Consider the following 52,259-nt stretch of genomic DNA (forward strand, 5'->3'; position numbering starts at 1 on the left):
CTGGAGTTTAGATTTAGATTGACCTCTCTGGAACATATCCCTACCTTTAGGACATTTTAATCCAAAGTAACATAATCTCTGAATCACAACAACGAGATGTATTGTACAAATAAGTGCTGCTTGTTGTGCCCTTAGATTAAGTGAGTGTTAAGTCTAGGAAAAGTATAATCCTGAGTAAACAATGTAAAGTTACATTTACATTTATGCATTTAGCAGATGCTTTTATCCAAAGCGACTTCCAAGAGAGTGTTTTACAAAAGTGCATAGGTCACTGATCATAACAACTAGAGCTCCAAACATTGCAGATAGCCAAACATGTCACAAGGGAAGAACAATAAAAGCATGTAGTTAGACAAGTTACAATTAATCAGCAAGAACCTCAAAAGTGCAAGAGTGTACCTGTGGAAAAAGCAAGCAACAATAATATATTTGAGCGGTGGGACCACCAGACGGCTGACAGAAGAAGATCGTAGGTGGCAGGTGGGGGTGCAAGGCTGGAGGAGAGACTTGATGTAGTCGGGTGCAGTCCCGTTCACCGCTCGGTAGGTCAGTACCAGAGTCTTGAATCTAATACAGGCCGTGATGGGAAGCCAGTGGAGGGAGATGACGAGCGGGGTAACATGGGAGCGTTCGGGTAGATTGAAGACCAGATGGGCCGCCGCATTCTGAATCCTCTGGAGAGGGCGGGTTGCACATGTTGGGAGACCGGCGAGCAGCGAGTTGCAGTAGTCCAAGTTGGAGAGGACAAGTGCTTGGACTAGCAGCTGGGTGGAATGCTCAGACAGGTATCTCCTGAACTTCCGGATGTTGAAGAGGGTGAATCTACAAGGCCGGGACACCGCAGCAATGTGGGCTGTGAGGGAGAGCTCGTCATCCATGGTCACCCCGAAGTTCCTGGCAGAGGATGAAAGGGTCACCGTCGCCGATCCCAGGGTGATTGAGAGATCGTGGGAGATGGAGGGATTGGCCGGGATGATGAGGAGTTCTGTTTTGGCGAGGTTCAGCTGGAGGTGGTGCTTGGTCATTCAGGCGGAGATGTCTGTGAGGCAGGCCTCAATCCTGGCTGAGATCCCAGGATCAGTCGGGGGGAACGATAGGTACAGCTGCGTGTCATCAGCATAGCAGTGGTAGGAGTAGCCGTGGGAGGTGATGATTGGTCTAAGCGAGGTGGTGCACAGGGAGAAGAGGAGGGGTCCAAAGACGGAGCCCTGCGGAACACCAGTGGAGAGCTGGCGCGGGCCCAAAAAAAAAAAAAGTTTCTAAATAATAGGCCAACCAATCACTTTAACTCAAACATAATAACAACATGAGTCCAATGTATTATATTACATGTAGCTCAAAAATGTAGTATTTGCACTCAAGTCATTACAAAAACACGCTTGCAGTAACTATTGATGTCCCTACCAAAGCTGATAGCAAACTTACGTCCCTGAACTGTATGTATAATGAGTAGGTGCCTGTGCCCCTGTAGAGCTTTATTTTTGTCTAGCAACGCAACTGAGTGATAGCTGTCTTTTCTTATACATGGCAAGAGCAAACCCCCTAAGATGATTTGTCAGACATTTTCAGCCATGTAACATTGAGCTCACATATTCTGACAACTGCTATCAAAATATGTGACCTCTTGTGCCCAGGTCCAAATTTTGACCAGATCAGTGATTATTTTTTGTTTATACATGGCACGGTCAAATAAATCACCTGAGATGGTTTGGTTGGTGGGTCAGACATTTTTTCAGCCATGTAACAGGGAGGTTACATAATTAGCGACCACTAAAGCCTAGTAGTCTTCAACCCTGGTCCTACCGCCTATCTACAGTGTTAGACAGTAGGCTTATGTGTAAGAAAGGCTGGTGGAATCAGCCAATAAGAGACCATAACTTTATCAGTTAGAATCATAAAAATGACGGTTGGTTTTATTTCTTATGCTCGTAGTCAATAATCGTTGGTTTAGAAAAGAGTGCATTCATGACAAAAGTTGTTTGTTTTGTTGTTTGTTTGTTGTCCTCTTATTGTTTAACCATATTTAATTCTGTATAGTTTATAAATAGTCTCGGTAAGCAGTCGGATCATCGTATGTGCTTTAGTTTCGTTGTCAACAGCGATTGGAATTCATTGATATAATGTCGATAGGCTAATAGGCCTATTTGTTTAATTATAATAGAGTTGATAACGTATTATTTATTTATATTTTGTCATATGCTGTGTCGGGAACATGGCTAATTGTTTTACGTTCTGTGTTGTTTCAGCACCACTCTCATTTCTCTCTCACTGCGATCACTCCCAGTGGAACTCTGGTGGAACTGCAACAAAATTCGGTACAATGGGGCTTAATAGGGAATGGGCGGCTCTCCTTAAAGGCCACATGGCACCACCACTGTCGATTAATGGGTACATAAAGCACTCAAGATATGTAAATTATACAATAAATCTCCAAATGGTGTCTCAAAATGGTGTTTAAGACCAGTTTTTGTCATTTTTTGTGTTAGCAATAGCATATTAGCGCAATTCGACGATGACGTCACGTTGGGGAGTCGTGGAGCAGTGTTGCCTCAGTCTAGTACTAGAACTATGGCGACTGACCGGGATGAAGAAGAGGTGGCAAGAACCACTAATCTATATGATGGCCCGCAGCCGGCCGTCAAAGCCAAATAAATGAGAATCATTTATTAAATGATTCATTTATTAACTGTTCATTGTACCGAGGATAATGAGTGGAGAGTTGATGAAGTGTCCTCCTGGTGAGTTGCTATCATTTAGCAACGCAGCAATGACCTCTGGAGCTCACCTACGAACAGCAGTGCACATATACAATTTATTCTTACTGTCAGTGAATAGCACCGAGTGGAAGTCAACATTTTCTTTATATCTAGTGATCATTCAGTGCCTGACATTACGTTTTGAGGCACTACACTAGCCAGGGGCGTTTGTACACGGGGGCCTACAGGGGCCAGTGCCCCTGTAAAAATGTCCCTGGCCCCCCCTGTGGCCCCCCTGAGCTGACAAAAAAAAAAGTATATTTACATTTACATTTATTCATTTAGCAGACGCTTTTATCCAAAGCGACTTCCAAGAGAGAGCTTTACAAAGTGCATAGGTCACTGATAATAACAACAAGATAGCCCCACAGCATTGCGGGTAGTCAAAAACAAGAAGTACATATTGTGAACAACCAAAAAATAGTGCTAAAGGGAAGAAACCATAAGAGCATGTAGTTAAACAAGTTAAATTACACAACATTAATCTGTAAGTGCAGGTGTACCTGTAGGAAAGCAATAAAAATAGGATTAACTAAAATAGAATACAACAGTTTAAACCAGCTACCACTAACCAACAAGAGCAACAGTCTAAGCAAGAGTCATTGTGATCCTTGAGGAAACTAGCGTTGGGTTCAGCAAACCATTCCTAAGTACCATTGTACTCCCGGAACAAGTGCGTCTTGAGCCTTCTCTTGAAGGTGGAGAGACAGTCCGTGTCTCTGATGGAGGTGGGGAGTTGATTCCACCACTGGGGTGCCAGGCAGGAGAAGAGCTTGTGCTGGGACCGGGCGGTCTTGAGAGGTGGGACCACCAGGCGGTTGTCTGAAGAAGACCGTAGGTGGCGGGTGGGGGTGTAATGCTGCAGGAGAGACTTGATGTAGTCGGGCGCAGTCCCGTTCACTGCTCGGAAGGTCAGTACCAGGGTCTTGAATCTGATGCAGGTCGTTATGGGTAGCCAGTGTTGGGTATAGTAAAAAAGTATATATACTTTTTTTTTTTACACGTTTTTCTTTTTCTAGTAGTCATTGCCTATATGCCACGTACCTCCGCTCCACGGTCTCAGCCACCACGTTCAGTTCCTGTCTCTCTGTCAACGCAATAACAATGGCTGCATTTTTCACCCGCTCAATCCTGGATCTCCCAACAATATCCCTGACAGATGTGAGCAGAATTGTATTTTGTCCAGTGTCTTATTGGTATAATGTATTTAACCGTAATTCAATGTTAATCACAGTTTCAAACCAGGGTCTGGCAGGGCTAACAATTAGGTGTCAGTGCTACCGATCAATGAGGATAAGTCAACCTTTATTAAGTTGTAAACAAATGTCATGCATTCCCAACTATCTTTTGTCATGAATTTCACTAACATTGCAGCTACCGGTAGACGTTATTCTGATATTAACCACAGAAGAATTCACCTGGCATGACGTTTGAACAGTAACACAATGTTGGCATGTCGACTGTCCATGTGATGTCGATTCAACCTGTAGCTTCTCATGTAGCAAGCCACTTCAAAGCTAACAAGCACAACAAAAGTAGCTCGATACACGCTACAGGTTAAATCGACATCACATGGAGACTTAGCTTGCTACATTTACTGGTAGCTTAGCTCACTACATTTTCCAAGTAGCTTACCCAACACTTATTTTTAGGCTACACGTAGCCACGTACCCAATACACTGTCTTCTACAATCTAGGTAACATTAGATTACATTGCAGCGGAAGTAAACGTGGTGACTGAGAGTTTTAGGCGGAAGTACGTCAGCTCACCGTGGCATATAGGCAATTATGAAATGAGGAATGGACATTGCAGCCTTTTTTGCCCTAGTAAAAAAATGTTTTTGAGAAACATATCAAGGTATTGAGAGAGCTGAGGAGCTGGAAGAGGGAGAGCCAGAGCTTTTTGTATGATTTTAATGTAAAGCAAAATTAAAGGATTTAATTTTTAAATATCATTTGTTTCCGTTTTTTAATGTGCCCCTCTGATTAAACACTGACCCCCCCTAGGCCCCCCCAGTAAAATTTGTCTAGAACCGCCACTGACACTAGCCTACATTTACGTTTTACTTTTCCATGCACAAAAGTCACGTCCGGGTAAACATTGTGCCTTTGACCAACGAAGATGAACTGTAATATTATACAAATGATAACAATTGAGGTGTTATAAAAACGGTATTTGTTACATTAAACATTTACACAATTTCTGCAGAATGAAACACTTTCTGTTATGTACTGTATTGCAGCTTCGTCCCAATATCTCTACAGACCGTGCAGCTAATTTGACTTGAACGGGGGCTTATTACTTATTACTTACTAAGAGGAATTATTTACTGAGTCTTCTCAGTTACATTATCAGGGCTTGGAAATACTGTGACTTGCTAAAGTAGGCAAATGGCTAGTATATATATATATATATATATATATATATATATATATATATATATATATATATATATATATCAGGGAACAAGGTGGATAGCAAACCGCAACTTCCCCTACTCACCGGAAGTTGCACCCATAATCATTTCTACAGTAGACCCCCTGAGAATAAGGCTAAGAGGCTATATTAATCGATTTTTAATAGATTAATATAGCCTATAAAAATCAAATGATTATGAAATGATGAATTGTAATTGTCTTTAAAATAATTGACTAATTCAAAGAACAACAAAAAAATACTTGTAGGCCTAACGGCGCACACGATCATCTTGTTCCTGTCAATCATACAGGCGGTTACAACCAATTATACTGCATGAGGGAGGGCCAGGCCAACGCACACACACTCAGTTAGACAAGTAGCATAGTAGGCTATAGTCGAAACTCTGAGGAGAGCCATAACAAATCAATGCATTTTTAAAGACATTGTGGTTGAGGTAGAGTAGCCTACGATTTCATTGAATAATTTATTTCAAATTGTTTTCACACCTATCAAGTCAAATTCATGGTAAAAACATTTGTTTTTTAAAGAGCCGTTCGGCAGCCAAAAGAGCCGCTCTTTTCAGCTGGGCCAAACGAGCCGGCTCAGAAAAAGAGCCGGAATGCCCATCACTACTAGCCGGATGTAGTTTAGGGCCTTACGTTCTAAACTGATCTGTTATTGTTTACGTTTCAAAAAAGGTCTGCGGCGCGCATCTTATGATCTGGGTAACTTGCTGTTTTTCACACGCTCGATCCAACACATAAGCATAGCATGAAGCCTACTAAAACACCAAGGTTAGACTCCATTCGAGTTGTATGGATACAGTCAACTAACATATCGACGCCCTTACGAAAAAGAAGTATACTTCAAGTTTAATTTGTAAGTATACTCAAGTATAAAAAGTATAGGCCTACTATTGTCATGGTACTTAAAGTATACTAGCAGTGTACTTATTTATATACTATTTTTGTACTAAGTAAACTGAATATGCCCACTTTTTAGGTCATTTAGTACACTTTAAAGTACACTATAAAGTAGGCTGCACTTGAGGTTTACTTTTGAATACTGTAAAGTAGCCTGTGTAGTGCACTTTTAGTTTATGAAGTATACTTCCTAAAGTACTACAAATTATACCTTTGAATATTGTAAAGTAAACTAGTGCACTTTCAGTTCATGAAATATACTTCCTAAAGTACTTCAAAGTATACCTTTGAATATTCTAAAGGAACCTGTGTAGTGCACTTTCAGTTCATGAAGCATACTTCCTAAAGTACCTCAAAGTAGCCTATACTTTGGAATACTTTCAAGTGCACTTTCAATTAATGTAAGTACTTAAAAAAGTAAACTTAATAAATGTCCATTTATCATGAATATTAATATATTTAAATGTTTAGGGGGCCCTCAAACGAGAGCCTCTAGGAGCCGGGTCTCGTAGGTGAACGTTGGGATCTGTCTCGCATATCTGGAGAGACGACTCTATTTTTAATAGATTAATATAGCCTATAAAAATTAAATTATTATGAAATAATTAATTTTAATTGTGTTTAAAATAACTGACTCAAAGAACAACAAAGAAATACTTGTAGGCCTAAAGGCTCACACGATCATCCTCACATTCTGTTTCTGTCAATCATAAATGCTGTGTCAACCAATTATACTGCATGAGGGAGGGCCGAGGCAACACACACTATTTTCTAAGTGTACTTCTTACAAGTATATATCAAAAGTGAACTAAAAGTGTACTATCCATATTATAGTATAGCCTACTTAGAGTATACTTTAATATACTTATTTTTTGTAAGGGCAGACACATGTAGTTTATTCCTTTGAAACACAACAACAGGATAATAGGCTTACCTACTACAAATTTTACGAAAATATCATTGACAACAGAATATTCTAATCCACTAAAACAAATAGCAGACTACTGGGTCTGAGAAGAGTTTGGACTTTATGGAATCCTCCAAAGCATGGAACCTCAAAACGGAATAATTACATAAATTACAGGTAAGTGGCAAACCAATATTCAGGGCTCTGGTCTCCCAGCCGAAAAGCCTTATGCATTTCAGCCAATTATCAAGCTCTCACGCAACACCACCTTGTAATATTGGCTGGCTTCGATATATTTTTCTGAAGGGCATATAATATCAATGAATGCTATTTACTCTGTCCATAGGAAATTGATGAAGCTATTGATGATGCGCCTTGTCCAGCAGCGAAGCGTGCAATACTTGCGTTTTATAATAATTCTGAATCTAATAGATGTGACTCCGTTCACTGTTGGCTGCCCAGACCGCTGTGTGTGCAACGACCATCTGGTGGTTCAGTGCGCTGAGCAAAACTTGACAGTGTTTCCCTCCAACATCCCACTGCTCACGAGGAAGCTGATCATCTCAAACAACCGTTTGGTCGAGCTCCCGCCGCTGATGCTCTTTTACTTGTCCGATTTAGTTCATTTGGACTGCAGCAACAACTCTCTAACGTGGATATCAGATGCCACATTTGGGAATCTACGCAAACTTGCATACCTGGACATCTCTTTCAACAACTTGATCCGAATAGAAAGCAGGACATTCTTGCCGTTGGTGAGCCTTGTGATGCTTAGGATGACGGACAACTACGGCCTGTCCATGATTCACCCTCTCGCTTTCAAAGGCAATGAGAATCTTCAACTACTGGACGTAAGCCAAAATAACTTGACGGTGCTCGACATCAGCATCCTTTCTAACTTACCTGACCTGTGCTACATCGCCATCAGTGGAAACCCCTGGAACTGTGGATGCGAAAACGAGGAACTATGTATCTGGGCCAACAAGGAGGGATTCCGTTTCCCAGGTAAATACAGCTTCAACCAAACATACACAGCTGTCAACTGTATAATTTTCATTATCTGAAAGACATTTGTAAATGTATGACTGACGCTAAATAAATATGTAAACAAAGATGAAAAGTTATATAATGTAATATATTTACAATTATTCAATAGGCTGTGCTGGTTGAGTGGACATAATATTGGCCTCCTCCTCCGGTACTACATGTAATTTCAGAGTGTGTGTGTGTTGCAGATAAAGAACAGGCATTCTGTAGAAGTCCACCTAGCATGCAGGAGCAGCGTATAGACCAAGTGAGTCTCCAGATGAGGTCCATCCATAAACCGGGACTTACATTCGGCTACCTGTTCTTGATTTTTTGCTCAATGGCCCAAATCTCGGTCACAATGTTACTGGTAACGCATTTTGTCATGGAGCTGTCCAATTGCTGCCACAACCTTTACTCGGAGGACTGTGACGATGACAGCAGTGATGGTAGTAACCAGGACAATGGGGATTTTAACTCCCTCCTGTCTGTGAAGTCCTCCTAAAATGACCAGCGAGAATATTGGTATTTTTTACATTAAAAAAGAGACACCTCAGAAAAGTGCCTGACATGTCACTTAGCACTCCCAAGACAGCCTCATGGTATTAATTCATCCTGCAGCATTTTTATACCAAAAAAGGCACTACAATAAAAATAGTCTCAATATGCAGTAAGAATGTAGAATTGTCATTGTCATTGTTTTTCTGAAGCTTTCTGAATGTTGATTAGCAGTTTACAATGAACAAGGTTCGCTTCTCCTCCAAATAAAAGATTTACATTCAGACAATAACAATGTTTCATATTCTTCATGATTTGAGTCCACAGTTCAAGTAATTGAACTGTAATTGTTGTTCATGTAAACAATGCCCTGATTTTAACTTATCATATTTCATTTATTCCTAAATATTTTCACAGATAGCTCACATAGACATTTCAGTTTGACACTCACACTTAAACTTTTCCCCCCATTCAAAACAATGAGGAGGAGGTAAAGGTGGGACCATCCAAAATTCGGAACGCTTCACAGATTTGTGTTTCATCCCTTCAGCGACAACGTGATGGATCAGTTGCATTTCAGTCTCGTGGCCCCTTCTAAAATCTACAGTTTGGCCACTCTGATCATGTTGATTTGTATTTATCTAAACAGGTTTTAGCAGACTACAGTAACAATATATAAATACATTCTAAATTGTGTTTCTTCTCATATAAAAAAAAATACACATTGAATATAGAAAATACAGGTATATCTGGATAATGTATCAATAATAATTTTTCTAGTACATAGCCAAGGCACAAGTAGCCTTACAGTTTTAACATCAGCATCCATGTTAAAATCAAGCAACATGTGGGGTTACAATGACCAACATTCGATCTGAAGTTTTGTTCAAGTATTGTTTATACTGAGGTCGAAATATGTAAACAAACTATTATGTAGAATGAAAAACTAAGCCAGGCATATTTTGAATTGACAATCCAAAATTTCAGCAACAGAACTGTTCCAAAGTAACAGTACAGCATGACTGCTGTGGCTCCAGTGACAATACATATTTTCTGATAACTACTTTAGCCAGCAAGTTAACTTACATCTACTTTGCCCCATGCTATACTGGTTCCAACCGTTCTCAAAACAAAATAAGTGTTACATAATAGTAATGAAATGAAAATAAAGCTTTCTTCTCAAGTGGGTGTGTACATGAGTGTGTGTATGTGTGTTTGTGTGTGCATGTGCAGTGAGTATCCTGATTTCTGGCACAGTAATCCCAAATCCTCAAATGTTTTTAATGCCCAAATAAAATCTGCTGCATAAATGTATGTAGTTGAGTGGCATTTAAACAGTTCTAAGAAAACCAATGATGACAGAATACATTTAAGTAACTGTTCCCGGACTTCTCGGACTTGAAAGTTCATAAAAATTATGACAACCTCAATCAAACAACCCACTCTTTGGTAAATACATGTTACAATTCATCTTTTGAGGTTGTAGAGGTAGCAGGTCGTACAGGACGAGGCATGCGCACTTTGTCTTTGTTGTTTTGAAGTAGCATTTGAATGTGACTGTCCATGAAAGGAGGTTTGGTGTTGTCCTGCCAACATAAAGAGAGAAGCCTGTTATTTGATTGGGAGGATGAAATGGCATTTTCATAAATGGGGACTAATACAAAGTAAAATAACCTTTATTGCACATAAGCCTAAAGTACCTGGAAAGATTGATGTTTCACTCCAACACATGCAGTAGAATGTTCATAACACAGACCAACGTCCATACGCTCTGGTGCTTTTCCTTGCAAAGCTGTGCGGAACTCAACATGGTAGACATCTAAAATGAGATGAACAAGAAGTTCAGTATTGGTCGTAAAGGCAGTAGCCTATTGACTTTTTACAATGAACACTTGTTCTGACCTAACAGTTTCTGGCAGAAAGATCTCAGCTTGTCTTCAGCCAGATGGCTATGCTTGTGGAATGGAGCTCTTTCACACACTTCTCCATTGATCAGTTTCTCAATCACATCCTGTCTGCTCTCTGCCTTGGTTTCCTGCAGGACCCTCTCCATTTCTGAGAGAGAGAGGGGGGAGGGGGATGGGCAGCACGGTTTCATCATTCAATCATTCAATGTATGTCTACAAGACTATGAGGACCAAACCTGCCATATTTAGAAATTAATCAATCAATCAATAAATTTCCACATCCATGCAGAAATACATTAAAATGAATGAATTTAAACTTAAGTTATGTAAGGAATAATTTTTTTTGTGAGGACACTTAAAAAACATTAAATATAATTGGTTAATTAACTAATCAGGGTTAGGGTTAGTTAACACTAGTTAGTCACTAATTAACACTAATATTTCTACATTCATATGTTTATTTATTTATTCATTCATTTTGTGTATTTCTTCATCTCAATATGTTGATGAGATGTGTCAATCAAAAATAGGTAGGCGGTATTTGACACACCATTGGCTTATTGTTTTCAACGTGTTGTATTTGATTATTTTAGCCTTACATCCATCCTTACTGTCATGGACAACATAAATTGAGCAATTGCCAGAGACTTGGCCAGACTGGCCGACCTAGTTGAAAACAAAGATTTATGTCCCGACTTCCTACTGTTTCGTGTAGAGGCTATAATGGCAAATATAGGACTTGTAGCTGCTGAAATGGACACAGAGTTATGCCTGGGACCAGGGGCGCTGGCAGGAATTTTGGGGCCCCTGTCAGTCAGGGGTCCTTAGAATTATCCTAACTTTTCCCCGCTATAGACTAATTATCACCCTACGTCACACAACTGTCAAGCAGGCTCAACTGCGCATGTTGGTTGCAAAAGACGAACTTCTCCCCAGTCTATTACACTCGGAGTGTCGATCAGGTCATCATATGTCTCAGGCCACTGGATTGCAGGGCTTGATATTAACTTTGACGTGAAGACATGGTTACCGCTCGACTATGTGGTCTGTACCGGGCGACATTCTCACTCAAATTTCAAGACTTTCGTTACCCAAATCAAAATTCTGATGCGACAGATCAATGGGTAATCGCTTTCTCTCTTAAAGGCTGTCCTCCTCGACCTTTTTGGTCTTTTTAAATCTAACTATTTGTATTATCCGTGTGGTCCTTTTGCCATTTAAAATGCTATCCTTTCCCGGTTATCTGCAACCACATCCCGAATGTTTACAAACAAGTAATTGGTCTATGCACCCACGCTAAAATATCAAGGTGAAAGTCATCATAGCGTGGGTAGTATAGACCAAGCTCCTAACCCAACTTTGAGAATAGATTAACGGGGATATTTTTTTTATCGCCCGATAAGAGTCTCACGTTAACGCAGCACGTTAACGCCGATAACGGCCCACCACTAGAATAAATACATAAATGAATGAATACATAAATACACAAATATATAAATGTAAATTATAAGTAACCATGGATTGACAATTGTGCATTCATTCAAATTAATTAATTATTGTCTAAATGCATGGATGTGGACATTTGTTTATTTTAAAATATGGCAGGTTTCAGTGGCGGCTGGTGCATTTATTTCCAGGGGGGGCTACAAGCGTATTTAGGCTAGTATCTCGCCTTGCTAGGGGGGTCCGGGGGCATGCTCCCCCGGGGAAAAAAATTATGTCTCCACAGCAGAAAGCAGTATTCTGGTGCATTCAGGGCCGTACGCAGGCCCCAAAAAATACTGAGGTCATGAGTCAGAACTTCTAGGCGGGTTCGGGGGCATGCTCCCCCGGAATTTTTTAAAATTACATTATTTAAATATGGCCATTTTCTCTTATTGAGTCTTAAGGAGCAAAAACATAATCATTATGACATTTGAATATGGGGCGGTGTGGAGCTTTTGAAATTTTGAGGTAAACATGGGGCATTCTGAGGCTTTTTGAAGGACCTTTATGGGACTCATGAAGTAAGGGCAAGTTACCACAATTTTTTTTTAATTATTATTATATGGCAACGGTACGAGCGTTTTGATTGGATAACGGGTAGTCACCCCAGCGTGTTGCCCTCCTCGCCGGTCAATACGGATCCGTATTGCCCTCTGACGTCAGCTTCAAAATGAGCGATATCGAGGAGTCAGCTGCTGAGTTTTACTATCCAGATGATGCTGAAAAGCTTTGTCATCGAAAGTGAGGATGAAGACCAGACTCTTTGAATCACTTGTGTCGTTATTTTGTGATGAAATTAAAGCCATTTTAGCAGAACCATGTTCTCCGCTTTCTATCAAAAGTAATGAGTTGCTTGGCAACACATGAAACACACCGTGAGAAGACTTAAGAGCTAGCTACAATTAGCCTAAAGGTACCATTTATTTTCGTTTACAAAATGAAAAGAATCTAAAATTGCCATATAATAAACTACTTACTAACCTCGACCGTTCGGTCATGCCGGGAAATATCAAACTGAGGCTGGAACGTATCGACCGAGCGATAGCGAGTCAGTTTGATATTTCCCAATTGCCACTGAATTTCATTTTCAATCAATCACATCAATGACATATCATATCAATCGCAAAATGAATGTTGATTCAACCGGTGGAAATTGATTGACAACCGGTACTGACGGAGTTAACCAAACTTTGATTTGATGTTTCCTTATCTGAGTAGTACGCTGCTGCAATACAATATTTCCACATGAAAATGAATCTTTCTTCTCACAGTCATCTGCCACTTAAACTTCTCTTAACCTACATGTTTAGTTTGCTGCGCTCCTCTTCCAGTGACTGTAACTAACATAGGCTATTCACTAACAGTAGCGGTATGTCTATGGCGGTAACATCAGCGTCCGACTTGTGTTTGGTGGTTACCATAACGACAGTACGTTTTGTTGATGACGCGCAGCACATATGTCCAAACTCTTGAGCTACTCGGCTCTTCAAGTATAAAATCACGTTACGGTTTGTGGGAGACCAAGATCATCGTCCTGCAGTCAGTTTCACGTGTACTTTATTTTGAGTTTATATACCACGATTTAAGCAAAAAAAAAAACAGAAATACGAAAAAAAATACCGAGGACACGACCTCGGTGTCCTCAATGGTAGTTACGGCCCTGGGTGCATTCCCAAATGTATTTACTAATTTGTCAATTGAAGTGATGAAAACGTGTTTTCCCCTGTCATTCGACTGTTGCTGAATTAATAGACCAATTTTTTGTTTGTAAACATTCGGGATGCGCGCACTATGTGGCTGCAGAAAACTGGGAAAGGATAGCATTTAAACGGCAAAGGACCACACGGATCATACAAATAGTTAGATTTAAAGACCAAAAAATTCGAGGAGGACAGCCTATAAGAGAAAAAGCGATTCCCCATTGATCTGTCGCATTAACATTTTGATTTGGGTCACAAAAGTCTTGAAATTTGAGTGAGAATGTCGCCCGGTACAGTACAGACCGTATAGTCGAACGGCATGTCTTCACGTCATGACTCATGTCACTAAGTTCATAATTTTACAGTTTTACAGTCAATTCTACATCTAAAAAGTCGACCAGGGCAGCTTTCAAGAGAGATTGGAATTCTGCTGTTAGCCAGCTGGTCCGATTATTTTAGTGATTTGTTTAAACTGGCAATCTGAGTGAGACTGTGTCCCGTTACACAGTTTTTGACCATAGCCTCACTCACTGGTAATGTACACAATGTTGTACTTCACTCCATTATACACCAGAAACGTCAGGGCGGACTATCGTAGAAACCAGCCTGCTGAAGATAGCCAGCTTCTCGGATTTCTTTAAACAAGCCTGATGTTTCATTCATCATTTGCCTGAGGAAGCGACCTCCGTTAGCCAGGCTAGCCCGATCACTTGGTCAGGCTATATAAAGGTATCGAAGTGACTTTAGTGCATTGACAAGTAAAAAGTAAATATACTTGCCCAAATGACAAGTGCCTCAAAAAGTTAATGTCAAGCCCTGTAATCCAGTGAACAGATATATATGATGACCTGATCGACACTCCAAGTGTATTATACTGTACCCGGGAGAAGTTTGTCTTTTGCAACCGACATGCGGAATTGAGCCAGCTTGACAGTCGTGTGACGTAGGGTGAAAATTGGTCACGCCGATCAGGTCCATCATTTCTTTTTTAAAGGGCGTATTTTTAAGCGACTTGACTGGATTGCAAGTTTCCATCACGACGTTAGCTAGCTAGCTAGTTGTATAACGCTAGAGCTATGGTAGCTACAAGTTCAGAGTTCTGAGAGAACACCATGACAACGTAAATAAACAACTTCTTAAATGCGATGAGTGATGTGATTGGATGTGACATACATAAGGGGCCCTATCATAATGTATTTGACAAGCCCTCTAGTAAATCAGCAGTTTGGGGCGCAGGTGTTCTGCGCCCCGGCGAGGTCCTATCTCTTGCATTGAGAGGAGCGAACTACGCATGTACAACTTATAACGACAGTCAATGGGGCTCCTTGGGCGCAAGTAGCTTGCGCCCAGCCGGAAATACGTAGCCTATCAGCTAACTTTAGACAACGTATATCTTTTTTTCTTCCACATTTTTTTGCAGATTCAATATTCTATTAGCTATATAATATTGAATTTACTCATTAGATATGTTTTTCTTTTTTTTAAAGTCTTATTAAATTAAGTTTCAGGTCGGAATGTGATGCAGCAGTGGTGGGGCGGCGCCCTAGCGCCCTCTATGAGCCGGCCGCTGCTGGCAGGTTTGGTCCTCCATAAGTTTAGTGTTGAGTATCAATCCTACCTTTTGCTGTTTCTAAACAAGTCTCACAAAGAATATCTGTAAAAGAGACAGTAAGCAGACTTGTAAGTCAGATCTACCTACATACACTGGTCAACTTTTCACAATAGTAATGATGTGAAAAAGCAAGATACTAATATTTTCTAATGTTTTGATAATTATGTTATTAGACTTACAAGTGTCCTCGTTTTTGGTTTGAGCCGTGAGTACCTCAAAAGAACACAAAACAAAAATCCAAAGGGTCCTCATCATCCAAAAGGTTGGATACAAAGGCCTTAATGGATTTGTGCGTAGTCCAGCGAAGAAGAATACTTTGAAAATGTGGTGGATTCACTGTACAGATCTAAAGTTAAAACCGCCTGTACGCAGCAGACACCTGGATTTTCTAGTCACGAGATATCGATAACAATGACGATCATTTGCATTCTTCAGTAACAAAGTATCCGGTTTTTCAGGTTGTCTTACACAATCCGGTCATTACATACACTGTACATACGTTCTCTTCTCCACCTTTAGGCATATTTTGAACAGACAAAATGAATAACGACAGAATGTTGGAATTAAAAAGTTCTGATAGAATTGTCATGTGGAAAAGAGGCCAACAGCAATACAATGAATCAACACCCTTTCAAGCACTGATAATGATAATGCTATGGAATGCTGCAGCCAGTGAGGGACGCTATTTCGCCTCGTCAGTGACACGAGGATTACTTTACTTTTTGACAGAACCCATATTTGGGCATCATGACCAAAAAAGGGCACCAAGCAATAATTACACTATCCATGTGATGTGAGTTTGAAGAGCGGAAAATATTAGCAACAGGGAGTGCGGGAAAGGGCGAACTAAGCGTACTTACAGCTCCTTGTCTCTACTGTTACTTTCGTGTTCATTCAAACTTAAAGAACATAGTTGTATGGGTTTTATTAAGTTACTAGTAGGTTGAGAAACCGACGCAACACATCGCTAGCAAGACGGTGAAAGGATTTGACAGTTAACATCAACCGACAACTGTAAGTAATGTTCTTAAAATAAGTTGTTGAAATAGGCTAAAATTGCTTCGTAGGGCCTACGATACACGTAACAACACTGACCATGTATGTAGTTATGACAAAACAGTTGGGAGGATATGAACGAATGGGTAAAAGTTCAACCAAAGACGCTGGAGAGTTACACTCCACAGTTGGCTGTGTGGCAGTTTGCTGGACATTTCGACTGGTTATGCAGCAGTAGCTCAAAGGTCGCACTTATCTGGATAACTTTTTCCTGACCAATTTGTTGTACACCATGTTTACAAATTTGCTGAATTTGGCTTGTGCCCACACAGTTCGAAGTGTAGGAAACTGCATTACAGAGCTGATAGATATTATCACAAATGTTTTACCTATAGCTATAGCCTTATGTGTATTAGCATTGCGCTTTGATAAACTTGAAACTAACCCCGCCTTCGATGTATTCTTTGTAACGGTGCGTATTGGTTCTTAAATCTACCTCGACCGGCCTACGTCACATATGGTCTTACAAAATGAGGACACTGGATGGCGTATTTGTCCCACGATTGGTCCTGATGTTGGAAAACTGATAATTACCTTTTTGTGTTGTTGGTCCTCAGGGACCCCCTGTCCTGCATGTTTTAGATGTTTCCCTGCTCCAACACACCTGATTCAAATGTCGCTTATCCAGCTTTGCAGAAGCCTGCTTATGACCACTCATTTGAATCAGATGTGTTGGAGCAGGGAAACATCTAAAACATGCAGGACAGAGTTGGGAACCACTTAATGGAAAAATGTTTTATACATACATACCATTTGTTCAGGCTACTTTATGTACATACTTTTTGTTTTTTAACTTTGTTCCGCCACCTTTCAGTGCAACACACTGTAAGTTAACTTTCTTGCCAAGTTAACTTCATCACAATCATGAGTCGAAAATGATTTGCCTACACAGTTCCATTTAGAATGTTCCAAGGGTTGTTATTGAATGGTATGCCAAATTAAGTCTTAATTAGTTAAAGCTTCGCTATTCAGTAGGCTAATTGTGAAATTTTGCTGATCCGGATTAATATTAAAAATATGAATGGGAAAAAAAGCATCCACCAACAAACTTCTCTGGGCTGCGTTTCCCAATAACAATGGATCGTAGCAACGATCGAGCAAAAAACGAAACCATCGATATTTCTTACGTGCGTTTCCCAAACATGCTCGTACAGAGTAGGCTAATCTATGCGCTTTCAAGAGCTCCGAATTTTCAAGAGACACTTTAGCTACGATGGCTTTGTGAACGGCCCGTAAAACTAAGATTCGCACGATGGATTGTACGATCAATGCAGGCTTATACGCTTTCGGGAAACGCAGCCCAGGTATCTTGTGGGGCTTTATGTTGTGGTCAGTCAGACTTTCTGTGTTTGATAGTCCAACGACAGTTAGGACGAGTTCATAACAAATGCATGAGCTAATGTGTACAAATCAGTATTTCTAACAATGTACTGTACCTCCAGTTTGATTGCTGGGATACTGCAATTTGCTGGGATTTCACCATCCAATAGATTCAAAGTGAGCGCCTTGCGCCTTGACTGACAATGGCGGGCCTGGGAGTGGGAGGAACAACTCAGCAGCTATCCTTCTGGCTTTGTTACGTCTGGGAAGCCATTTTGGAATTCTGCTTGTAGTTCATGAGCATAACCCACTACTGTCAACTTGCAAACTTTAGTGACTGGTCTCGGAGAAATATTGTACACAGATCGGGTTTCGGATAATCGAGCACCCACCTACCGTTTAATGCTTTGAGGAGTTGCGTCGAGATGCGATCAGAATTTCGCGCATCTTCCAAGACAGCAATGTGTGGATCTTGTTCCTCTGGATTACGCTCATAAAGAATAATAAATAGATGGACTATTTTCATACTGGCAAGTGGGCAATTCTCGTGCTATTATCCCCAGAATATCCCTGAATATTCCTGAATGTTAGTAAGAACTTATGTGAATTGTAGTGCCTTTAATTCTATTCATTTGTCCTTGTTCGCTAAGCTCCTTTACACAGAACGCAGTTTTGACAGCAGAAACCTTGGGCCCTGGTCAATAATTCATATATTTGCAACGTTGTTAGCTGTACTAAACTATAACAATTTGTGTTAAAATATGGTATATTGTCTAACTAAGTATCTTTATAATGAAATATGTGTTCGAATCCAACCGACTACAGCGCAGCCGTTTCAACACAGACGTCGATATTATAGCGCTGGTAGTTGACTGCGTGGTGTATTACGCTCTAAAATTAGTGTACTGTAAGGCAATAGGAGACTAACGGAGCTTCAGGACCTTTCAGTATTGGGCCACATACACGCCGTTTTAATTGTGACGGTCAGAAACACTTTGACAGCGAGAGCCTGTCTATTGCATGCTTTGTGCAATATACTCTGTTCTGCCAAAGGAGCCAGCGAGACAAAGTAAACATGCATATGTTGGGAAATGGCTTTGAGGGAAAGCTCTCCCTAGCAGTAGCACATGATTGTGTTTATGGGACTAGGTATGAGTGCGTGTGTAAGAAAGCGCCTGTAAGAGAGTCAGTTGATGCCTGATCTGTCTTAGTTCAGTCTGTCTCCCGAGTATTTAAGGTTCATAGGTTGTGCTCTTTCTGGGGTTTAAATGGGTTAAGCCAGGGAAGATTACATGTCAAAGCGAAACATCCAAGGGGGCCATTTTGCTGATCATTTGTCATAGTTGTGGCTGCTGTTTAAACAGAAAATCAGTTCTCAACTCTATAGTTTCAATTAGGCCTAGCCTATATAGTTGGGTAGACTTTATTAAGTGTATCTGTTTTTCCTCACTAGAAAGTAAACAGCCACACTGAATCCTGGATGATCGCCGGCTTCAGTAGCCATTCCAACTAAATAATCCAGCCAGGCAGAAATTCATTTGCTCCAAACGCTTTTCATTCTTGTTTGTTGATCCTGCTTTTTGGATTTAAGGTTTGAGTAGATTTGAATGATTCAATCCCAATTAATTCATCACAGATTTGGAAGGGGGGTTTGGAGAAAGCCATCTGTTCTTGAAGTGTTCCTTCCTGTGGTCTAAGTCATTGAAGTTAAAGCAGCGAATTCTAGAATCCTGTGCACAATTGAGAGGCAACTGCAGTTGTGTTAATTTGAGTCTCACCACTACTGCTTTGGTTCTCATTTGTATCAGAGTATTGTAATGGCTGCCCTGGGCCCTGAGGCTGCAAACAGGTTGATGATGCATCTCCCCTGGCCCTCTGGCTTGATTCATAAACTGGGTGGGTCCTTTCAAGTTTGCATTACTTTACATTCAAAACTAGCCTACTTCCACTGAACTTCTTTAAAATGTTTGTCTATTGTGTCGTGAAAAACAGTCTAAAAAAGTAGGATCAAACCATGTGCTAAATTTGAACGGCTGAGAAGAGCTCAGCTCCACGAGCTGTCGAACCTCCCTCTGGCCAGGTGTGTCCTACCTGCTGTCTAACTCGAGCCCCACCTCTGAATGTTACTCAACTTGCTCCAGAGAGCTTCTCACTTGTCAGTCAGTCAGCCATAGACTTCGTGCCTAGAGGAGTGTGTCGTCTTGGAGAGAAAGCCTCATTATTGTCTCCAGCCTTCCCCATCTCCAGTCTCCACCAGGCGCGGACAGCTCCCAGCTGCTGTCCTATAGAGGCAGAGAAGAGACGCTTCATTCATTGCGGGCCGTCCGTCCAGAACCCTCGTCATCAAACGGCAATTGGCAGAATGCAGAAGGAGGTCGGCCAAGTCTCTTCCGGGCAACTTAGGCCAGCAGAGCTGTAGTATTGTGTTCTAAAGAAGGGCAACATGCAAAAACTGGTCTCATTATGTTCCCTGTTTGCCTGGGCTCTGCTTCCCTGATCAGAGCAGCAGCTGCTGGCTGTGGAGTGGAGCCAGGGGATGGAGTTTTAAGTGTATTGTAACGGCGTAAAGATAGTGTTGACTGGAGAATTGATAGTCTGAAGATAGGCTAATTGAAGTGGAGAGGTGCTCGTTTGTGTCATCAAATAACTTCACGACTTGCGGGATGGTAGATCGATAGAATAGGGCCATTCTGATAGAATGCCGGGAATATTTTCGAATTCTTAACCTCTATTGTCGGGAGACAGGCTGAAAAGTATTGGTGTGTGTGTGTGTGTGTGAGTGAATGTAGGTGTGTCCTGCATTCCTTTGCGAGTGTGTGAGCGTAATCCCTAGCCGTTCGTCTCCATAACCTAAAGAGCCCTTTCTCCCCCCCTCCCATGCGCCTTGACTCGCAGTCTGAACGAAGAATGACCATGGATTTTTCCCGCCTGCACACATACACACCTCCTCAGTGTGCTCCGGAGAACACAGGATATACCTACTCTCTCAGGTGAGACCGCTGGGCAGCGGGCTGCAGCTCAACCATTTTTGGCTACCTAGAGAAATATGCAAGGAAAAGGATGTGAGTGAATAACAAGTGGCATTGTGTCCTCCAGGTTGATCTTACCTCAAAATGTATTACTCTGACCTGTAATTGAGCTACATTTGTTCAAATATGTTTTTTTGTATTCACTAGTTATTACCACCCCTAGAAATTCAAATGAACAAATAATAAGAAAAATATAATAAATCACAATACAAAACAATACAAAAAACTACCAAACAGATAAATAACAATAATTATTCTCTAAATTCTAATTGAGATATTAATAATGTTCATCTGAGCTAGGAACTAAGTTGTAGGTTAATGAAGGACATCCTGTTCATCATACAGTGACCAGAATCATAGTAATCAGGCTGACCACCAGTCAGCAAGGACCATCCACTGTTGTAAATGCTGAATAGATCAAAATTGAACTTGAATTCTTCTCTGGTAGAATCCCACATATGGCTTCTGTTAACTGTTCTTGAGCTCTGAGTGTTGGATGTTCCCCAGCTTTTCAATATGGCATCATGTGCAGTCACTACAGTGAAAACTCTTCCCTCCTCTCTCAACCTAGCTATTGTTTTCTGAGTCTTAATGTGAAAAGACTGTCGCTATCAAATCTTACCAGTCTTCAATTGTTGATGACCAGTGTTTCTGCCAGAGAGATCGCTTTACTCACATTTTGCAGCAGGGGGGGTGGGTAAATGAAAGGGTTCAGGTCAGATAAACTCACCATTGTGATGCAACTACATTAGAAGGGAGAAAGGGCTGCAGTCTAAATATTTACCATGCAAATACTCCCCTGAACTCTTTTACGTAGTTGTTGGCCTTATGTTGATCCTCTGGAGTCTGCATTAATGCATTCCAGCTTTGGCTGCCTGAACAGAAACCCTTACTGTGGTTGTGGTTTTTGATGACTCAGTCTCACAACCGCGATCGTGACTAAATGTCTTTTCGAGTAAACAAACTGGAAAACGAGCTGCGCTCAGACGTCTCAGTGTTGCTAGTGTAAAGGTGATTACTGCCGCTCCACGCCCAATTCTCCTACACACTGTTTAGAAAGGAAACCTACAGTTGCGGAGTCTGTGTGTGTCTGAGAATAGGGAGTTCATTAGTGTCTTAGCGGAATGCTGTCGCGGTACTCTCATTAAAATAAACATTTCATTGTGAACGTCTTATCACCCGCCCCTCCCCGTTGGCATCCACGCGTTCTGTGGAAGACAGTGGTATCAGGCGTGGCTATTGGCATAGGATTCAAGTGGTGGAATGTTTTTTTCTGGCCACATTTTGACACATCAGATTTGACGAGGGTTGTGAAAGGCATGTTAGCGTTTCAAGGTGAAATAGCTAGTTAGTAATAGGCTAGACCTGTGGAGGAACAAGATGTAGAATGAGCTAAGTGTGTGCGACCTTTAAGGTGCATCCAACCAGCAATTAAGTTGAAAATTTGAGTAAAAGTCCTTAGGCATGTTCTAACAAACCACTCCTCATGGCCGTGTCTTTACCTTGCCAGTAAAAAAAAAGAAAAAAGGCTTGTAGCCTCATTCCAGTGGTGAAGATCTTTCTATCCCTCAATCCAATGTTCAGGCCTAGAACACAGGCTGTCTTTCTATGCCCGTGTCATGACCAGCACATGACATTTACACGAATCCCCTCAAGGTACACGTGGCGTGTCAGATCTTATAGACGGACGTGTCAGTGGAAGCGGATTTGCATATAGTGCCTAGAGTATCTCATCTGTAATGTGGCAGTGAAGATATCAAATGAATGTTAAAGCCAGGATAGATATGTTTTGCGAAGCTTGCAATTTTAGCTTGACTTTAAAGGGATTCAAATCAAAATATCCCACCCTCTCCTTTAAAAGCCACTCCTCCAAAGCACATGAACTCGCTGCCTGACTACTCCCGTGAGGTAGATTGACAAGTAGCCGTCCAATCATGGCACTCGATCCGAATGTCATTCAATCATTAGTGCTGGTCCGACCTTAATGATTGGTCATGTTTATCAGAGTCCTGTGATGCCCACAGATATCGAATTGATTTCGTTTTACTGTCAAACCTTTAAGATTTATTGTTTGCCATCAGCAAGTTTTTTTCAGCAAATTCACAGTAATTCATAGAAAGTCAGGACAGTCTGACAGTTAGAATCATTAATTTCTCTGAAATATCAGCCTAGGCCTATATGCGAGAAATGGCGGGTTGTATTTGGACTAAATGCCATTGTGTGCGTGTTTGTGTGTGTGTGTGGCCTTCACTGAGTGGGAGAGGGCACTGCTGAAAGGGACAGGGTCAGGTGACTGAAGCCGTTGGCCCATCTGTTGTCACATCTCAACAGGCCAGTGACAAGCGAGACAGAGGCCAGAGAGCGAGAGCGAGTGAAAGAGAGAGAGAAAGAGAGTCATATACAACCCTAGAACTCTCAAGGAGAACGCGACTGCTTTGGCTAGACTTTCTAGCCCTCCACATTCTAGCCCCACCAACCAACCATAAACAAATCCCCGTGTAAAGACCAGCGTAACAAACCTCATAGTCATTCATCTGAAAGGGCAATAGTCTCATTGAAGGATTTACAACCGCAGACAAGACCGGCTAATGTATGGGGTGGGCTCCCTGTCTTCTCTCTACCAGGCAGACACTGTCTGTGTGAAGGGCATTGATCTACGTCTCTCAGTGAGGGATTCCAGTAGTGTGTCTCCTGGAGAGAAGTAAGGGCCAAGCCTGTTTCCCCCCCCATAGACTGACCTCACCGTGTGTGTGTGGTAAGGAGATACTGCTTAACCCCTAGGCAAGGACTCGACTTGAGGTTCCTTTGCTGCGCCAGTGGGTTCACGCCAAGTTAACCAAGGTGTCGCAACAAGCCAGATGCCTCTGTTGGGAGCCCCCCCTATTTCAGTCAGGCTTGATAGCTGCACTGCTCCACTGATGCATTGTTGAGAAGGGACAGGCAGACATGCTAGCAAGGAACTGGATTCAACTGAGGGAGTTCCTGCATCCATGTCATGTCTGACCAGACTACTTTGTCCCTATATGAATTACAATATGTGCTTTAATTAGATAAAGAAACTAAGTCTAAACACACACACACAGACAGAGAAACCACCTTTTCAAAAGTTCCAGCCAAGGATACTAGTCACGGTTGAACTAACAGTACAGACACTAACTGTTGAGGGACACCCATTGTGTTTTAGAGTGTGTGTTGTGTGTGCCACCCTGTGTATGTGTGTGTGTGTGTGGGAGCAGCGGTGGGCCCTTTCATATTTTATGACCCGCCAGTGTCTAAGTGGGTCAGTAGGGCCTCAGGTTAGGTTATCTCTGGTGTAGGGACAGTTGAACCAGGGATAGTAGTAATAGTACTACAGCGACATTGCCAAAGCAGCCTTGGGGGTTGGGCTGGGAAGGTGACAGGCTCTTCTAGGTGAGAGGTTAGAAGGAAAGGAGTACGAAAAGAGCAGTAAGTCGCTAACGGGTGGATACAAGCAGGACGGGGTCTTCATCTCAATTTTTTTTTTAGCTTTGTTTGTTTTGTTTAAGGGCCAGGAAGAAGCACCGTATCCTCACTGTGGAAGGGGTGGGGTGTGACGTGAGGTCTTCGTAACACACAGGTGCGCTTCCTGCACCTGTTTATCCACCGGGTGTCCCGAGATACGTTTCTGTAGCATTTCTTTCCGGAACACTCCGTGGCAAAAGACTTAACAGAGGGGTTGGCGTGTTTGGTTGAGCGAGAGCCAGTTCGACAGTTGTTGTTTCACACTGGCTCGCACAGTTGTTGGGACATCTGGTGTGTGTGTGTCTGGGAGTGTGGGGGAGAGTGGAAGAGACTGTTTGTGTGGCGGTGTGTATGAAGAAGCGTAGCCAGTCCTGTGTGAATCCACCACTGGCTAAGTGGAGAATGGCGGCAGCAGTTGCAGGATGAAGGTGTGGGGAGTCACACCCTCTCTCTAACACTATCCTTCTCCTCAGAACACACCAGGCCTAAGAGCAGGGGTGTCAAATCCTGGTCCCCACGGGCTGCTGTCTTGAATGGTTTCGATGTTTCCCTGCTCCAGCACACCTGATTCAAATGAATGGGTTGTTATCTAGCTATGTGGAAGCCTGATAACGACCATTCATTTCAATCAGTTGTGCTGGATAAAACGTGAATCCGGTGTGCTGGATAAAACGTACAGGACATTGGCCCCTGAGGACCAGGGTCTGACACCGCTGCCTTATGCTCAGGACACACCACAGGGTAATCGGGCCGATTTCCCCCCTTCCGACAATCCAAGGTAATGTCGCGATTATTTTGATGGTTCTACAGATGATCTTATCAGATTTTCCCTTGGTGTGAGGTGTGTTAAGAGGGACCGAACCTGCTCGTAAGAAAACGTCGGAGCCGCCCCGATCGCGAATCGTAAATATTACACATGTTGAATATTTACGATCCAAAATCCTGATGTGTGGGGGGAGCAAAACGGTTTAAGTCTAGGATTTTTTTGTCCTCATGTTTGTGGTCTCTCACATTTTGAAAATCTTAAAAGATACAAAAAATGTTTTGTGCGTACTCACTACCCAGTATTAAAGGGTCCTTGTGTCCTGTTGGAATTTTGTTCTGTTGGAAGTGGGAGGGGCTTGTTCTCTTTCCCTCTCTTTCACACTCTCTGCTTCTCTAACACACACACACACACGCACACGCACACACACACACTGGCAGGCCAGAAGGCTGTTTAGAGTAGCTTCCATGGCAACTGCAGCAACATGAAACGGCTTCCTCAGAAAGACTGAGGGAAGAGACTTCACATGGTGAGAGAGAGAGAGAGCTTCTGTAGGCGGGAAAAGAGGGGGCGGGCCGGAGCAATCTTAATCACTTTGCAAATAAAGAGCACCCGGAGAGAACAGCTAGATGCAGAGAAAAGCTGAGCATTTCTGAGCCTTTGACTCCTCGACTCCTAGGCATCTAGAGTCCTACGCTCCTCGACTCCTAGGCACCGAGGCCCGCTCCCCGCCCAGTGTTAAAAATAGGGTCAGCCCCTCAGGGGAACAGGAGCTGCCTGCCCTGTAATGGTTTTAGGAAGCAGGAGGGTGGGGCCTGTGCGTGTGTCTGCTTATGCATGCGTGTGTTTGTTTGTGTAGTACAGTTCTGCTGACCTCTGGGCCCCTCCAGTACAAAGCTTGTGAAAACCATCTGATTTCAGTCAACACTGAGTGGGGGTGGTCGGGGGGGCGGTGGCTGGAGGTGGGGGTGTAAACAGCAGAGCCGACCTTCTTGATGAAGAGAAGCCTGCGTTAGGATCCTGATTTTGAAACTGCGTATTGGCCTTGTGATGGTCGTCGTTCCTGTTTCCCGTTGCACTGCATGTAGGCCTGTGTTATTTACATCCATTTCAACTCCGTCAGCCGAAAGCCAATAAGCTAACAGGGAATCCAATGTAATTATGAAATGTGTCAAGGAGACTTAGAGTTATGTAACACCCCTTGTTTAAAAAAAGCAGAGCTTTGACAAGCTGTTGGTTGCTTTTCCCCAGAGAACAACATCTCCCTGTAAATCGTGTGTTTAAATACTTGTTTAACATACAGGACATTGCAGGCTAAGATTTATAGACCATGTGATTTGTAATCTGTCTGAGCTGTGTGTGTGTGTGTGGTGTAGACAGTAGGCCAATAAGGAATCAGTCTTATGACCCACTTGCTGCAGGAACTCTCAGAATGTGTGTGTGTGTGTGAATGTGTGTGTGTGTCTCATTTGCCCATTACTCAGTCAGTATCACTGATCCATCTCATTCACCTAATCCACTACTGGAAGATATTGGGTTTGCACGGCCTCACCTCTTCAGGAAGTGACATAGCATAATTCGATTCTGCAAATATTTGTTCCGCTCAATTTCTCTGGCGGATGTTTCGACTCGTCCGTGCTTTAGACCGTCTCATAGACTCCCCCGGCAGTCATGTCATTACTGGTGACATTGCCTACTGGTGACATTCCCATCCATACCCTCCCAGTGTTGTCACATTGAAACTGTGCCTCGACCTCGGAGAAGGTGGCTTCAAATGAAAATGGGACACCCCTCGACACATGGTGGAGCCCCTCCCCTGGGAATCGCTTTAGGAGAGCAGAGAACTGGCAGTGCCCATGGGGGCGTGGGAGGACTGGGCAGCAGGGATAGCACTGTTGTATAAGAGGCAGCTGAGAGGGAGAGCCCAGCTTGAGAGAGAGAGTTTGTGTGCGTGTGTGCGCACAGTAGTGTGCTGGCTATCCAGCTATTTCTCTGGATTGTGTGTGTGTTAGCGTGCAGTAATGTGCTAGCTATTTGTCTGAACTCTGTGTGTGTGTCCAGGCTATTTATACCGCTGGTGAGGGGGAGGCGTAGGCGAGACGGAGATACCAGCCGATCGATAGGCAGAGTGGCAGGCCGAAGCCAAGAGAGATGTTACTCCCTCTCCCGCTGACGGGCCCGCTATGTCGGGAAGCGAGCTCGACGATGCGTGCTTAGAGAGCGCGTGAGAGTGTCCAACTCAAGAGTGGTAACGCGTGGGAGTCCGAGAGGGAGGGAGGGAGGGAGGGAGGGAGAGAGAGAAAGGGAGAAAGGGAGAAAGGGAGAGGGACAGGGACAGGGAGAGGGAGAGGGAGAGGGAGAGGGACAGGGACAGGGAGAGGGACAGGGAGGGAGAGGGAGGGAGGGAGGGAGGGAGGAAGAGGGAGCGACGGCCCTGTACAGTGCAGCGCAGCATGTCGGACCCAGGTGTTTGACAGCTGCAGTGTTGGAATGATGAGATATAGTGCGTATAGTGTAAATATCCCTGGTGGAAGTGTGTTTTTCTTGCATCCGTCCACCTTGCCCTGGGCTGTAAGGCTGCAGGCCCCTGGCTGTGGTGTTAACCCTACACGGTGGGGCCCACTAGACTGTGTGAGCAGAGTATGTCGCCGGATAAACCCTGCATCGTTTCCTGCAGAAGGGGGTCATGGCGTGCTAGCTCGGCGCGGGCTGCGTGCGCGAAGCAGCACCTGCCGCCTCAGTCAGCACAAGGGTCTGGGCAGGGAAGTGTTTGCTGAGTGTCACGTGCCGCGTGCGGAGGGGGAGGGCTATTATGACGCCTCTCATGATGTAGCCCAGGCCTGGTCTATTCAGGTTCCAACCTGTCTCTGCTCGCCAGGCTCGAGGAGCGCGGGGATTCGAGTCCCCGAACATGCCGACTCGGCATTCGCAGAGCACACTCCCGAATGGCTCATGTTTCAGCTTGGTGTGTCTGCTGGAGACGCTGGGGGCCCGGTTGTGGTTCTGGGCTAACCAGTCTCACGGTACATTCTGCTGACTCAGCAGCCCTCAGTGATGGCAGGCAGACTACGAAGACGGAGAGATGTATTGAAGGCCCTGCGTTAGATTGGCCTCGCCGATGGCATGGAGGGGACGAATGAGCACACCTGAGTGTTTGACGAGCTGGGATGATGTCGTTGGCAATATGCCCGGAACAAGTGATCATGGCTCAGATCTTATCTCCTCCCCTCCTCCTCCCCCTAACCGCCCGCACCCCAAGGAAGCCCGTGTGTCCTGTCGCACCCCTGCGAGGCCTCGCCCCCCCGTCAGCCCTGCTCAGACGCCCTGGCACGGCTCCTAGACGGACTAGCAGGGATGTCCAGGGGAGTAGACAGACAAGGGGTGAACAACACCAGAGAGACACAGACATGGGGAGTGAGAGCTAATGCAAGGTGATCAGGTGCCAGGGGCTTGGTGGGAACACACGCATCGAAATCGGGCACAGCCCCTTGTGTGGACAGCACACATACACACACACACAGACAGACGTGTAGGCAGGGCGGTAGCAGGAGAGGAGCTGGCTATGTGTGTAGGGGAGCCAGGTGGATCAGTCGGCGCCAGGAAGGAGGAGGAGGAGGAGGAGGAGGAGGAGGGGGAGGAGGAGGAGGAGGGGGAGGAGGAAAGCCCATAATTGGCTCGAGGTGGGATGGTGTAATCCTGAGGGCTTTGGGGCCAGCAGGAGGGCCACAGGGCAAGCACAGAGGCACACAGCGACTCATACACACACTCCAAAGCTCTCTCTCTCTCTCTCTCTCACACAGACTCACACACACACACTCAAGCTGTCTCTCGCACATAAACTTAAACACCCTCAAGCTCTCTGGTCACCCATAAACAGTAAACACACGCACACACTCGAGCTCTCGCACGCACGCACGCACTCTTTGTCACACACACACACACACACATACACTCAAGCTCTCTCTTGCACACACGCACTTTTTGTCACACGCACACACACACACACACACACACTCGAGCGCTCTCTCACACACACGAATGAACTCGCTCGCAGGCATGCATTCACTACTTTCTCCCTCACTCTCTCTCTCTCTCTCTCTCTCTCTCTCTCTCTCTCTCTCTCTCTCTCTCTCCCCTCTCTCTCTCACGCAGACTTTCATGCACACTTTCTCTTCCTTCACATTCTGCAACTCTCCCAGAAGGCCAGAGAGCCGTCCCAGCCCTGCACCCTGCGTGGGCGGGGCTGGTAGAGACTGAGCACAGCTGACCCAGGGTGTTTCAATCGGCCCAGTGTTTTCTCCACTGCGTGTCATTGAGCCGCATCGACAATCGACTGTCCTCAGGGCCACTCCCTGTCCTCCCAGGCTGAACACGACTGGGTGTTTCGGTACCTCAGTTTGATTGGTGCATCGAGGCTGGAACCCCTCCCTCCCCAGGCTCACAACAGGAAGTCGGAGGCAGGCCTCCGACGGGTGATAAGATACGTCCTCTCTTCCTGGTTCGCCCCTGCCCCGCTCGTCGCCATGTCTGTCTCCCCCATGTGTTCAGCTGAGGATTTCTAGGACTCAGCCCGGGGGCCAAAGGTCGAGGAGAAGGGACGGTTCCTGACGTGCGGCGACTTCCAAGTCTGTTGAGTGTGCATCCTAACCTCTAAGTTCTGTTGGAACCTCTGTAACCTTTGTTCCGTTGAAGTGTGTGTGTACAAAGAGTGGTGAAAGGCTACAGGGAGTGTGTGTGTGTGGTAAATGCGATGGGGGAGATCTGCTTTCCCTGATGTGTTCCCAGTACGGGGGAGTGGCGGCCTTGAGTCATGAGTCAGAGTTGTGTGTTTGCTCAACACAAAGTGTCAGTGTCAACATTTTTGTCCGTCCCGTATTCTGTCTCTACGTTTGCTGGCTTGAATCGTTTGCCGTCCGGGTAATGGGCGGCCGAGTTGCGCCGCGTTAGACTGTATCTTTCGCCTGTGTTTTTCGAAATGGGCCTCTGTTTCAGCCGCGGTCTTCGTGTCTCTATTCCTCTGTTTTTTGTTTGTTTTGTTCTATGGGTTGAGTGACTCATTTCCTGCCAGGCCCAACAACGCACAGCCTGCCTCTCTTTCTCTCACACCCTCACTCTCTCTCTATCGCTCTCTGTCTTTTCTCCTCCCTTCCTCCCTCCCCCCCAAAGGAAATGCTGTTTTTAGTACAGTTTGCCGCCAAAACTGCTGCTCCTGTCGCCGTGTTATGGCCCAAATGGGGACTCACCACATTGAAGTTTTTGTTATTGACGTTCCGAGCTGGAGTACATACTGTATGTTCCTGTCCAGATTCCTGTTCAGAACGGTAGTCATCGCTCTCTGCTGCAGTAGTTGATGAGCGCTTCTGGGCCAGTGATTCAGTGACAGTCCACGTCCGTTCACCACGTGCCTTTCTTCTCTCTTCTCCTCCCTCTCTCCCCCACTTTTTTTGTCTCTTTTTTGCTTCTGTCCCTCATCCTACCCACCTCCTTCCTGTGCCCCCTCTCTCTCTCTCTCTCTCTCTCTCTCTCTCTCTCTCTCTCTCTCTCTCTCTCTCTCTCTCTCTCTCTCTCTCTCTCTCTCTCTCTCTCTCTCTCTCTCTCTCTCTCTCTCTCTCTCGTTCTGGCTCTCCCTCCCCCAGCTCCAGCTACTCGACGGCAGCGCTCGAGTTTGAGCAGCAGCATCACATCGCTCCAGTCTTCGACTCTCCCAGGATGTCGCGGCGCAGTCTGCGCCTGCAGACCACCGCCGGTCTCTATGGCAACGACAGCCTGGCCACCGACTTCTCCGCCAACCACAGCTCGGTGAGCTACAGCACCGGAGGGTCCGGTCGGAGAGAGGCACGGTAAGACCGCGCGCGCCCGGCGCAAACACCCACCCTCACTCTCTCACTCACATAAATACATACACGCACACATAAATACATACATACACGCACACACACACTTAAATACATACATACACACACACACACTTAAATACATACACACACACACACACTTAAATACATACACACACACAGAAATACACACATATTCACATGCGCACACACTGTGATATACTGATATATTGTTTAAGTGCATACTGAGACACTGGGGTTTGTCTTAAAAGGAAACTAACGTAGTTGCACTTTTTTGTGAAGAATAGTTTTTGGGAGATATCAAGGTGAACAACAACACAACACAAAGTCACATATTGATGCCAATGGAGATGTCAGCATGGTCCTCAGTCCCTCCCCCCTGGGTTCCTCCGCTCTAGGACGGTGAGGAGCAGGAAGCAGCAGTCGCTCTCCCAGACCCTCACAGAGACGCCGCGCAAGACCCTGTCCTTCTCCACCACCACCACGCCTGCCAGCAGGCCCGCGGCCAGCGACGCCTGCCTGCTCTCCTCCACCCTGGATCAGTCCAGCCTACGCCAGCACACCACCACCACCAGCACCTCCGCTACCACTGACGGATCCTTGGGTCAGTACTGGGCCTGGCCCTGCTGCAGGGCATGTTTCAAGGGAGATGCTGATGCCGAAGTTGTGCAACGACGCTACATTGTAGAATTGGGGTCTGTAGATGTCGTGATTGCTGTCTGGGTTGTGGCCGTGATTGTAGCTTTGTAAGTAGATCACTGTGCACTGTGGGGTGTATGCTTGATGTGTGACACAGGGATGTATAATTCAGGGGAGGATTAACAAGACGGCAATGGGGTTGGGAAAGTGTGTAATCTGGATATCTAATCCCGTTGATGTACTACCTTGGAGATTAACCGCGTTGATCTGTGACATCATATCATTGATTTATTGGTGTGATTTAATTCATGAACTGCTGTCGACTGACTGACACTTATCTGTTCTATGTAGATGCAAATAAGGAGGCCATTCTCAAAGGTGAATTTGGATTTATCTATAATAAGGCATTATATGGGCAAGTTTTTTTGTCCATAAACCTTTTCGAAAATAAACTTCTTATGACTTTGTTTTGAAGTATTGTAATTTTACTTGATTAATTAACTGAATAATAATATTTTGTAGTCATTTTGTAAAAAAAAACGTTTTTTCTTTGTATTGTGTGTGTGTGTGTATATATATTAATGTGTGTGTGTACGCATGTCCACCCAGAGAGGAGATCTAGGGCGGAGCACGGCTCCTCAAACGTCAACGGCGACCTCCACGGCGCCGCTTCACACAGCCACACGGCGCTCGCCAACGGCTTCATCTGCAACGACTGCTCCATCCACTCTGACAGGAAAACGGTCCTCACCACTCACACCACCGCCACCACCTCCTCCTCCTCCTCCTCCGCTCGGGCTGCCGCCTCCAGCGCTGCCGCCCTCTCATCTTCATCCTCCTCCTCCTCAACCATTTACTCCTGGGATAAGAGTCGCAGGAACAAGACAGGTGAGACCAGACCCTACCTGCACTAGCCCGCCGGTTCAAACAGTCATCCTCCGCTCCTTAAATATTCTACCGAATGTTACTCTGTCACTGAAGCGTTAGCCACGTTAGCCATGGCTGTCTTTGTAAACACGTCAAACTGACCAGTGGGCCACCCTTGCATATCGTCTGTGTGTCAGTGCGTCTGTTATGTGACTGATATGACAGTTGCCGTCTCTGGCCTTCGGGGCAAGAGAAGTCCCAGTTCCTTGTCATGTCGTCTGTCTGACTGCTCACCGTGTCTTCCTCCCAGGGGCCCTAGCGTCCGTGTCTGGCGCCTGTGTGCGCATCGCCAGACGGGCCCTGGCCCCTGCCGTCTCCCTGGTGACCCTCCTCTTCCAGAACCTTCTCTGGCTGGCCTCCAAGGCCGTCAGTCCGCCGGGAAAAGGTAGACTGGAAGATTCTACCCTCACTCCCTCCGAAAGGAGACTCCTCCTCTTTTTGTCTCCCTCCCATCTCCATCCATCTCTCGTGACCCTGTTCGTCTGACTGGGTCTTGGTTTTCCTTGGGAAGGCCGTAGAGCTGTAAGACAAATATGTATAAATGATATATGCATTTGTCTTACTCTACTTTGACATTCAGTTTTGATGTGCTCTTTCTTCCTTCCTTCCAGTGCATGACTTCATAGGTCATATCCGGAGCGCTCCTCATCTTTCCTTTCCTCCAGCCTGTTTGTCTATCGGTCTGTCTATCGGCCTGTCTGTCTGTCTGTTCTCTGTTCTGTCGCAGGATGGCCCGCTGACTGTCCTCCCTCTCCACGTCCCTTGTGCTGTCATTCTTCCTTCATTGCTCATCTCGGAAGCACCGTCGACTCGATCTTCTCATCTAAGCTCTCCTCCACACACCTGTCTTTCCAGCCTCCCCCGAAATGGGATGTTTTCATCTCTCCTCCCCTCGCTCCCTTTCACGCCCTACCTCTTTTCCCCCCCACTCCGGCCGAGATTGTCGTTTCTTTGCGCTCCGCGCTCCAAATTGTACTCGCCTCTCCTCCCCGGCCTTCAGAATGTGAACGACGTTCTAGCGTGGGTGCCGTTTCGGGGCCCCCCAGCGCTCGCCCTCTCCCCAGCCTGACCGCGAGCGTGTGGTGTGTTACCAGGTTTGATGGCGTCGCTGTGTGACTCTGCCAGGCGAGCAGTGTCTTCCAGCGTGGCTGGTCTGTGGTTGGTCAAGCAGAGCACCCTGCACAGGATGGGCTACAGAGCCAACGGCTACGAAGGCAAAGGTACCTGCAAGCGGTTGGTGGTCAGGGGTCAGGGGTCAACCGTTCTGACCGGCCCCTCGTCCGTCCGGCTCAGTCCTTCTGTTGAACTTTTTTTTGGGGGGGGGGGCGGTTGCTTGTCTTCAAAATCCATTCCATTTCTCTCCAGCTTTTTTTTCTCTGGTGTCTCTCTGTCGTCGCATGCAGTCGTCTGGGATTGAACAAATCTGTGTGAAAGGATGTTTGAACAGCAGTGCGGAAGGCAGCTTTGCTCCTTGTGTGTCTGTTTGAACTGTTTGGAGTTTGTGTCGAACTGTCTCTTCCCGGCTCGTCATCTCCATATTCTTCAAGTGAACGACAGACGCAACTCTTCAAACTCGCCCCCCCCCCACTTTCACTCATATTCTCTCCTTCTAATTGCCTTGTTTCGTACATTATGACTTTGGTCTTCCCCTGTTCGTCACCTGGGTGACATCATGCAAATGAGGTGGTGATTTGGCTTGTAAATCCATGTCTCTGTTCCTGTTCCAGCTCACTCCAGCTACTGCGGAAGCATGAATGTGAAAGACACGGTGACAGGAGATGGACACCTCAGTCTGAACGGCTCCCTTTGTAAGTCCTCCATGCACACACACACACACACACACACATGCATGCACACACACACACACACACACACTCCTGCTCAAACCCACGAAGCCTCTTAGACCTTTTGATGGAATCCCCTACACAGAGAGACAGAGATGGACACAAAGCCTCATGCCATGTGTGCCCTCCGTGTGTGGACCAGTCCACAAGGTCTGTGTGGACTCGTTAGCAGTCTGCCTCCTATGACTAGCTCGTGGTCCAGTCAAGTGACCCTGCACTTATATCTGCTCGTCATTGCGAAAGCGCAAGAGGAGAAAGGAAGGGTTTCGTTTGAAATATTTCCACGGGACAGTCCCAGGCTCCGGAAAGTTCCAGCTGTCCCTGTCACGCCCACCCAGGGAGACTGTGGTGACCCTGGTGTCAGAGATGACTCATGGCCACGAGCAGCATTCCAAATGTGTCGAGCAGGAGACCCTGCGAACAAGGGACTGCTGTGTCACATGAACACCAGCAGGAGGGAGGGAGAAAGAGGGAGGGGGGGGGGGGGGTAGAAAGAAAGAGGGTGGGATGAGTGTCTCCAAATATTTACACACGCACACAGCCGTGCAGCCTAGCCTTTGGTGTGTGACTTTTTACACTGTCAAACAAGGGACGTTCCAGTTATTCGAATACACGATGCCATATTAAATATGCATGATTCAGTGCTGTGTCATTCTTATGGTTTACGTCACGTTCACCTTTTTTGGGTTTCCGACTCAGTGAGTTGCTTCACCATTGCCTAATTTGCGTTGTCATCGTAACCCATGTTTTGCCTTTTCTGAATTTGTCCATAAACTCATCCTTTGCGTTGTGTTTGTTATCATCCCCCCCCCCCCCCCATCCATCCATCCATCCATCCTGGGGGAACGTTCCGCAGGTGACGACTGCAAAGGGAAGCAGCACCTGGAGACGCACACAGTGGTCCACACACGCACCTCCAGGGCCCGCAGCCTGGTGGGGGCGCTGTGGAGCCTCCTAGCTTACACAGGTTAACACGCTTCTGTCCTCTCCGCTGAGCCCACCGTACGGAGGTGCCAGCACTGCTGCCCACCTCACAAGTTACCCCACAGCCATGATGCACAATGTCGAAATGCAGTTAAAGTGGGGGGGCCTTTTAGGAATTGAAAGCCGTTGTTCTTTTAACGGGACACATTTTCTTTTGATCTTGAGTTCTGTCGTGCGAATGTCTTTGGTACCAATATGTGTGTGTGTGTGTCCATCCCTCTCTCCACCCCAGGCTACTGTCTGCTGCAGCCAGGCTACTGGGTGTTGAGGGCGGGCAGGGGGGTGGGGTCCGGGGTGGCAGGCCTGGCCCAGAAGCTGCTGTCAGTGCTCTGGATGATCCTGGCTGCTCCAGGTTAGCATACAGACAACCCCTCACCCAGGGCTCACCTCTCTCTCTCTACCTCTCTCTTTCTCTCTCTGTGTCTCTCTCTCTCGCTCTCTCTCTCTCTCTCTAGCTCTCTCTTTCTCTCTATCTCTCTCTCTCTCTCTGTTGTTTACTCTCACCTGTAGCTTTTTCTTCTTCTCCCTGTTGTGACTTTTGTTGTTGTTGATGGTCATCTTTTCTCACCTCCTCTCCTTCTCTCCGGTCCAGGGAAGGCAGGCAGAGGAGTACTGTGGTTTGTGGGGACAGGATGGTACCAGCTGGTGTCTCTCATGTCTCTCCTGAACGTCTTCATCCTGACACGGTGAGACACAAACACACACACACACATATACACACACACAAACACAGGCAGACTGCTGCACTGGCAGTCTGTTGTTGTAGTCCAGGATTAGTTTAGGCTTTGGGTTATTTGATTGCATTTGTTGAGATTTCACGGCAGCCTATTGGATCAGTGACATCATGTTGAGTGGAATTAGTGTTTGCAGTCTGACGTTGGTCATAACTTCAGACGGTGAGGGGCCAAGTTATGACCGGACTTATTTAAATGCCACGCGCACGAGGGATGCGCCGAGTGAATTATTCACTTGAACCGTTTCAATTTTGCATCTGGATTCAATTATTTAGCTTTGCCTCATCTGGGGACCCAAAGGTTACTGGGTCTGGTCTGTGTGCGTCTTGTCTCAAGGAGTGCATTGTGTGTGTCTGTGTCCCAGGTGCCTGCCTAAACTATGGAAGCTGCTCCTGTTCCTCTTGCCCCTCCTGCTGATCCTGGGTGAGTGAGATTCCCTCAAACACAAACACACACACACAGATACATCAGACACATGGCAGTGGAGTTGCTAACCAGCACATGTCCCCAGTGTATGATCCAAATCCAGTCCCCGATTCAGGTCACCTCTCTGGGCTCTCAGAGACGGCATCTGCCCCTTCTATGGATCTGCTCTCTTTTCCTCACACACACTTCAGTGTTTCCCACAGATTAGAAATCTAATTGTGGCGGGGAGGGGTGGGGGTTGTCAGACCAAACAAATTAACAACAACTAACATATCATTTCTGCATTAGGCATGTAGCAACGCTAGTGCTAAACAACTATTTAACTGGTCGGCTCCATGACGCCGGGTAAGTAGCTAGCTCTTGAGACTTCTCACCAAAAGAACGAAGGGGAAACTTCGAGTACTGTAAGTCGCTCTGGATAAGAGCGTCTGCTAAATGGCTAAATGTAAATGTGAGTAAGGTACCTAGCGAAAAGTAGCCTCAACTTTCCTCGACTTTTAGCTACGGCACTGATGCTGAAGGCTCGCTGATATAGCTGTCGGTCTTACTAGAACGGCATATGTATGCATTGTTGCTAACGTGTGCTGACGTTGTGACTGTGTGCATATGTGAGAAAGACGCATGAGTGACAGAGAGACGGAGGGAGAGCAGGGGAAAGGAAATGCAGCTGAACGAATACGCTGCGTGTTTTAACCTAAATAGCGATAAAAAAAAGTTTTACGAAACGCAATGTGTGGCGGCCGGTGTTGATTCTGTGGCGCACCGCCACACATTAGTCTATGTGTGGGAAACACTGCACTTTCACATGCTGAAGACCACCACCCACGGCCTGCAAGCGACATCTACGCACACTATCCACCCCCCCCCACTACCTGCAGAAATCCACGCCGCAGGAAATGAAACCCCAAACTCTCTGATCTTCTCCTCAGCTCTGTGGTTCTGGGGTCCGTCCAGGGCCACCCTCCTCTCCCTCCTGCCGGCCTTCAACCTGATCTCCCCCCTCGCCTACCTGTCCAGCCTGGTCCCTGCCTCCGTCCCCGTCCCCGTCTCCGCCCCCCCATCCCCCGCCGCCGTCGTGCCCCTGGAGAAGTCCGCCGCGGCCTCCGCCCCCCAGGCACAGGTGAGAGCCAGAGAGCGCGCGTGGCCGTGTCAACCATTGCACGTTCAACTTCACACCATTTTTAGCTTTCGTTTATTTATTTTTTTACCAACCCTCCTCCGCTACACTCACCTCCACCCCTTCCCTCCCTCCCAACCCCCCCGTCCAGCCGCCCCTCCCCTCAGCTGCGGCGGTCAGCGGCGTGGACCTGGAGCGCCTGGAGCTCGTGGAGCGCCGCCTGGCCGTGCTGTGGGAGCAGGTCCAGCAGGGCGACCAGGAGCAGGAGCGGCGCCACGGGGACGCCCTGGGCCTCTACCAGGGGCTGAGGCTGCAGCTGGAGAGCCGCACCGACCGGGAGGCCCTGGGCCTCTGGGTCTCCGGCCTGCTGGAGGAGAGGCTGGCCGCGCTCCGGGGAGAGCTGGAGCAGGAGGGCAGCCACAGGACACAGGTGGGGATCCTGGTGGGGAGGGTTGGAGGGGGGGAGGGGTGGAGGTGAGGTGGGGGGCTGTCGCCTGTACCGCTGGCTGTGCTGTGCGTTCACTTTGAATGGGTCTGATGGGTGCAGATGCTGTTCGGTGACACCTGTGTCTCTCTGTCTCTCTCTCTCTGTCTCTCTCTCTCTCCTCCTCTTCCATCCCTCTCTCCCTCCAGTCTGAGGAGCAGCAGAGGGAGCGACAGCAGAGTCAGGAAGCCAGGCTGGCAGAGCTGGAGGTGCTGCTGCAGCAGCTGGCTGTTAAGACCCAGGTACACGACACGACACTACTGTACACTACACTACTATATACGACACTACACTACTATATACACGACTACATACTTCACTACTGTATACTGCTCCGCTTTACATTGCGGTACACTACACTATACTACACTACTATATACTGCACTACGCTACACTGCTGTACACGGCTATACTGTGTGCTACACCACACCACTGTAGAGAACTGTAACAGTCCAGGTGTTTCCTGGAGCTCATGGTCCGGTGTTCCTGCCAGATGGTTCAGCAGAGGCAGCAGGAGGAGCAGCAGAGGCAGCAGGAAGAGGAGGAGCTGAGGGAGAAGGAGAGGGCCTCCCTGGCCTCCACACCACCCCCGGCCCCAGCCCCGGCACCAGCCCCGGCACCAGCCCCAGCTCCTATCAGGTGGGTGCACTGATGCTAAGCTAAGACGCCCTCTGAACTAAGGGTGTCCTTCAAACGATTCACAGTTCCGCGAGGAAAAAATTCTGAGGGAAAAAAAGGATAGTTTGTGAGAGACGAGCGAGGTGTTTTCTAAAAGAAAAGGGGGGGGGGGGGGGGGAGTGATGTGAGAGAAGGTCGAATTGGAGCGGAAAAATCATTTTCGGGAACGTTCTCCATGTGGCTGTTTGTAAGCCCCTCTCTCTCTCCCTCAGTGTGGGCGTGGAGCAGAAGGCCCACGATGCCCTGCTGGCAGAGGTGCAGCGGCTGGAGGCGGAGCTGGGGCGGGTGCGGCACGACCTGCAGGGGGTGATGGGATGCCAGGGCAAGTGTGAGCAGCTGGACACACTGCAGGGCACGGTGAGACACGAACGACTGTTTACATCCTTGTGCGTTAACGCTTTAGATCCAGGTGCTTGTACTAAGCGTTAGTAGGTAATAAAGCCCTTGTACGTTATTAAGTCTTATTAACACATATTGAAGTTAATAAGCATCTTATCAAGGCTGTATTACATTTGAACTAATGCGAGCTTGTGACAAGCAACTGGAGTGTTACCCTATGTGCATGGAAAAGGGACAACATTTACATGAATAGTATCTGTCATACATTTACTTTGAAATGAAGAGATTGTCACAGTCTGTGACAATCTTTAATCACAGCGTCACAGTTGTTGCACTGTCTACCAGTTGAATCTACCACTGCACTTCCTGTGCTGATACTTTCAAACAGAATCCATGATTGCCTCTTATCAACATCTCTCTCTCTCTCTCTCTCTCTCTCTCTCTATCTCTCTCTCTCTCTCTCTCTCACCTCAAGGTGTCTACCCAGGTGACAGCTCAGGTGTCTGCCCAGGTCAAGAAGGAGCTCCTGGCTCTGTTCTACCCCGGAGGCCAGGCCCAGGGAGAGGTGCCCGAGGCCCTGCTGGCCTGGCTGTCAGAGCGCTACGTGCGCGGGGCCGACCTGCAGGCCTCGCTGGCCTCCCTGGAGCTCGCCATCCTGAGAAACGTGACCCTGCAGCTGGAGCAGAGCCGGGCCCAGGCGCTAAGCGAGGCCCAGGCTCTGACGGAGGCCCAGGCCCAGGCCCAGATCCACGCCATCACCCAGACGGTCACCCAGAGTGTCCAGCACTCCGCCGCCGGAGAGGGCCTGTCTGAGGAGGTATGCTGCCACTGACCGCCACGGCACGCTTTGAAGAAGCTTCTCTATCAAACAGAACTCTTGGGACTAACCCATACTTTCATTTCCGAATGCCCTAACTTGTTGAACTTTTTCTCCCCAGCAAGTGCAGCTGATTGTGCAGAATGCACTCAAACTCTACTCCCAGGATCGAACAGGCCTGGTGGACTACGCCCTGGAGTCTGGAGGTTAGAAAGCCACACTATGTACCCCACTTTAAAACAGGCCTTGTCTTCTAAAGTGCATTAGTGCACTGACTGAGAGCTTATGCTAACAGGTCTTATTATAGTTGACCTGTTAGCACTGACAGGGCAGTCGAGAGGAATTTCCAGGTGGCCAGAGTTTAGGATCTGTGTTCATTAACCCCACCCGAAGAGGAGAGCCGAACCAGGATCAGTAGTGCTTTTTTGGATGAGACCTGTTAGACTGCCCTAACTCGAACTCGACGAGGCTCATTGTACAACCTTAACCCTGTGTACGAGCTAGAGCTAAGGGGGTTCAGCCCACAGCCTAGGCTACATAGATCACTACAGATACCAACTGGGTGTGTCTGTTTGTGCGCGTTTGCTTGTGTGCTTATCCGCGCATGTGTGTGTATGTGTGTGTCCAGGTGGCAGCATCCTCAGCACACGCTGCTCCGAGACCTACGAGACGAAGACAGCCCTCATGAGCCTGTTCGGCCTGCCGCTCTGGTACTTCTCCCAGTCGCCACGCGTGGTCATCCAGGTGAGCCCCGCCCGCCCTCACGCCCTCCGCATCACCCCGGGGCGTGGGGAAATCCCCCCCCGAAACCTACAGGCTGGCCTGACAATCTCGGCGCCGTTTGGTTGCTGGGTCGTTCTGACATGTTGTCCTCTCCTTCCTCCCACACCAGCCTGATGTGTACCCAGGGAACTGCTGGGCGTTCAAGGGCTCCCAGGGCTACCTGGTGATCCGGCTGTCCCTCAAGGTCCTGCCCACTGCCTTCTGCCTGGAGCACATCCCCAAGGCCCTGTCCCCCACCGGCCACATCAGCAGCGCCCCACGCAACTTCACCGTCTATGTAAGACACACCACACACACACACACACGATTCATTCTCTCACTTAAAGGTCACATGACATGAAAACTTCACTTTAGGAGGTTGTTTAACATTAATATGAGTTCCCCTAGCCTGCCTTTGGCCCCCCAGTGGCTAGAAATTTCGATTGGTGTAAACCAAGCCCTGGGTGTTCTTCTCCACCTTTGAGAAAATGAGAGCTCAAACGCTCGGTTTGAAAATCTCCTCCTTGTGACGTCACAAGGAGGAAGGTTTCCTCCCCTCTCTCTGCTTTGCCCGCCCAGATAATCTGGCCCGCCCATGAGAAACTGAGCTATGACTGTGCAAGTGTTTCCTCGAGAGATAACATGGATTACCAACGAACGAAGCATTACATTAGCTCAGTTTGGATGTACAAAAGAAAACTAAAGTATTTTTACAGTGAAGACAATGTCTTCATTTTATTTTCTATGGAAATGCACCGACACAACTTCCCAAAGTTGTGTATGTCTGTGCCAAACATTTCAGCCACTGTTCCCTCAAATTGAGCTAATACAAAGCTGGCCTTGCTGAAATACAATTCTGGATCAGTACTAACTCTCATTTGTCCAGCTACAAACCTCGGACAAGTAAGTTAACTAATGCTATATCATTTTGTTGCTTTACTGTATATGGTTACCGAGCTTGCTACCCTTAGAATGTGGCTGTAACATTACCTCTGCAGCTAACAGCTGATTCACTGTCGCTAATGTAAACGTAGGTAGCATCAAGTATGTGTGTGAATACACATGCTGTAACGCGAGTGTTGTAACTACACTTCTTTGCTATTTGGATAACCATTCTGCTGTTGTTATGGCGCGGGCGATATCCGCCTTTCCCCTAATTAAATGACTATGACTGTGCACCTCTGCAAATCAGGGTGATCAGATGAGAATTGGGAACATTCGAGTCATCTTACAGCAACGGAGCTACGTGCCAATGCGATACATCCACTGTAAACATTAGTGCATGGTGTAGCATGGTAGCGCGTGGCCTCTCTCCTCCTCATTAGCATTTAAAGCTACAGACACAGAAACATCTTGCATCTTGAGGAAAGCTCATTGTGGGACTGCTAGTAATGGCTGTAATTATACACTAAGGCTGAATTTTGGGAAAGAGACTTCAGATACAGTATTAGGGGACCACAAAGGCCTATATTAAAGCATCCAAAAACAGCATATCATGTGACCTTTAAGATGCACACACTGTGTACACATTCCCGGAATATATCTTCAATTTCTGTTTCTTGTGTTTGTGTGTGTAGGGTCTGGATGATGAGTACCAGGAAGAGGGGAAGCTCCTGGGACAGTACACCTACCAGGATGACGGGGACTCACTGCAGACCTTCCCAGTCATGGTAAACACACACACACACACACTCTCACCTACTACACACACGCACAGAACTACCTCGACATCTTGCACACAGAACTTCATTATATCTCACACACGTCGGTGATGTGAGACGTGTCCTCCATCCCCGCTCTGCAGGAGAAAAACGACAAGGCTTTCCAGATCATCGAGGTGCGGGTGCTGACTAACTGGGGCCACCCAGAATACACCTGCCTCTACCGCGTCCGGGTCCACGGAGAGCCCCGCGTCCAATGAGAGGAGGCCGCCTCGGTTTCATCGTATACAGACATATCACCCCACAGGGCCCCCGGTATCTGCACATAGCGCCACAGGACTCTTTTTTCTACAAAACCAAGGGGGCTGGGGAAAAATGAAAGAACGTTGTTTTTATATGACTGAGGGTCTTCTGGAAATCGAGGGTGAATGTTGTTTTTATAGAATGTGTCCAGAGGGAATCGTGAAAGAAGATGTGTTTTTTTTTTTACTCGGTACCGAAAGAATCACAGAATGACTAACGGAATGTCAGAGATGGAGGAGGAACGTGATCAAGAAGACTACAGTTCCCTGACCCTCTCCTTATACCCCATGGCTCTTGCACTGAAACCCTAGAGGTGTGCAGCTGACAAATCACTCCCCCGCCCTCCAGCTTCTATAGCCTGGCATGGAACCTTACAAAGGCAGATGGTGTTCTTTCTTTTTTTTCCATCATCACTCCTCCCTCTTGTGTTTTTGTGTTTGGTTTGTGCTATCACCACGGAAGGTACTCAACAGACATTTTCACCAAGCCTTTTGTGTCTCCGTTTTCATTATAAGGATCAAAGCCACAGAACTGAGGCCTGGGACTCTGCTCGGGCCTACCACTCTCTCTCTCTTTCTCTCTCTCAATCCCTTTCTCTCTCTCTCGTTCTCCCTTTCTCTCTCTCGTTCTCCCTTTCTCTCTCTCTCGTTCTCCCTTTCTCTCTCTCGTTCTTCCTTTCTCTCTCTCGTTCTCCCTTTCTCTCTCTCTCGTTCTCCCTTTCTCTCTCTCCGTGCGTTCAAAGCTACTCATCTCCGCAGCCGCGACTGGGCCTCCACAGGAGGCGACACCCTACATGGAAGGACTGCTTAACCCCAGTCTGTGTGCTCAGCAACAAGGCGAACCCCCCCCACACCCCCACACACGACAGTCTGCATCCACGCAGTCACCGTCACAACGCTCTGTTTTCTAGAGCCTGCCGTCACGCTGTACACGGACAGGGCAGGACTTTTGAATGTGTTCCGGGGATGCTCCACGCCTTCTCCCTGCTCCAGATCGACCACAGATTCCGCGCCGCAGGAGCCTAAACCATGCCACGACTAGAGCATATTGATACGCCGCGGCAACTCAGCAGAAATAGGAAAGATTTGAGTTCCTATACTGCCACGGGATGAATCCAAACTTGAGATGCAGGCGTCTTGTCAGGTCAACTTTTGACAAGGCACCACGATTCATAAGCTGTGGGATAGGTTGGGGTTAACTGCTGCACACATCTCATGACAGAGTTCAACCCTGCGAGACTGCAGTGCACACCACAGACTCTGGCAGCCAATGGCAAGGCTCCTAAGCAGTGTAATGTCCTCCTTAGGGCTCCCTCCTTCATCCCAGATTCCCCCCCCCCCCACAGGAATGTAATCTGTATATTTAATTGTTAATATTTGGTCCTTTAAAAAAGAAAAACTTGCTTTTATCAGTGTTGCTATACAGTAAGAGTAGTTACACCCCTCATTACTATTACTGTTGCTATGATCATGTTATTATTTCTATTATCATTGTTATTACTCATTATATGTGTATAATTTGGGGGTTTTACTTTTAAACTGTTCCATTTTGAATCACGAAGGTTGCACTGTTATGACTTGTGTGCTGCACTCAAGTCCTCACAATTTGTGGTAAAAGAGAAAACAGAGGTTATACATTTTGTTTGTTGACCAGACCTGGAAGTCTAGATGTACAAAAATGTGTTGACTATTTATTTTTTAAGACATTCAGTTACTACAAGGTAGGACTTGGTGCAATGTATTTTTGTCAAATGATTTTCAGTGCATTTTGGAACCATCTTGGAACAGTAAAACGTTTAGATAAGTTTATTTTTTATTTTTGTTGCTGCTGTCAATTAACTGCTATGGAAAATATTCCAATAAAGACTTTAATTTTGAGAGCTTTTGATGCATGTGACATTTTACTTAATAAAGACTGTTTTGCTTTTTTATTCCAGTCTTAATTATTGGAGATTGTCTTAAAACAAGCGATAAATAATGTTAACTCACTATGACACCCAACGGTGACAGGTATGTACTGCCATAGATGTTTATATATATCTATGTGTACTGCCCTCTAGCACCGGATATGGGAACGACAAACATTTTAAACGCAATTCACAACATTTTGTGAATCTCCACAAAACCACATTTCTAGTATTTTTATTTATGATATGCTCAAAGTGTATTTTGTTTAACGTGTGAGAAGAAAATAAGATAGGCACAACCAAGATAGTGAAGCCACAGGCTCTGGTATTAGAGAACGTCATTCTCGTCGCTGTAAACAGTGTTGAAAAAGTGCTTCCTTAACAACCAATGCGTTCTTAGCAACGGCTGCAGAAAATGGCTAAAATCATCGGTGCGAAGAAATCATTGTGGCAGCAAGTGTGTGATGGTAAGATAAATATAAACAAACTACAATGAGTGATGACCAAGTATGGTCTTTAAGTAATATGGTGCCGTGGACCACATTTAATGCAGAGTAAACGTTACAGAATACGAAACGGAGCAACTCAGACCACCCAACGCTGCGTCAGTATGGACTGACACTAGTTCCGTGAGCACTCATGTCTCCCAATACAGCGCTAGCAAGCACAACCCAGTCTTCTACGGGCTCATGGCAGCTAAGGTGACGTTCGCTAATTTACATTATAGCCTACGAATTCCGAATTGAGAGAGAGACAAACAAACACAGTCATTTGTTTATGGTTATAGGTTACTGTGGATGATGAGGTGCTTCAAAATGTTGACCCCCTGCTGTGCCACCCAGCACTTGCTGGATACTCTGTCCTGGACAAACGTCCGTCACCCTCTCAGTCTGCCCCTTCCACTTCTCAACTTCCTCAAAGTGAGTTCTATTTACCGTAGACTTTCCAGCCCTCTATAGTCATAATACTTAGATAATCTTACATATCATATTCGTTCATATGTTTGTATGTGTCTGCGTGCTCAAATGCAATGTCCATGTATTTGCCTGTGTGTCAGACCCTGTAACCAGTTTTTTGGAGAAGGCTGTGATGCCTGTGCTTCTGCCTGGACTGGAGGCCATGCTGAGAGAGGCCCAGAGACAACATTGTCTGGAGGTTCAACACATAACTCAACACAACACAGTAGTCTGACTCAGGTTCAATCAGTCCACTCATATTTTACTGGGCGTTCAGGCCAGCAACGTTATATGGCCCTCACATCATAAACCTCCCACACCTATGACCTATCCCTGCACATTGCTGGGATGCAGTTTGAAGTCGTCCATGTCCACATAATACACTACAGTATAATTAGAACAGCATAGTAATGTAGCCTGTCGTGTGTTGTAGTTGACAACAACGGTATTACTGCTCAAACGGAATTGTATATCCTTCGGTCTGTTTCAGAGGAAGAGAACAGCCTTTAATGCCTGTGACTTCTTGACTCAATGGCTGTACAAGTGAGTAACAGCCATCTCCATATCCCTACTTTGATTTAATCTCATCAAATGATAGGACTCTGCTGCTTGTCGTCCCTTTATCCAATGTTGAGTGCTAAGCCTTTACAATTCGACTGTGTCATTTACTAAATATGAATTGGAGTTATGTAATGGGTCAGGGTCAGTTTCGGTGGAAAGCAGCTAAATGACTTTGTCTGGGATTGTTTTTCATGGCGTTTGTTGTTGTTTCTTTCATTCTCTGTCTCCCTCACCCCTACCCCTTTCTCTCTTACACACACATACACACACTCTCTCTCTACCTCTCTCTCACACTCACACACACTCTGCCTCTCTTTCACACACACTGTGCCTCTGTTTGTTTCACACACACACACACACACACACACACACACACACACACACACACACACACACACACGCACACTGCCTCTCTCTCACACACAAACACATACACACACTGAACCTCTGTCTCTGTCTCTTTCTCACACACACACACACACACTCTCACACACACACACACACACTCCTCATGGATAGCCATAACCCCAGTAGGCAGGGGCAGAAGCCTGTGGACTTCCATGACATCCCCTTTGTCAAGGACTGGCTCAGCATACAGTGAGTCTCAGTGCACTCCTATTTGTGTGACCTCACAGGTTGTCAGATTGTAGCAGAGTGTGTATGCATGCCCCACAGGATGCCCTGGATACATACATGCGCAATAATACAGACATGTGCATTCCCACATGATATCATCACATGAATGCAGTCTTACACGTACGCTGCAGCACATGTACACACACACACACACACATTCATGTTAGTCCCCTGAAGAGCTGTGTTCCTCCTTGTCCTTACAAGCCGAGGTGAGTCACCCACTAGTCTATCTCTCTATCCCTCTCTCCAGCCCCCGGCCTCCCATCCCTCTGTCCCTGCTGTTGTCCGACCAAGAGGCTGCTCTGCTCATTCAGTCTTTCTGGCGAGGATACAAGGTGAAGGAGGACAAAACAAATGTTACCCATGTTATTCTGCAAAGAGACCCCCTTTGTTTTCTGCTTATCTGCATGTATGTTTTTATGATTGGTTTGATTGGGCGATTGAGTGCATGAGTAGGTGTGCGTGTTTAAGTGTGTTTGTGCTTGTCATCGAGCAGCCAATGCACAGTGCAGTTATGGATGTAGGTATATTGTATAATCCCATTGGTTGGAAAGCCCTGCTCTTTCATGAGGGGCTATATTTTAAGGACTGTGATTATATCATCCGCTTAATTTCTTCCTGTGTGGGTGTTATGGAGTGCAATGTTCCATTAGGCTAGTCGAGTTTATGCTAAATATAGACGCACAGACAACTCGTGCACAGACACAACCAGAGGCAACAGTAGTCAGCGGTAGCTTCCCCAGACGACCTTCTTCAGAACTGTCTGTCTCTGGTGTTAAGAGACGGCATGATTTGTTGTCCCTGTTTGTGACAACAGAAACAATGCCTCTTAACTTCTCCCGTCATGGTGTGGGAAAACCAGCCGAAAAGCTACCGTTCATGTAAAGCATTGAGCGCCGAATACGCCAGCTGTGTTGTCATGTCCAATCTTGTTCTGCGCGAGTGACATGAAAGAATCACTGAGGCGAAAAGGTCGCGTTCGGTTTGCATTGTGACCACACCTGCCACTAGGTGGTAGCAATGAGTCTCAGTTTTATTCTGCAGTGTCCCGGTGCAACTCAGTCTTCTAGCAGCAGGTGGCGGTATTGAGGCTCCTAGTCCTCTGTGTTTGCAGTGCAACTCAGCAGGGTGAGAGATGCCACTGCATTCTTTTTTCCCCTCGAGGCGGTTGGGGGATTGCGAGCAGAGAGAAGGAGCACAGGGGGAAGGAATAAAAAACTAACAAACAGGCTTTGAATTGGCTCTTTGAAAAGAGAATTAGGAACACTGTGAATAGTGTTTGTGGAGAGAGTGTGCAAGCAGGGGTCTGTGACCGAGGATGAGGGGAACACGTTTGTGTGTTAGGCTAGACATGACAGATTCTGTAGAATCTGGGGCCACAGGGGCGGTAGAGGCTGAGGCTGAGGTAGAGGCTGGTGGAGCCAGAGGGTCAGTGAAGACCAGTGAAGTGTGTCATAGCTGGTTTGTTACCTTTGGGCTTTCGAGCAGTCTCCCCTTCAGCCATCTAGTCATCCAGCCAGCTGAGCAGAGACAAGGACAGGACACCCACAAACACTGGACTGTGAACCTGAGAGGGATAGAGACAGGAAGAGAAACAGCTCTGGAGTGTTCTGATGCTCTGCATCAGGCATCACAGTAAAGAATAACTGTGTGTGTGTGTGTGTTCCCTAGGACGTAAACAGTATGTGTGGCTCTGCAGGAAACGTCAATACCATTTACCTCTCCTTCACCGGTCCTTACCTTACCTCCAGCCTTCATCCGTCATTTTCTTCCTGGCTCTCGTTCCTCTCTTTCGATATCCTCCTTTTCCACCCTGTTCTTCTCCGACCTCCTCTCTTCTCTCTCCTCTCCCCCTCTCCCTCGCTTTCACGCCAAGCAGTTATGTAACGCGTCTGACACAGCGCCGACTGCAGAGGAGGAGTGTGCGTGTGATGAAGTTTGCGCGTTTGTGCACGTGCATCTGTGTACTTGTGAGTATTTTCCTTAAGGGTAGCCTCCCCCCCCCCCCCCCCCCCCCCCCTCTCTGTTTTTCTCCACTGAAAACAAAGTGGAATAGACATGATCAGTAAACATCAGACCGTCACATATGTCGCTGCACCGAGAGGCTTTATCTCTCCACAGTCAACGTCAGTTTCCCTAAGCCCCTCAGATACTCCTATAAAGGGATGCTACGTCTAAACACATTACATAATCTACTTTACCCTCACTACTGTTCCCTAACTCCCTCCATAGTATAATCCATTAATAGGTTTTCTATGTAGTAAACTCTCCCACAGAATAGTACCAACAGCCCTATCATACCTTACTCTACCACACTTAGCCCACCATACCTTACTCTACCACACTAAGCCTATCATACCTTACTCTACCACACTTAGCCTACCATACCTTACTCTACCACACTTAGCCCACCATACCTTACTCTACCACACTTAGCCTACCATACCTTACTCTACCACACTTAGCCTACCATACCTTACTGTACCACACTTAGCCTATCATACCTTACTCTACCACATGTAGCCATACGCTACCCTACCATACCTTAGGCTACCACACGTAGCCCTACCACACCTGGCCCTACCGTACCTTACCCTACCCAGGCGTGGGGATGTTGAGGGGCTGGTGAGGTGGAGTGAGAACGAGAGCGATACTGGTCGAGGCGTAAACAGTGTTGCTCTTGAAACCGTCGATGGGGTTTGAGTGCGAGGCCAAGAAGGGAACGAGAGAAGGCTTTTATGGTAATAGATAGAGGGACGCCACTGTTTTCTGCTCTGTTTACTCCCCGCTGGCGAGAGGGAAAATTGACGAGCGGCTCTGCAGCGCCTCCAGGTTTACACCCTCGTGTTTCTCACAAAGCCAGCTCACACACACTGGGTCCGAGCACACTGGATTCACACATCCAGGTCGCGCACACTGAGATCCGACATGATCCGTTCACACGCCCGCACACGCTCTGCACACTCACACGCTTAGCCCACAAACATGTCTTGGCCAGAGTACAGCCTGGTAGTGTTGGGCCCCTTCAAGGCCAAACAGGACCAACCTAACCTTGTTGATAACCCACCCTTGCCATCAGGCATTCCCAGGGCAACGCCTGGTCTCACTGTACTGCTAGGACTAGGGCTGCTGTATGATCCATACACATCAAACGTCAAATATATATTCGATATGGACCAGGAAATGAACCTGTACTATCTTGGCATGTACTGACAGCTTAGGCATACACATACCCACACTCACACATCCACAATCATGCACACAGACCCAGCTGAACTCAAGCGAGGCTGCAAGCTGGTTATTCCAACCGGGGCAGAACTGGGTCTCTGATTCCAGCTGAGTGATTTGAGGGCTGCTAGTTGACTCACATTAGACCTCCTCACAGTGGGATGTCTGAACAAGCGAGAGAGTCAGGATGCTCACAACTGCAGCCTCTCTGTGTTCCCTATCCTGTGCAATGGACAGGCCTTACAAAGTGACAGGAAGGGGGGGGGGGGGGGTGAGGTTGTGATATAGGTCTAATGCTAGGCTTTCTGGAACTTATCTGGCCAGAGGCTCTGCCTGGACCTCTCTGTCCCCCTCCACACCTCCCCCTCCCTGGGTAGGTCTTGTCTACTCTGGGGGTTGGGGGAACTGGTGGAGCCTGCAGCCTGCCTGTCTTCCTGCCTGTTTCTCCTCCTTCCTGCCTGTCTCTCCTGCTGCCTGCCTGTCTCACCTCCTTCCTGCCTGCCTGTCTTCCTGCCTGTTTTCTCCTCCTGCCTGCCTCTCCTCATGCCTGTGTCTCCTGCTGCCTGCCTGTCTCTCCTCATGCCTGTCTCTCCTGCTGCCTGCCTGTCTCTCCTCATGCCTGTCTCTCCTGCTGTCTGCCTGTCTCTCCTCATGCCTGCCTCTCCTCATGCCTCTCTCTCCTCATGCCTGCCTGTCTCTCCTCATGCCTGCCTGTCTCTCCTCCTTCCTGCCTGCCTCTCCCATCCAGCTGCTCCTCTCCAGTAACTGGGGGGTGGGGGGGGGTGTTTGCACAGTTTTTCATCTCCTCCCCAGCATGTGGAGAAAGCTCTTTCTCATACAGACAGCTTGATCGAGGGAAGGCTTGAAAGGCGTGGAAGGCTTGTGTCTATATGTATGTGGACGTGTGACGTGTGTCAGTGTGCCTTTCCTCCGGGCTGACTGTGAGGACTGTTGCTCAGTTCGAGTGAAAATGTCAGCAGGGAGTGAACAGGATGGAGTCTTACTCCGCGGTTTCTACTGTGTCTGCTGTATACAGCTCTGGATTTTGTTTTGAGAGACCACTGCACCTTTTTTCTTTCGTTAAAAAAGAAAGGTTGAGAAGGACAATTTTGAGTGGGGAACGGAAAGGTAAAATGTAATAAGCCACTCGCAATCTTTTCCAGAGCTGTATATGTAGCCTGTGTGTAGTGTGTTCTGTACACGGTATGTGTTTCTGTTTGTGTGTGTGCGTCCGTGTGTGTGTGTGTGTTTGACACATTCCTGATTGATTTCATCACGTTTTAAATGCCCCCCCTCCACACACAGGCACAGAGAACTCCCTCACATGGAACACACACCCAAACTCACGTGGGGATCAACACACACAAAAGGCTGTGCATAGCCAAAAGATCGTTATCAAAGACACCCTAATAATGAAACAGAAAAAACTGCCTCCCCTATAACCATGTGTTGAAAAACTCACGTGTGCACACACACACACGCGCGCGCACACACACACACACAGGGAACAGTGTTGGCAGTGCTAGACAGAATCAGAGCACTTTTTTAGGGCACAACAAACACCTCACCATCTCTAACTCGCTGCAGTGATCTACACAGACAGACAGGCATCAAAACACGCACACACACACACACACACTCAACCCAGCCCCTCACTTTAAGGGCAACATACACTAATGCATAAACTGATGCACAGACTTCCTCTCTCTCTCTCTCTCTCTCTCTCTCTCTCTCTCTCTCTCTCTCTCTCTCTCTCTCTCTCTCTCCCTCCCTCTCTCTCTCTATTTCTCCCATTCTCCCACACAATCACACATGCCCCTCCCCCCCATCATTTTCATCCCTATGCTATCTTCCGTTAGCAGAGAAGGCTGGCTCGCCATTCTGACACCCACTGAATTAACCATCGCCCCCCCCCCCCGCCCCCCCCCCCCCCTCCCCAACATCATCACCACCACCATGCCACAGCTTATGTAACAGGCCCACTTTCAGACGCACAAACGCACACACACGGCTAAATGCGACGCAAGCTGCTACTGTACTGTCGCCATGCAGGGGACACACTAAGAAGGAGAGAGCGGGGGGGGGGGGGGGGAAGAAAGAAAGAAACAGGGGTAGAGGAGGAGGGAGAGAGGGAAGGAGGGAGGAAGGGTTTGAGGGCAGCTCAAGAATATGGAACAGTAGAGAGATGGAGGGGGGGAGAACAAGAACGTGAGAGGGAGGAGAGAGGAGGGGGTGGGAAGAGAAAGAGAACGGGGAGCAGTGAATGGAGGGGGAGGAGTGGAGAAGAATCGAGACCTGGGGAGGAGGAGGAGGAATGGGGGGAGAAGGGTCTGAGAAAGGAGGCCAAGTTGGAGTTGAGAAGAGGAGGAAGGGGAGGGGTGGGAGAGGAGGGGGAGGGGGAGGGTAGGGGAGGGGGGATGGGAGAGAGAGAGTTCAGGGACATTCTCTCTTCAGCTCTTTGGAACCTCTTTGAAAGCTCGGAGACCACACAGACACACAGGGCTGGAACAGGGGTTTC

General features: G+C 46.7%; 3 protein-coding genes across 3 annotated transcripts; all 3 read left to right on the forward strand.

Annotated features, from left to right (window-relative positions):
* The first annotated feature begins 7,373 nt into the window (after nt 1-7,373).
* Nucleotides 7,374-8,817, forward strand: LOC124480107 (leucine-rich repeat-containing protein 38-like). The gene is made up of 2 exons (XM_047039198.1): nt 7,374-8,010; nt 8,241-8,817. Exons 1-2 carry the CDS (start codon nt 7,374-7,376, stop codon nt 8,534-8,536), a joined length of 933 nt encoding a protein of 310 aa, XP_046895154.1. The 3' UTR covers nt 8,537-8,817.
* A 9,390-nt stretch (nt 8,818-18,207) lies between these two features.
* Nucleotides 18,208-44,384, forward strand: sun1b (Sad1 and UNC84 domain containing 1b). Its single transcript, XM_047039197.1, has 24 exons — nt 18,208-19,983; nt 20,505-20,599; nt 30,521-30,724; nt 31,138-31,343; nt 31,730-31,756; nt 31,988-32,266; nt 32,556-32,690; nt 33,400-33,525; nt 34,033-34,113; nt 35,006-35,116; nt 35,366-35,485; nt 35,726-35,819; nt 36,232-36,290; nt 37,223-37,413; nt 37,562-37,840; nt 38,044-38,138; nt 38,390-38,533; nt 38,785-38,929; nt 39,387-39,728; nt 39,850-39,934; nt 40,357-40,472; nt 40,621-40,788; nt 42,068-42,160; nt 42,295-44,384. Exons 1-24 carry the CDS (start codon nt 19,972-19,974, stop codon nt 42,409-42,411), a joined length of 3,324 nt encoding a protein of 1,107 aa, XP_046895153.1. The 5' UTR covers nt 18,208-19,971; the 3' UTR covers nt 42,412-44,384.
* A 381-nt stretch (nt 44,385-44,765) lies between these two features.
* iqck (IQ motif containing K) lies at nt 44,766-47,645 on the forward strand. The gene is made up of 8 exons (XM_047038203.1): nt 44,766-44,827; nt 44,928-45,061; nt 45,148-45,280; nt 45,418-45,515; nt 45,807-45,859; nt 46,397-46,474; nt 46,764-46,848; nt 47,628-47,645. The coding sequence occupies exons 1-8, from the start codon at nt 44,776-44,778 to the stop codon at nt 47,643-47,645; spliced, it is 651 nt and encodes a 216-aa protein (XP_046894159.1). The 5' UTR covers nt 44,766-44,775.
* Nucleotides 47,646-52,259: the final 4,614 nt, after the last annotated feature.

This window comes from Hypomesus transpacificus, chromosome 17, assembly GCF_021917145.1.
Source record: "Hypomesus transpacificus isolate Combined female chromosome 17, fHypTra1, whole genome shotgun sequence".
Lineage (NCBI taxonomy): Eukaryota > Metazoa > Chordata > Actinopteri > Osmeriformes > Osmeridae > Hypomesus > Hypomesus transpacificus.

Coding starts and splice junctions, on each gene's coding strand:
- LOC124480107 (XM_047039198.1), top strand. CDS start 7,374: ATGCGCCTTGTCCAGCAGCGAAGCGTGCAATACTTGCGTTTTATAATA. Junction 8,011..8,240: donor GGAGGGATTCCGTTTCCCAG/GTAAATACAGCT, acceptor TGTGTGTTGCAG/ATAAAGAACAGGCATTCTGT.
- sun1b (XM_047039197.1), top strand. Junction 32,691..33,399: donor CGTCAGTCCGCCGGGAAAAG/GTAGACTGGAAG, acceptor GTGTGTTACCAG/GTTTGATGGCGTCGCTGTGT. Junction 36,291..37,222: donor GCCCCTCCTGCTGATCCTGG/GTGAGTGAGATT, acceptor TCTTCTCCTCAG/CTCTGTGGTTCTGGGGTCCG.
- iqck (XM_047038203.1), top strand. CDS start 44,776: ATGGCTAAAATCATCGGTGCGAAGAAATCATTGTGGCAGCAAGTGTGT. Junction 45,860..46,396: donor TTGACTCAATGGCTGTACAA/GTGAGTAACAGC, acceptor CCTCATGGATAG/CCATAACCCCAGTAGGCAGG. Junction 46,475..46,763: donor AAGGACTGGCTCAGCATACA/GTGAGTCTCAGT, acceptor CCCTCTCTCCAG/CCCCCGGCCTCCCATCCCTC.